General features: G+C 36.2%; 3 long non-coding RNA genes and 1 other non-coding gene across 4 annotated transcripts; 2 read left to right on the top strand and 2 right to left on the bottom strand.

The window, feature by feature from the left end:
• Positions 1-43,934: 43,934 nt before the first annotated feature.
• LOC140184449 (uncharacterized) lies at positions 43,935-56,973 on the bottom strand. The gene is made up of 3 exons (XR_011881229.1): positions 56,652-56,973; positions 56,204-56,343; positions 43,935-44,821 (listed from the first exon to the last, which is right to left on the bottom strand). It is a non-coding gene; the product is annotated as an uncharacterized lncRNA (long non-coding RNA).
• On the top strand, positions 44,015-45,116 carry LOC112796970 (uncharacterized). Its single transcript, XR_003199531.3, has 2 exons — positions 44,015-44,620; positions 44,704-45,116. It is a non-coding gene; the product is annotated as an uncharacterized lncRNA (long non-coding RNA).
• A 4,995-nt stretch (positions 56,974-61,968) lies between the features above and the next one.
• Positions 61,969-63,452, top strand: LOC140184448 (uncharacterized). Its single transcript, XR_011881228.1, has 2 exons — positions 61,969-62,585; positions 62,779-63,452. It is a non-coding gene; the product is annotated as an uncharacterized lncRNA (long non-coding RNA).
• Positions 63,453-66,466: 3,014 nt separating this feature from the next.
• Positions 66,467-66,570, bottom strand: LOC112798868 (small nucleolar RNA R71). Its single transcript, XR_003200465.1, has one exon. It is a non-coding gene; the product is annotated as a small nucleolar RNA R71 (small nucleolar RNA).
• Positions 66,571-72,089: the final 5,519 nt, after the last annotated feature.

Below are 72,089 nucleotides of genomic sequence, written 5' to 3'. Positions count from 1 at the left end.
TAAGTTTAAGCTACTTTTAGGGATGTTTTCATTAGTTTTTATGTTAAATTCACATTTCTGGACTTTACTATGAGTTTGTGTGTTTTTCTGTGATTTCAGGTAAATTCTGACTGAAATTGAGGGATTTGAGCAAAACTCTGAAGAAGGCTGACAAAAGGACTGCTGATGCTGTTGGATTCTGACCTCCCTGCACTCGAAATGGATTTTCTGGAGCTACAAAACTCCAATTGGCGCGCTCTCAACGGCGTTGGAAAGTAGACATCCAGGGCTTTCCAGCAATATATAATAGTCCATACTTTATTCGAAGATTGACGATGTAACTTGGCGTTAAACGCCAAGTACACGCTGCTGTCTGGAGTTAAACGCCAGAAAAACGTCATGATCCGGAGTTAAACGCCCAAAACACGTCATAACTCAAAGTTTAACGCCAAGAAATGCCTTAGCTCGTGGAATGATCAAGCTCAGCCCAAGCATACACCAAGTGGGCCCCGGAAGTGGATTTATGCATCAATTACTTACTCATGTAAACCCTAGTAGCTAGTCTAGTATATATAGGACATTTATCTATTGTATTAGACATCTTTGATCTCAGTTTTGTTTTATTCTTCATCTTAGGGGATCATTGATCACGTTAGGGGGGCTGGCCATTCGGCCATGCCTGAACCTCTTTCACTTATGTATTTTCAACGGTGGAGTTTCTGCACACCATAGATTAAGGGTGTGGAGCTCTGCTGTACCTCAAGTATTAATGAAATTCTATCTTCTTTTATTCAAATCTCTCTTATTCTTATTCCAAGATATTCATTCGTACCCAAGAACATGATGAATGTGATGAGTCAGATTACCCTCATTATTATTCTCACTTATGAATGTGAGTGATTGACAACCACTTCCGTTCTACATGCAACAGAGCTTGAATGCGTATCTCTTAGATTCCCCAACAGAATCTTCGTGGTATAAGCTAGATAGATGGCGGCATTTATGAGGATCCGGAAAGTCTCACCTTGTCTGTGGTATTCCGAGTAGGATCCTGGGAATCCGGAAAGTCCAACCTTGTCTGTGGTGTTCCGAGTAGGATTCCGGTAATGAATGACCGTGACGTGCTTCAAACTTTAACCTGCTGGGCGTTAGTGACAGACGCAAAAGAGGGATTCTATTCCAGTAGGAGCGGGAACCAACCGGTGATTAGCCGTACTGTGACAGAGTGCGTTAGCATAGTTTTCACTGCGAGGATGGGATGTAGCCATCAGCCATGGGTGATGCCTCCAGACTGGTTAGCTGTGCGAGTGACAGCCGCACAGGATATTTCCCCGTGAGGAATGAAAGTAGCCACAGTTGATGGTGAACCCCTATACAAAGCTTGCCATGGAAAGGAGTAAGAAGGATTGAATAGGAGCAATAGGAGAGCAGGCGTCCGAGAGCTCTACAGCATCTCCATCCGCTTATCTGAAATTCCCACCAATGAATCTGCATAAGTGTTCTATCCCTCTTTATTATATTCTATTTTATTATTTCTATTTTCGAAAACCCATAAACTATTTTAATCTGCCTGACTAAGATTTGCAAGGTGACCATAGCTTGCTTCATACCAACAATCTCTGTGGATTCGACCCTTACTCACGTAAGGTTTATTACTTGGACGACCCAGTACACTTGCTGGTTAGTTGAACGGAGTTGTGAAAATAAACAATGTCCTCAGAGTAAACATCCTACAAGTAGAAAGAACAAGTGATCACAATTTCGTCCACCAAGTTTTTGGCGCCGTTGCCGGGGATTGTTCGAGTATGGACAACTGACGGTTCATCTTGTTGCTCAGATTAGGTAACTTTCTTTTCAAAAACTTTTTCAAAAATTTTTCTTTTATTTTTCGTTTTTCCAAAAATGTTTTTCGAAAAAAAATCAATAAAAATACAAAAAAATTAGAAAATCATAAAAATCATAAAATATTTTGTGTTCTTGTTTGAGTCTTGTGTTAATTTTTAAGTTTGGTGTCAATTGCATGCTTTTTAAAATTTTTCTTGCATTTTTCGAAAATCCCATGCATTCATAAGTGTTCTTCATGATCTTCAAGTTGTTCTTGACAAGTCTTCTTGTTTGATCTTGATGATTTCTTGTTTTGTGTCTTTTCATGTTTTTCATGTGCATCTTTGCATTCATATTTTTCATGCATTAAAAATTTCTAAGTTTGGTGTCTTGCATGTTTTCTTTGCATTAAAAATTTTTCAAAAATATGTTCTTGATGTTCATCATGATCTTCAAAGTGTTCTTGGTGTTCATCTTGACATTCATAGCATTCTTGCATGCATTCATTGTTTTGATCTAAAAATTTCATGCATTGCATATTTTTGTTGTTTTTCTCTTTCATAATTAAAAATTCAAAAAAATCAAAAATATCTTTTCCTTATTTTCCTCCAAAATTTCGAAATTTTGGGTTGACTTGGTCAAAAATTTTCAAAATTAGTTGTTTCTTACAAGTCAAGTCAAAACTTCAATTTTAAAAATCTTATCTTTTCAAAATCTTTTTCAAAAATCATATCTTTTTCATTTTTTATATAATTTTCGAAAATTTCAAAAATTATTTTTCAAAATCTTTTCAAAATCTTTTTCTTATCTTTTTATTAAATTTTCGAAAATTAGCTAACAATTAATGTGATTGGTTCAAAAATTTGAAGTTTGTTACTTTCTTGTTAAGAAAGGTTCAATCTTTAAGTTCTAGAATCTTATCTTGTAGTTTCTTGTTAGTTAAGTAATTTTTAAAATTAAATCTTTTTCAAAATATCTTTTTCTTAAAACTTTTATTTTATCTTTTATCTTATCTTTTTCAAAAATCTTATCTTTTTCAAAATTTGATTTCAAAATCTTTTTCAATCAACTAACTAACTTTTTGTTTGTTTCTTATCTTTTTCAAAACCACCTAACTACTTTTCCCTCTCTAATTTTCGAAAATTCTCCCTCTCTTTTTCAAAAATTCTTTTTGTTTTAAATTTTAATTTTAATCTCATCTCATCTTTAATTTTCGAAAATCACTAACCATTTTTTTTTCAAAATTATTTTCGAAAATTTCTCTTCCCTTCTCTTATTCTATTTAATTAATTAATTACTAACACTTCTCTTCACCTCTCTTCATCTAAAAATCCGAACCTCCTTCTTCATTCTTCTACCTCTTTCTTCTTCTACTAACATAAGGGAATCTCTATACTGTGACATAGAGGATTCCTTTTTCTTTTCTTTTCTTGTTTTCTTCTCTTTCTTATGAGCAGAAACAAGGATAAAGGCACTCTTGTTGAAGCTGATCCAGAACCTGAAAGGACCCTAAAGAGAAGCTAAATTACAACAATCCAGAAACAACCTTTCAGAAATTTTCGAACAAGAGAAGGAGATGGCAGCCGAAAATAATAATAATAATAATGCAAGGAAAATGCTTGGTGACTTCACAAAGCCAACGTCCAAGTTTGATGGAAGAAGCATCTCCATTCCTGCCATTGGAGCCAATAACTTTGAGCTTAAGCCTCAACTAGTTGCATTAATGCAACAAAACTGCAAGTTTTATGGGCTTCCATCTGAAGATCCCTATCAGTTTTTAACTGAGTTCTTGCAAGTCTGTGATACTGTAAAGACGAATGGAGTTAATCCTGAAGTCTACAGACTCATGCTTTTCCCTTTTGCTGTAAGAGACAGAGCTAGAATATGGTTGGATTCACAACCTAAGGATAGCCTGGACTCCTGGGATAAGCTGGTCACTGCCTTCTTGGATAAATTCTTTCCTCCTCAAAAGCTGAGCAAGCTGAGAGTGGATGTTCAAACCTTCAAACAAAAAGATGGTGAATCCCTCTATGAAGCTTGGGAAAGATACAAGCAGCTGACCAAGAGATGTCCATCTGACATGTTTTCTGAATGGACCCTACTAGATATATTCTATTATGGTCTCTCTGAATTTTCGAAAATGTCACTGGACCATTCTGCAGGTGGATCTATTCACCTGAAGAAAATGCCTAAAGAGGCTCAAGAACTCATTGACATGGTTGCTAACAACCAGTTCATGTATACCTCTGAGAGGAATTCTGTGAATAATGGGGTCCCTCAGAAGAAAGGAGTTCTTGAAATTGATGCTCTGAATGCCATATTGGCTCAGAACAAAATGTTGACCCAACAGGTCAACATAATCTCTCAAAATCTGAATGGATTGCAACATGCAGCCAACAGTAATAGAGAGGCAGCTTCTGAAGAAGCTTATGATCCTGAGAACCCTGCCATAGCAGAGGTTAATTACATGGGTGAACCATATGGAAACACCTATAACCCATCATGGAGAAATCATCCAAATTTCTCCTGGAAGGATCAACAAAAACCTCAACAAGGTTTTGACAATGGTGGACGCAATAGGCTGAATAATAGTAAGCCATATCCATCATCTTCTCAGCAACAGACAGAGAACTCTGAACAAAATAATTCTAATTTAGCCAATATAGTCTCTGATCTGTCAAAGGCCACTTTTAGTTTCATGAATGAAACAAGATCCTCCATTAGAAATTTGGAGGCACAAGTGGGCCAGCTGAGTAAGAAAGTCATTGAAACTCCTCCCAGTACTCTCCCAAGCAATACAGAAGAAAATCCAAAAGGAGAGTGCAAGGCCATTGATTTAATCAAAGTGGCCGAATGCATAAAGGAGGAGGAGGACGAAAATCCTAGTGAGGAAGACCTCCTGGGACGTCCTTCAAACAAGAAGGAGCTTCCTATTAAGGATCCAAAGGAATCTGAGGCTCATTTAGAGACCATAGAGATTCCATTAAATCTCCTTCTGCCATTCATGAGCTCTGAAGACTATTCTTCCTCTGAAGAGGATGAAGATGTGACTGGTGAGCAAGTTGCTCAATATCTAGGAGCTATCATGAAGCTGAATGCCAAGCTATTTGGTAATGAGACTTGGGAAAGTGAACCTCCCTTGCTCATTAGTGACTTAGATACTTGGATTCAGGAAACTCTACCTCAAAAGAAACAAGATCCTGGCAAGTTCTTAATACCTTGCACCATTGGCACCATGAGCTTTGAAAAAGCTCTATGTGATCTTGGGTCAGGGATAAATCTTATGCCACTCTCTGTAATGGAGAAGCTGGGAATCATTGAGGTACAACCTGCCTTGTTCTCATTATAATTGGCAGACAAGTCAATGAGACAAGCTTATGGGATGGTAGAGGACGTACTAGTAAAGATTGAAGGCCTTTACATCCCTGCTGATTTCATAATCCTAGATACTAGGAAGGAAGATGATGAATGCATCATCCTAGGAAGACCTTTCCTAGCCACAGCAGAAGATGTGATAGATGTCAACAGAGGAGAGTTAGTCCTTCAATTGAATGGGGACTACCTTGTGTTTAAGGCACATGGCCATCCCTCTGTGACAAAAGAGAGTAAGCATGAAGAGCTTCTCTCAGTTCAGAGTCAAGAGGAGCCCACACAGTCAAACTCTAAGTTTGGTGTTGTGAGGCCACAACCAAACTCTAAGTTTGGTGTTAAGACCCCATATCCAAACTCTAAGTTTGGTGTTGGGACTACACACTAAAATTGACCTGATCACCTTGTGGCTCCATGAGAGTCACTGTCAAGCTATTGACACTAAAGAAGCACTTGTTGGGAGGCAACCCAATTTTATTTATCTAATTTTATTTTATTTTGTTTTATTGTTATTTTTGTGTTTAATTAGGTACATGATCATGAGGAGTCACGAAAAAATCAAAAAAATTAAAAACAGAGTCAAAAACAGAAGAAAAAAATTTTTCACCCTGGAGGACGCACGGGCTGGCGTTCAACGCCCAGAAGGTGCATCTGGCCGGCGTTCAACGCCAGAACAGAGCATCTTTCTGGCGCTGAACGCCCAAAACAAGCTACATCCTGGCGTTTAACGCCAGGATGCGCACACAGAGGGCAATCTGGCGCTGAACGCCAGAAACAAGCTTGAAACTGGCGTTCAACGCCAGAAACATGCATTACATGGGCGTTTAACGCCCAGAACGTGCACCAATGGGCGTTTAAACGCCAGAATGATGCACGAAGGCATTTTACATGCCTATATGGTGAAGGAATGGTATTTCTTTTCACCTCAGGATCTGTGGACCCCACAGGATCCCCACCTACCTCGCCCTCTCTCTTTCCATTCATGGTCATCCCTTCTATTTTCATTCACCACCTACATCTACCCACTCTTCCCCATACACCCCGCCTACCTTTACAATTCAACTTCTCTTTCCCACCCAATCCCACCCATATAGCCGAATCCATCTCCCCTCACTCACCTCCATTTTCTTCTTCTTCTTCTTCCTCTTCTCTTGCTCGAGGGCGAGCAATATTTTAAGTTTGGTGTGGTAAAAGCATAGCTTTTTTTTGCTTTTCCATTACCATTAATGGCACCTAAGGCCAGAGAAACCTCAAAGGAAAGACAAAAGCTTCCACCTCTGAGTCTTGGGAGATGGAAAGACTTATATATAAGCTGGAATAGCTCAGTTGGTTAGAACATGTGGCTGCAAATCAAGAGATCCCTGAGATACCTCAGGGGATAAGTTGTCCTCCACACAAATATTGGAAGCAATTAAGGGTGGAACATCATGAGCACTCCATCATTCTCCAAGAAATAAAAGAAGATCAAAGAGCAATGAGGGAGGAGCAACAAAGGCAAGGAAGGGACATAGAAGAGTTGAAGAACATCATTGGTCCTTCAAGAAGAAGACGCCACTAAAGGTGGATTCATTCCTTGTTCTTTATTTTCTTTCTGTTTTTTCGTTTTTAATATTGTGTTTATCTATGTTTTGTGTCTTTACTTCATGATCATTAGTATGTAACCATGCCTTAAAGATTATGAATAATTCCATGAATCCTTCACCTCTCTTAAATGAAAAATGTTTTAATTTAAAAGAACAAGAAGTACATGAATTTCGAATTTATCCTTGAATTTAATTTAATTATATTGATGTGGTGGCAATACTTTTTGTTTTCTGAATGAATGCTTGAACAGTGCATATTTTTGAACTTGTTGTTTATGAGTGTTAAAATTGTTGGCTCTCGAAAGAATGATGAACAAAGAGAAATGTTATTGATGAACTGAAAAATTCATGAATTGATTCTTGAAGCAAGAAAAAGCAGTGAAAAAGAAAGCTTGAAAAAAAAATTGGCGAAAAAAAAATATAAAGAAAAAGAAAAAGCAAGCAGAAAAAGCCAATAGCCCTTAAAACCAAAAGGCAAGGGTAGCAAGGATCCAAGGCTTTGAGCATCAATGGATAGGAGGGCCCAAGGAAGTAAAATCCAGGCCTAAGCGGCTAAATCAAGCTGTCCCTAACCATGTGCTTGTGTCATGAAGGTCGAAGTGAAAAGCTTGAGACTGAATGGTTAAAGTCGTGATCCAAAGCTAAAGAGTGTGCTTAAGAGCTCTGGACACCACTAACTGGGGACTTTAGCAAAGCTGAGTCACAATCTGAAAAGGTTCACCCAGTTATGTGTCTGTGGCATTTGTGTATCCGGTGGTAATACTGGAAGACAAAGTGCTTAGGGCCACAGCCAAGACTCATAAGTAGCTGTGTTCAAGAATCAACATGCCTAACTAGGAAAGTCAATAACACTATCTGAAATTCTAAGTTCCTAGAGACACCAATCACTCTGAACTACAAAGGAAAAAGTGAGATGCCAAAACTGTTCAGAAGCAAAAAGCTACAAGTCCCGCTCATGTAATTAAATTAATATTCATTGATATTTTGGACTTTATAGTATATTCTCTTCTTTTTATCCTATTTGATTTTCAGTTGCTTGGGGACAAGCAACAATTTAAGTTTGGTGTTGTGATGAGCGGATAATTTATACGCTTTTTGGCATTGTTTTCATATAGTTTTTAGTAAGTTTAAGCTACTTTTAGGGATGTTTTCATTAGTTTTTATGTTAAATTCACATTTCTGGACTTTACTATGAGTTTGTGTGTTTTTCTGTGATTTCAGGTAAATTCTGACTGAAATTGAGGGATTTGAGCAAAACTCTGAAGAAGGCTGACAAAAGGACTGCTGATGCTGTTAGATTCTGACCTCCTTGCACTCGAAATGGATTTTCTGGAGCTACAGAACTCCAATTGGCGCGCTCTCAACGGCGTTGGAAAGTAGACATCCAGGGCTTTCCAGCAATATATAATAGTCCATACTTTATTCGAATATTGACGACGTAACTTGGCGTTAAACGCCAAGTACACGCTGCTGTCTGGAGTTAAACGCCAGAAAAACGTCATGATCCGGAGTTAAACGCCCAAAACACGTCATAACTCAAAGTTTAACGCCAAGAAATGCCTTAGCTCGTGGAATGATCAAGCTCAGCCCAAGCATACACCAAGTGGGCCCCGGAAGTGGATTTATGCATCAATTACTTACTCATGTAAACCCTAGTAGCTAGTCTAGTATATATAGGACATTTATCTATTGTATTAGACATCTTTGATCTCAGTTTTGTTTTATTCTTCATCTTAGGGGATCATTGATCACGTTAGGGGGGCTGGCCATTCGGCCATGCCTGAACCTCTTTCACTTATGTATTTTCAACGGTGGAGTTTCTGCACACCATAGATTAAGGGTGTGGAGCTCTGCTGTACCTCAAGTATTAATGAAATTCTATCTTCTTTTATTCAAATCTCTCTTATTCTTATTCCAAGATATTCATTCGTACCCAAGAACATGATGAATGTGATGAGTCAGATTACCCTCATTATTATTCTCACTTATGAATGTGAGTGATTGACAACCACTTCCGTTCTACATGCAACAGAGCTTGAATGCGTATCTCTTAGATTCCCCAACAGAATCTTCGTGGTATAAGCTAGATAGATGGCGGCATTTATGAGGATCCGGAAAGTCTCACCTTGTCTGTGGTATTCCGAGTAGGATCCTGGGAATCCGGAAAGTCCAACCTTGTCTGTGGTGTTCCGAGTAGGATTCCGGTAATGAATGACCGTGACGTGCTTCAAACTTTAACCTGCTGGGCGTTAGTGACAGACGCAAAAGAGGGATTCTATTCCAGTAGGAGCGGGAACCAACCGGTGATTAGCCGTACTGTGACAGAGTGCGTTAGCATAGTTTTCACTGCGAGGATGGGATGTAGCCATCAGCCATGGGTGATGCCTCCAGACTGGTTAGCTGTGCGAGTGACAGCCGCACAGGATATTTCCCCGTGAGGAATGAAAGTAGCCACAGTTGATGGTGAACCCCTATACAAAGCTTGCCATGGAAAGGAGTAAGAAGGATTGAATAGGAGCAATAGGAGAGCAGGCGTCCGAGAGCTCTACAGCATCTCCATCCGCTTATCTGAAATTCCCACCAATGAATCTGCATAAGTGTTCTATCCCTCTTTATTATATTCTATTTTATTATTTCTATTTTCGAAAACCCATAAACTATTTTAATCTGCCTGACTAAGATTTGCAAGGTGACCATAGCTTGCTTCATACCAACAATCTCTGTGGATTCGACCCTTACTCACGTAAGGTTTATTACTTGGACGACCCAGTACACTTGCTGGTTAGTTGAACGGAGTTGTGAAAATAAACAATGTCCTCAGAGTAAACATCCTACAAGTAGAAAGAACAAGTGATCACAATTTCGTCCACCAAGTTTTTGGCGCCGTTGCCGGGGATTGTTCGAGTATGGACAACTGACGGTTCATCTTGTTGCTCAGATTAGGTAACTTTCTTTTCAAAAACTTTTTCAAAAATTTTTCTTTTATTTTTCGTTTTTCCAAAAATGTTTTTCGAAAAAAAATCAATAAAAATACAAAAAAATTAGAAAATCATAAAAATCAAAAAATATTTTGTGTTCTTGTTTGAGTCTTGTGTTAATTTTTAAGTTTGGTGTCAATTGCATGCTTTTTAAAATTTTTCTTGCATTTTTCGAAAATCCCATGCATTCATAAGTGTTCTTCATGATCTTCAAGTTGTTCTTGACAAGTCTTCTTGTTTGATCTTGATGATTTCTTGTTTTGTGTCTTTTCATGTTTTTCATGTGCATCTTTGCATTCATATTTTTCATGCATTAAAAATTTCTAAGTTTGGTGTCTTGCATGTTTTCTTTGCATTAAAAATTTTTCAAAAATATGTTCTTGATGTTCATCATGATCTTCAAAGTGTTCTTGGTGTTCATCTTGACATTCATAGCATTCTTGCATGCATTCATTGTTTTGATCTAAAAATTTCATGCATTGCATATTTTTGTTGTTTTTCTCTTTCATAATTAAAAATTCAAAAAAATCAAAAATATCTTTTCCTTATTTTCCTCCAAAATTTCGAAATTTTGGGTTGACTTGGTCAAAAATTTTCAAAATTAGTTGTTTCTTACAAGTCAAGTCAAAACTTCAATTTTAAAAATCTTATCTTTTCAAAATCTTTTTCAAAAATCATATCTTTTTCATTTTTTATATAATTTTCGAAAATTTCAAAAATTATTTTTCAAAATCTTTTCAAAATCTTTTTCTTATCTTTTTATTAAATTTTCGAAAATTAGCTAACAATTAATGTGATTGGTTCAAAAATTTGAAGTTTGTTACTTTCTTGTTAAGAAAGGTTCAATCTTTAAGTTCTAGAATCTTATCTTGTAGTTTCTTGTTAGTTAAGTAATTTTTAAAATTAAATCTTTTTCAAAATATCTTTTTCTTAAAACTTTTATTTTATCTTTTATCTTATCTTTTTCAAAAATCTTATCTTTTTCAAAATTTGATTTCAAAATCTTTTTCAATCAACTAACTAACTTTTTGTTTGTTTCTTATCTTTTTCAAAACCACCTAACTACTTTTCCCTCTCTAATTTTCGAAAATTCTCCCTCTCTTTTTCAAAAATTCTTTTTGTTTTAAATTTTAATTTTAATCTCATCTCATCTTTAATTTTCGAAAATCACTAACCATTTTTTTTTCAAAATTATTTTCGAAAATTTCTCTTCCCTTCTCTTATTCTATTTAATTAATTAATTACTAACACTTCTCTTCACCTCTCTTCATCTAAAAATCCGAACCTCCTTCTTCATTCTTCTACCTCTTTCTTCTTCTACTAACATAAGGGAATCTCTATACTGTGACATAGAGGATTCCTTTTTCTTTTCTTTTCTTGTTTTCTTCTCTTTCTTATGAGCAGAAACAAGGATAAAGGCACTCTTGTTGAAGCTGATCCAGAACCTGAAAGGACCCTAAAGAGAAGCTAAATTACAACAATCCAGAAACAACCTTTCAGAAATTTTCGAACAAGAGAAGGAGATGGCAGCCGAAAATAATAATAATAATAATGCAAGGAAAATGCTTGGTGACTTCACAAAGCCAACGTCCAAGTTTGATGGAAGAAGCATCTCCATTCCTGCCATTGGAGCCAATAACTTTGAGCTTAAGCCTCAACTAGTTGCATTAATGCAACAAAACTGCAAGTTTTATGGGCTTCCATCTGAAGATCCCTATCAGTTTTTAACTGAGTTCTTGCAAGTCTGTGATACTGTAAAGACGAATGGAGTTAATCCTGAAGTCTACAGACTCATGCTTTTCCCTTTTGCTGTAAGAGACAGAGCTAGAATATGGTTGGATTCACAACCTAAGGATAGCCTGGACTCCTGGGATAAGCTGGTCACTGCCTTCTTGGATAAATTCTTTCCTCCTCAAAAGCTGAGCAAGCTGAGAGTGGATGTTCAAACCTTCAAACAAAAAGATGGTGAATCCCTCTATGAAGCTTGGGAAAGATACAAGCAGCTGACCAAGAGATGTCCATCTGACATGTTTTCTGAATGGACCCTACTAGATATATTCTATTATGGTCTCTCTGAATTTTCGAAAATGTCACTGGACCATTCTGCAGGTGGATCTATTCACCTGAAGAAAATGCCTGAAGAGGCTCAAGAACTCATTGACATGGTTGCTAACAACCAGTTTATGTATACCTCTGAGAGGAATTCTGTGAATAATGGGGTCCCTCAGAAGAAAGGAGTTCTTGAAATTGATGCTCTGAATGCCATATTGGCTCAGAACAAAATGTTGACCCAACAGGTCAACATAATCTCTCAAAATCTGAATGGATTGCAACATGCAGCCAACAGTAATAGAGAGGCAGCTTCTGAAGAAGCTTATGATCCTGAGAACCCTGCCATAGCAGAGGTTAATTACATGGGTGAACCATATGGAAACACCTATAACCCATCATGGAGAAATCATCCAAATTTCTCCTGGAAGGATCAACAAAAACCTCAACAAGGTTTTGACAATGGTGGACGCAATAGGCTGAATAATAGTAAGCCATATCCATCATCTTCTCAGCAACAGACAGAGAACTCTGAACAAAATAATTCTAATTTAGCCAATATAGTCTCTGATCTGTCAAAGGCCACTTTTAGTTTCATGAATGAAACAAGATCCTCCATTAGAAATTTGGAGGCACAAGTGGGCCAGCTGAGTAAGAAAGTCATTGAAACTCCTCCCAGTACTCTCCCAAGCAATACAGAAGAAAATCCAAAAGGAGAGTGCAAGGCCATTGATTTAATCAAAGTGGCCGAATGCATAAAGGAGGAGGAGGACGAAAATCCTAGTGAGGAAGACCTCCTGGGACGTCCTTCAAACAAGAAGGAGCTTCCTATTAAGGATCCAAAGGAATCTGAGGCTCATTTAGAGACCATAGAGATTCCATTAAATCTTCTTCTGCCATTCATGAGCTCTGAAGACTATTCTTCCTCTGAAGAGGATGAAGATGTGACTGGTGAGCAAGTTGCTCAATATCTAGGAGCTATCATGAAGCTGAATGCCAAGCTATTTGGTAATGAGACTTGGGAAAGTGAACCTCCCTTGCTCATTAGTGACTTAGATACTTGGATTCAGGAAACTCTACCTCAAAAGAAACAAGATCCTGGCAAGTTCTTAATACCTTGCACCATTGGCACCATGAGCTTTGAAAAAGCTCTATGTGATCTTGGGTCAGGGATAAATCTTATGCCACTCTCTGTAATGGAGAAGCTGGGTATCATTGAGGTACAACCTGCCTTGTTCTCATTATAATTGGCAGACAAGTCAATGAGACAAGCTTATGGGATGGTAGAGGACGTACTAGTAAAGATTGAAGGCCTTTACATCCCTGCTGATTTCATAATCCTAGATACTAGGAAGGAAGATGATGAATGCATCATCCTAGGAAGACCTTTCCTAGCCACAGCAGAAGATGTGATAGATGTCAACAGAGGAGAGTTAGTCCTTCAATTGAATGGGGACTACCTTGTGTTTAAGGCACATGGCCATCCCTCTGTGACAAAAGAGAGTAAGCATGAAGAGCTTCTCTCAGTTCAGAGTCAAGAGGAGCCCACACAGTCAAACTCTAAGTTTGGTGTTGTGAGGCCACAACCAAACTCTAAGTTTGGTGTTAAGACCCCATATCCAAACTCTAAGTTTGGTGTTGGGACTACACACTAAAATTGACCTGATCACCTTGTGGCTCCATGAGAGTCACTGTCAAGCTATTGACACTAAAGAAGCGCTTGTTGGGAGGCAACCCAATTTTATTTATCTAATTTTATTTTATTTTGTTTTATTGTTATTTTTGTGTTTAATTAGGTACATGATCATGAGGAGTCACGAAAAAATCAAAAAAATTAAAAACAGAGTCAAAAACAGAAGAAAAAAATTTTTCACCCTGGAGGACGCACGGGCTGGCGTTCAACGCCCAGAAGGTGCATCTGGCCGGCGTTCAACGCCAGAACAGAGCATCTTTCTGGCGCTGAACGCCCAAAACAAGCTACATCCTGGCGTTTAACGCCAGGATGCGCACACAGAGGGCAATCTGGCGCTGAACGCCAGAAACAAGCTTGAAACTGGCGTTCAACGCCAGAAACATGCATTACATGGGCGTTTAACGCCCAGAACGTGCACCAATGGGCGTTTAAACGCCAGAATGATGCACGAAGGCATTTTACATGCCTATATGGTGAAGGAATGGTATTTCTTTTCACCTCAGGATCTGTGGACCCCACAGGATCCCCACCTACCTCGCCCTCTCTCTTTCCATTCATGGTCATCCCTTCTATTTTCATTCACCACCTACATCTACCCACTCTTCCCCATACACCCCGCCTACCTTTACAATTCAACTTCTCTTTCCCACCCAATCCCACCCATATAGCCGAATCCATCTCCCCTCACTCACCTCCATTTTCTTCTTCTTCTTCTTCCTCTTCTCTTGCTCGAGGGCGAGCAATATTTTAAGTTTGGTGTGGTAAAACCATAGCTTTTTTTTGCTTTTCCATTACCATTAATGGCACCTAAGGCCAGAGAAACCTCAAAGGAAAGACAAAAGCTTCCACCTCTGAGTCTTGGGAGATGGAAAGACTTATATATAAGCTGGAATAGCTCAGTTGGTTAGAACATGTGGCTGCAAATCAAGAGATCCCTGAGATACCTCAGGGGATAAGTTGTCCTCCACACAAATATTGGAAGCAATTAAGGGTGGAACATCATGAGCACTCCATCATTCTCCAAGAAATAAAAGAAGATCAAAGAGCAATGAGGGAGGAGCAACAAAGGCAAGGAAGGGACATAGAAGAGTTGAAGAACATCATTGGTCCTTCAAGAAGAAGACGCCACTAAAGGTGGATTCATTCCTTGTTCTTTATTTTCTTTCTGTTTTTTCGTTTTTAATATTGTGTTTATCTATGTTTTGTGTCTTTACTTCATGATCATTAGTATGTAACCATGCCTTAAAGATTATGAATAATTCCATGAATCCTTCACCTCTCTTAAATGAAAAATGTTTTAATTTAAAAGAACAAGAAGTACATGAATTTCGAATTTATCCTTGAATTTAATTTAATTATATTGATGTGGTGGCAATACTTTTTGTTTTCTGAATGAATGCTTGAACAGTGCATATTTTTGAACTTGTTGTTTATGAGTGTTAAAATTGTTGGCTCTCGAAAGAATGATGAACAAAGAGAAATGTTATTGATGAACTGAAAAATTCATGAATTGATTCTTGAAGCAAGAAAAAGCAGTGAAAAAGAAAGCTTGAAAAAAAATTGGCGAAAAAAAAATATAAAGAAAAAGAAAAAGCAAGCAGAAAAAGCCAATAGCCCTTAAAACCAAAAGGCAAGGGTAGCAAGGATCCAAGGCTTTGAGCATCAATGGATAGGAGGGCCCAAGGAAGTAAAATCCAGGCCTAAGCGGCTAAATCAAGCTGTCCCTAACCATGTGCTTGTGTCATGAAGGTCGAAGTGAAAAGCTTGAGACTGAATGGTTAAAGTCGTGATCCAAAGCTAAAGAGTGTGCTTAAGAGCTCTGGACACCACTAACTGGGGACTTTAGCAAAGCTGAGTCACAATCTGAAAAGGTTCACCCAGTTATGTGTCTGTGGCATTTGTGTATCCGGTGGTAATACTGGAAGACAAAGTGCTTAGGGCCACAGCCAAGACTCATAAGTAGCTGTGTTCAAGAATCAACATGCCTAACTAGGAAAGTCAATAACACTATCTGAAATTCTAAGTTCCTAGAGACACCAATCACTCTGAACTACAAAGGAAAAAGTGAGATGCCAAAACTGTTCAGAAGCAAAAAGCTACAAGTCCCGCTCATGTAATTAAATTAATATTCATTGATATTTTGGACTTTATAGTATATTCTCTTCTTTTTATCCTATTTGATTTTCAGTTGCTTGGGGACAAGCAACAATTTAAGTTTGGTGTTGTGATGAGCGGATAATTTATACGCTTTTTGGCATTGTTTTCATATAGTTTTTAGTAAGTTTAAGCTACTTTTAGGGATGTTTTCATTAGTTTTTATGTTAAATTCACATTTCTGGACTTTACTATGAGTTTGTGTGTTTTTCTGTGATTTCAGGTAAATTCTGACTGAAATTGAGGGATTTGAGCAAAACTCTGAAGAAGGCTGACAAAAGGACTGCTGATGCTGTTAGATTCTGACCTCCTTGCACTCGAAATGGATTTTCTGGAGCTACAGAACTCCAATTGGCGCGCTCTCAACGGCGTTGGAAAGTAGACATCCAGGGCTTTCCAGCAATATATAATAGTCCATACTTTATTCGAATATTGACGACGTAACTTGGCGTTAAACGCCAAGTACACGCTGCTGTCTGGAGTTAAACGCCAGAAAAACGTCATGATCCGGAGTTAAACGCCCAAAACACGTCATAACTCAAAGTTTAACGCCAAGAAATGCCTTAGCTCGTGGAATGATCAAGCTCAGCCCAAGCATACACCAAGTGGGCCCCGGAAGTGGATTTATGCATCAATTACTTACTCATGTAAACCCTAGTAGCTAGTCTAGTATATATAGGACATTTATCTATTGTATTAGACATCTTTGATCTCAGTTTTGTTTTATTCTTCATCTTAGGGGATCATTGATCACGTTAGGGGGGCTGGCCATTCGGCCATGCCTGAACCTCTTTCACTTATGTATTTTCAACGGTGGAGTTTCTGCACACCATAGATTAAGGGTGTGGAGCTCTGTTGTACCTCAAGTATTAATGAAATTCTATCTTCTTTTATTCAAATCTCTCTTATTCTTATTCCAAGATATTCATTCGTACCCAAGATCATGATGAATGTGATGAGTCAGATTACCCTCATTATTATTCTCACTTATGAATGTGAGTGATTGACAACCACTTCCGTTCTACATGCAACAGAGCTTGAATGCGTATCTCTTAGATTCCCCAACAGAATCTTCGTGGTATAAGCTAGATAGATGGCGGCATTTATGAGGATCCGGAAAGTCTCACCTTGTCTGTGGTATTCCGAGTAGGATCCTGGGAATCCGGAAAGTCCAACCTTGTCTGTGGTGTTCCGAGTAGGATTCCGGTAATGAATGACCGTGACGTGCTTCAAACTTTAACCTGCTGGGCGTTAGTGACAGACGCAAAAGAGGGATTCTATTCCAGTAGGAGCGGGAACCAACCGGTGATTAGCCGTACTGTGACAGAGTGCGTTAGCATAGTTTTCACTGCGAGGATGGGATGTAGCCATCAGCCATGGGTGATGCCTCCAGACTGGTTAGCTGTGCGAGTGACAGCCGCACAGGATATTTCCCCGTGAGGAATGAAAGTAGCCACAGTTGATGGTGAACCCCTATACAAAGCTTGCCATGGAAAGGAGTAAGAAGGATTGAATAGGAGCAATAGGAGAGCAGGCGTCCGAGAGCTCTACAGCATCTCCATCCGCTTATCTGAAATTTCCACCAATGAATATGCATAAGTGTTCTATCCCTCTTTATTATATTCTATTTTATTATTTCTATTTTCGAAAACCCATAAACTATTTTAATCTGCCTGACTGAGATTTGCAAGGTGACCATAGCTTGCTTCATACCAACAATCTCTGTGGATTCGACCCTTACTCACGTAAGGTTTATTACTTGGACGACCCAGCACACTTGCTGGTTAGTTGAACGGAGTTGTGAAAATAAACAATGTCCTCAGAGTAAACATCCTACAAGTAGAAAGAACAAGTGATCACAATTTCGTCCACCAGAGGGCTCAAGGAAATAAAATCCAGGCCTAAGCGGCCAAATCAAGTATTCTCAAGGAATTGCAGGGAGGTATGTTCTTATTATTGGTTATGAGTTTGTAAATTGGGGTTTTGGAGTTTGGGCAATGGGCATAGGTATATTTAAATGACAAGTAAAATAAATTAACAATAATAAAATCTCTTGGCAAGGTATGAAGAACTAGAAGTCCTATCCTAGTTATCCTTATCAATTATGATGAGAATTGAAATTTTCTCCCACTTTGTTAACCTCTAACTATGAAGGTAAGTTAAGTGGATGAATTAATTCGAATCCTCAAGTCCCAGTCTTTCCTTGGGAAAAGTTGGAGTTATTGGATCTCGAATTAATTCTTGAAGAATTTCAATTTTCAATCAACAATGAGTTTGATAACTCAAGAGTCACCAATTATTTAACCAAAGCCAAAAGGGAAAATATCTAAATTAAATTAAAAGCATTCATATAAATAAAACAATCATAAACTGAAATACCTCAAATAACATTAATTAAGAAAATCAATCCAAACATAAAGAGTTCGTCAACTAAATTGGGAAAATATATAAAAGGAATATTGAACCTGTGATTGAAGAAGATGAAATCCTAATCCTAATCCTAATCCTAATCCTAAGAGAGAGGAGAGAACATCTCTCTCTAAAAACTACATCTAAAACTAAAATTATGAATTATGAGAGCATGATTATGAATTGATGCATTCCCCCACTTTATAGCCTCTAATCTGTGTGTTCTGGGCTAAAAACTGGGTCAAAAGCAGCCAAGAAGAAATCGCCCCCTGCGATTTCTGTTACGTTCAGGTCGCGGGCAAGTGACACAGAGGCGTCGTCCACGCGGTCGCGCGGATTGAGGTTTGCAGATGCGACGTGGACGCGTCATTCACGCATTCGCATTGCCTAACTTCAGGGCAGCTATGGCAAATTATATATCAAATTGAAGCCCCGGACGTTAGCTTTCCAACGCAATTGGAACCGCGTCGTTTGGACCTCTGTAGCTAAAGTTATAGCCGTTTAGTGCGAAGAGGTCAGGCTGGACAGCTTAACAACTTCTTCAACTTCTTGTATTCCTTCCACTTTTGCATGCTTCCTTTCCATCCTCCAAGCCATTCCTTCCCTATAATATCTGAAAACACTTAACACACATATCAAGGCATCTAATGGTAATAAGAGAGGATTAATAATAAGCAAATATAAGATCAAAGAAGCATGTTTTCAATCATAGCACAAAATCAGGAAGGAAAATGTAAAACATGCGAATTGTATGAATAAGTGAGTAAAGAGTTGATAAAAACCACTCAATTGAGCATAAGATAAACCATAAAATAGTGGTTTATCAACCTCCCCACACTTAAATAATATCATGTCCTCATGCTAAGCTCAAGAGAAACTATAAAGAGATGAAGAGGAATGATAGAATGTTTGAGATGCAACCTATGAATGCAACTAAATGCAAAATATTTCTACCTACTTGGTTAAAAATAAATAATTTCTCCAAGACAAACATAAATTAGATTTCACTAATTCAAATCATACAGTGAAAACAAGTAAATTTGTAAGAAGATAGCTCATGAAAGCAGGGCACATAGAATCAAGCATTGAACCCTCACTGGTAGTGTATATGCGCTCAAATCTCTCAAGTGTCTAGGGTCAATCACTCTACTCTTCTCTAATCATGCTTTCTAAAACTTTGTTCTTCATCTAACCAATCAACAAATATTTAGTATACTAATGCAAACATCATGAGGTCTTTTCAGGGTTGTAATGGGGCTGAGGTAAAGGTAGGGATATATATATAAGGCTAAGTGAGCTAATTAAGTAAATCATTGATTAGTCTAAGGTCTCACCTAACATACATACTTTGTAAAGCAAAGCTTCTTTACCTATTCTCCCATATTTTTCCCACTTTTGATGTTACATGCTCATGCATTAGTTTTAATTTTGTCCCATGTGCATTGCTTTATTTTGCATTTGGGGAATTCTTTTGTATCCCCTTTTTTCAAATACTGAATTTTTTTTTTTAATGCACATGGTAATTCAATTATTTTGATTTCACATGAGCATGCTTTCCAAAAATTTTATTTTAAATTATTTCATTCTTTTCAACTTCCCACCCTTTGTTTTTATCATCCATGTTCCCAATAGGTTTCCCACACTTAAACAATTACACAATTTTTATCTTAAGCTAACCAATGATTCAACTTGGGATTTTAAATTTATTTTCCTGCTTAAGGCTAGTGTTGTGGTTTATAGAATAAGAGGGAATTAAAGGCTCAAGGGGCTAACAAGGGTTGTGTAAAAGGTAGGTTAATTTTGGGATAAGTGAGCTAGAATCAAACAATGGCCTCAATCATATGCAAGCATGTAAATATATTAAATATTGGACATATAGAATGGAACAAAGCAAAGATTACAATTATAGAGAAGAAAATACACAAGAATAAAAATTTATGGTTAAATAATGTAACCATATAAATAAGCTCAAAATCTCACAGGTTGTGTGTTCTTTGGCTCAAAAACCATGTTCCAAATACAACTTCAAATAAATTTAACAAAAAAATTTTCAATTTAAATTAGTGAAATTTTTCAAAAATAGGATCTTAAAAAGAAACTTATTATTTTAACCAAGCAGTAGCTAAATGCATAAAATCAAACAAACATGCAATTAAACATGCAAATGAAATAATGAACAAACAAAGAAAATAAAACAATGGTGTTGAAAAGAAGAAAATAGCTAACCCATGGAGATCGGTATCGACCTCCCCACACTTAAAGATTGCACCGTCCTCGGTGCATGCTAAGATATACAAGTGGACGGGTTGCTTCAACTGGGACTCTTTTTGTTCCTTTCCTTGCCGGTGATTTGGGAGTAGCTTTCTCTTTACCCTTCATGGTGGCCATCCTGAAAAGGGAAAAAGAAAGTAACTTTTAGAGCTAATGGTTAGAGCAAGGAAGAGAGCGGGAAAGATGGTAATCAATGCACAATAAAGAAGAATGACGTTAACACACGCTCATGAGTACATGTGAAAAGTCATCAATGGAAAATAGCTAGTTGATGAGCGGATAATTTGTACGCTTTTTGGCATTATTTTTAGTATGTTTTTAGTATGTTTTAGTTAGTTTTTAGTATATTTCTATTAGTTTTTAGTTAAAATTCACTTTTCTGGATTTTACTATGAGTTTGTGTGTTTTTCTGTGATTTTAGGTATTTTCTGGCTGAAACTGAGGGACCAGAGCAAAAATCTGATTCAGAGGCTGAAAAGGACAGCAGATGCTGTTGGATTCTGACCTCCCTGCACTCAAAGTGGATTTTCTGGAGCTACAGAAGCCCAATTGGCGCGCTCTCAACGGCGTTGGAAAGTAGACATCCTGGGCTTTCCAGAAATATATAATAGTTCATACTTTATCCGAGATTTGATGGCCCAAACTGGCACTCCAAATCAGCTCAAAACTGCCCGGCGTTAAACGCTGGAACTGGCACAAGAATGGGAGTTAAACGCCCAAACTGGCACAAAAGCTGGCGTTTAACTCCAAGAGAAGTCTCTACCCGAAAATGCTTCAATGCTCAGCCCAAGCACACACCAAGTGGGCCCGGAAGTGGATTTTTATGTCATTTACTCATCTTTGTAAACCTTAGGCTACTAGTTCTTTATAAATAAGACCGTTTGCTATTGTATTCTCATCTGGGTAGCTATCTTTATTCTTATGCTATCTTAGATCATTGGGAGGCTGGCCTCACGGCCATGCCTAGACCTTGTTCTTATGTATTTTCAACGGTGGAGTTTCTACACACCATAGATTAAGGTGTGGAGCTCTGCTGTACCTCGAGTATTAATGCAATTACTATTGTTCTTCTATTCAATTCAGCCTATTCTTGTTCTAAGATATTCATTTGCATCCAAGAACATGATGAATGTGATGATTATGTGACACTCATCATCATTCTCACTTATGAACAAGTGCCTGACAACCACTTCTGTTCTACAAGCAAACAAGGCTTGAATGTCTATCTCTTGGATCCCTTAATTGGAATCTTCATGGTATAAGCTAGAATTGATGGCGGCATTCAAGAGAATCCGGAAGGTCTAAACCTTGTCTGTGGTATTCTGAGTAGGATTCAATGATTGAATGACTGTGACGAGCTTCAAACTCGCGATTGTGGGGCGTTAGTGACAGACGCAAAAGAATCACTGGATTCTATTCCGACATGATCGAGAACCGACAGCTGAATAGCCGTGCCGTGACAGGGTGCGTTGAACATTTTCACTGAGAGGATGGGAGGTAGCCACTGACAACGGTGAAACCCTACATACAACTTGCCATGGAAAGGAGTAAGAAGGATTGGATGAAGACAGTAGGAAAGCAGAGAGACGGAAGGGACAAAGCATCTCCATTCGCTTATCTGAAATTCTCACCAATGAATTACATAAGTATCTCTATCTTTATCTTCATGTTTTATTCATACATCATCCATAACCATTTGAGTTTGCCTGACTAAGATTTACTAGGTGACCATAGCTTGCTTCATACCAACAATCTCTGTGGGATCGACCCTTACTCGCGTAAGGTTTATTACTTGGACGACCCAGTACACTTGCTGGTTAGTTGTGCGAAGTTGTGATAAAGAGTTGAGATTACAATTGTGCGTACCATGTTGATGGCGCCATTGATGATCACAATTTCGTGCACCAAGTTTTTGGCGCCGTTGTCGGGAATTGTTGAGTTTGGACAACTGACGGTTCATCTTGTTGCTTAGATTAGGCATTTTTCTTCAGAGTTCTTAAGAATGAATTCTAGTGTTTCAAGGTGATGTTCTTATCATCACCAAAGCTGATTGATCTTCATCAATTTAGCTCTTGAATGTAATGTCCTGCTGAAGCTTGACTAGCCATGTCTAATTCCTTTAGACTGAAGCTTTAGACTAACATTGCATGATTCTTGGAATTCTCATTAAGAATTTTGATATCTTTATTTTCTTTTTCCACTTAAATTTCGAAAAATCCAAAAAAAAATTTACAAAATCATAAAAAACCAAAAATATTTTATGTTCTTGTTGAGTCTAGAGTCTCATTTTAAGTTTGGTGTCAATTGCATGTTTCTGTTTTTCTTGCATTCATCCATGTGTCTTAAGTGATCTTCAAGATGTTCTTGATGATTTCATTGCTCTGATCTTTGAATTCTCTTGACTTGAGTGTTTTGTTATGTGCATTCTCATTTTGTTAGTGTCAGTAGTATACAAACTGCTAAGTTTGGTGTCTTGCATGCATTGTTATTTGATTTTAGTTGCATTTTGATTATTCCTCATTATTAAAAATCCAAAAACAATTTTAATTTGTGTCTTTTCGAGTCAATAATACAGAGAATTGAAGATTTAGAACATACAGCAGAGGAATTATACAGAAAAAGCTGGGCGTTCAAAATGCCCAGTGAGGAAGGCAAACTGGCATTTAAACGCCAGCCAGGGTGCCTGGCTGGGCGTTTAACGCCCAAAAGGGTAGTGCTTTGGGCGTTAAACGCCAGAATGTGCACCATTCTGGGCGTTTAACGCCAGGATGGCACAAGAGGGAAGATTTTGTTTTTAATTCAAATTTTTCTCAGGTTTTCAAAATTTTTCAAAATCAAATCTTTTTCAAATCATATCTTTTCAATCAAATCTTTTTCAAAATCAATTTCTTTCCATTTTCAAAAATACTTGCTATCAATTAATGATTTGATTCAACATTTCAAGTATGTTGCCTTTTCTGTTGAGAAAGGTTTAATGTTTGAATCATATCTTTTCTTGTTAGCCAAGTCATTATTTTCAAAATCAAATCTTTTTTAAATTGCTTTTCAAATCATATCTTCTCAATCACATCTTTTTAAAACCACAACTTTTCAATCATATCTTCTTAATCATATCTTTTTCAAAATAGTTTTCAATCAAATCTTTTTTATTTCTAATTTCAAAATCTTTTTCAAAAATCACTTGATTTCTTTTCCACTCTTGGTTTTCGAAAATCAATTAGTGTTTTTCAAAATGTTTTCAAAATCTTTTACTTAATTTTTGAAAATTACTTCCCCTTTTCTCACATCCTTCTATTTATGGACTAACACTATTCCTCAATGAACAATTCGAACTCCATCTCTCTTGATAAGTTTGAATTCTTCTACTTCTGCCTTCTATTTTTCTTTTCCTCTGACACCTCAAGGAATCTCTATACTGTGACGCAGAGGATTCCATATTTTCTTGTTTTCTTCTCTTTCATATGAGCAGGAGCAAAGACAAAAGCATTCTTGTTGAGGCTGACCCTGAACCTGAAAGGACCTTGAAGCGAAAGTTAAGAGAAGCTAAGACACAACTCTTTATAGAGGACCTAACAGAAATCTTCAAAGAAGAAGACATGGCAGCCGAAAACAATAACAATGCCAACAATGCAAGGAAGGTGCTGGGTGACTTTACTGCACCTACTCCCGACTTCTATAGGAGAAGCATCTCTATCCCTGCCATTGGAGCAAACAACTTTGAGCTTAAGCCTCAATTAGTTTCTCTAATGCAACAGAATTGCAAGTTCCATGGACTTCCATTGGAAGATCTTCATCAGTTTTTAGCTGAATTCTTGCAAATCTGTGACACTGTCAAGACTAATGGGGTTGACTCTGAGGTCTACAGACTTATACAATTCCCTTTTGCTGTAAGAGATAGAGCTAGGATATGGTTGGACTCACAACCTAAAGAAAGCCTGAACTCTTGGAAAAAGCTAGTCAATGCCTTCTTGGCAAAATTCTTTCCACCTCAAAAATTGAGTAAGCTTAGAGTGGAAGTCCAAACCTTCAGACAGAAGGAAGGAGAATCCCTCTATTAAGCTTGGGAAAGATACAAACAATTAATCAGAAAGTGTCCTTCTGACATGCTTTCTGAATAGAGCATCATAGGTATCTTCTATGATGGTCTGTCTGAACTATCCAAGATGTCCTTGGATAGCTCTGCTGGAGGATCTCTTCATCTGAAGAAGACGCCTGCAGAAGCTCAAGAGCTGATTGAAATGGTTGCAAATAACCAATTCATGTACACTTCTGAAAGGAATCCTGTGAACAATGGACGAATCAGAAGAAAGAAGTTCTTGAGATTGATACTCTGAATGCCATATTGGCTTAGAACAAAATATTGACCCAGCAGGTCAATATGATTTCTCAAAGTCTGTCTGGAATGCAAAATGCACCAGGCAGTACTAAGGAAGCTTCATCTGAAGAAGAAGCTTATGATCCTGAGAACCCTTCAATGGAAGAGGTGAATTACATGGGAGAACCCTATGGAAACACCTATAATCCTTCATGGAGAAATCATCCAAATCTTTCATGGAAGGATCAACAGAGACCTTAACAAGGTTTCAACAACAATAATGGTGGAAGAAACAGGTTTAGCAATGGCAAGCCTTTTCCATCATCTTCTCAGCAACAGACCGAGAATTCTAAGCAGAACCACTCTGACTTAGTAACCATGGTCTCTGATCTAATCAAAACCACTCAAAGTTTCATGACTGAAACAAGATCCTCCATTAGAAATTTGGAGGCACAAGTGGGTCAGCTGAGTAAGAAAATTACTGAACTCCCTCCTATTACTCTTCCAAGCAATACAGAAGAAAATCCAAAAAGAGAGTGCAAGGCCATCAACATGGCCGAATTTGGAGAGGAGGGAGAGGCAGTGAACGCCACTGAAGAAGACCTCAATGGACGTCCACTGGCCTCCAATGAGTTCCCCAATGAGGAACCATGGGAATCTGAGGCTCCCACTGAGACCATAGAGATTCCATTGGATTTACTTCTGCCATTCATGAGCTCTGATGAGTATTCTTCCTCTGAAGAGGATGAGTATGTCACTGAAGAGCAAGTTGCTAAATACCTTGGAGCAATCATGAAGCTAAATGACAAGTTATTTGGTAATGAGACTTGGGAGGATGAACCCCCTTTGCTCACCAAAGAATTGGATGACTTGTCTAGGCAGAAACTACCTCAAAAGAGACAAGATCCTGGGAAGTTCTCAATACCTTGTGCCATAGGCACCATGACCTTCAAGAAGGCCTTGTGTGACCTAGGGTCAAGCATAAACCTCATGCCTCTCTCTGTAATGGAGAAGCTAGGGATCTTTGAGGTGCAAGCTGCAAAAATCTCACTAGAGATGGCAGACAATTCAAGAAAACAAGCTTATGGACTTGTAGAGGATGTTCTGGTAAAAGTTGAAGACCATTACATCCCTGCTGATTTCATAGTCCTAGAGACTGGGAAGTGCATGGATGAATCCATCATCCTTGGCAGACCCTTCCTAGCCACAGCAAAGGCTGTGATTGATGTGGACAGAGGAGAATTGATCATTCAAGTGAATGAAGAATCCCTTGTGTTTAAGGATCAAAGATATCCCTCTGTAACCATGGAGTGGAAGCATGAAGAGCTTCTCTCAAAATAGAGCCAAACAGAGCCCCCACAGTCAAACTCTAAGTTTGGTGTTGGGAGGCCACAACCAACTTCTAAGTTTGGTGTTGAACCCCCACATTCAAACTCTAAGTTTGGTATTGGGAGGTGCCAACATTGTTCTGAGCATCTGTGAGGCTCCATGAGAGCCCTCTGTCAAGCTACTGACATTAAAGAAGTGCTTGTTGGGAGGCAACCCAATGTTATTTTTATCTATTTTCCTTTGTTATTTTATGTTTTCTGTAGGTTGATGATCATGAGAAGTCACAAAATCAATTGAAAAAGCAAAAACAGAAAGAAAAACAGGAAGAAAAACAGCACACCCTGGAGGAGAACTTGCTGGCGTTTAAACGCCAGTGAAGCTAGCAAATGGGCGTTTAACGCCCAGTCTGGCACCATTCTGGGCGTTTAACGCCAGAAAGGGGCACCAGACTGGCGTTAAACGCCAGTAAAGGGTAAGAAGTTGGCGTTAAACGCCAGAAATGGGCACCAGCCCGACGTTTAACGCCAAAATTGGCATAGAGAGCATTTTTGCTTGCCACCTGGTGCAGGGATGACTTTTCCTTGATACCTCAGGATCTGTGGACCCCACAGGATTTCCACCACCCTCTCTCTTCTTCTTCACCCATTCACCAATCACCTCAACACCTCTTCCCCAAAAACCCCTCACCTATCAAATCCCATCTTTCTCTTCACCACTCACATCCATCCTTCATAAAACCCCACCTACCTCACCATTCAAATTCAAACCACTTTCCCTCCCAAACCCACCCTCACATGACCGAACCCTACCCCTCTCTCCACTTCTATACAAATCCATCTTCACCCCTTCATTTTCACACAACCTAAACACTACTTCTCCCCCTTTGGCCGAACCACAAAGCCATCTCCATCCCCTCTATTTCTTCTTCTTCTACTCTCTTCTTTCTTCTTTTGCTCGAGGATGAGCAAATCTTTTAAGTTTGGTGTGGTAAAAGCATTGCTTTTTGTTTTTCCATAACCATTTTTGGCATCCAAGGCCGGAGAAACCTCTAGAAAGAGGAAAGGGAAGGCAAAAGCTTCCACCTCCGAGTCATAGGAGATGGAGAGATTCGTCTCAAGGGTGCATCAAGACCACTTCTATGAAGTTGTGGCCTTAAAGAAGGTGATCCGCGAGGTCCCTTTTTCACTCAAAAAGAGTGAATATCCGGAGATCCGACATGAGACTCGAAGAAGAGGTTGGGAAGTTCTTACCAACCCCATTCAACAAGTCGGAATCTTAATGGTTCAAGAGTTCTATGCCAATGCATGGATCACCAAGAACCATGATCAAAGTGTGAACCTGGACCCAAAGAATTGGCTTACAATGGTTCGGGGGAAATACTTGGATTTTAGTCCGGAAAATATAAGGTTGGCACTCAACTTGCCCATGATGCAAGGAGATGAACACCCTTACACTAGAAGGGTCAACTTTGATCAAAGGTTGGACCAAGTCCTCACAGTCATTTGTGAAGAGGGCGCCCAATGGAAGAGAGATTCAAGAGGAAAGCCAGTTCAATTAAGAAGGCATGACCTCAAGCCTGTGGCTAGGGGATGGTTGGAGTTTATCCAACGCTCAATCATTCCCACTAGCAACCGGTCTGAAGTTACTATAGACCGGGCTATCATGATTCATAGCATCATGATTGGAGAAGAAATAGAAGTTCATGAGGTTATAGCCCAAGAACTTTATAAGGTGGCGGACAAGTCCTCTACCTTGGCAAGGTTAGCCTTTCCTCATCTCATTTGTCACCTCTGTTATTCAGTTGAAGTTGACATAGAGGGAGACACCCCCATTGATGAGAACAAGCCCATCACTAAGAAAAGGATGGAGCAAACAAGAGATCCCACTCATCATGAAATCCCTGAGATGCCTCAAGGGATGCACTGTCCTCCACAAAACTATTGGGAGCAAATCAATACCTCCCTAGGAGAATTGAGTTCCAACATGGGACAACTAAGGGTGGAGCACCAAGAACATTTCATCCTCCTCCATGAAATTAGAAAAGATCAAAGAATCATGAGAGAAGAGCAACAAAGGCAAGGAAGAGACATTGAGGAGTTCAAGCACTCCATAAGATCTTCAAGAGGAAGAACAAGCCGCCATCACTAAGGTGGACCCGTTCTTTAATCTCCTTGTTCTTTATTTTTCTGTTTTTCGAAAAAATCATGCTTATGATTATCGATGTTTGTGTCTTGTGATCATTAGTGTCTTAGTGTATATGCCTTAAAGTTATGAATGTCCTATGAATCCATCACCTTTCTTAAATGAAAAATGTTCTTAATTGAAAAAGAAAAGAATTGCATGAATTTTGAATTTTATAACAGATTAATTATTTTGATGTGGTGGCAATACTTTTATTTTCTAAATGTATGCTTGAACAGTGCATATGTCTTTTGAATTTGTTGTTCATGAATGTTGGCTCTTGAAAGAATGATGAAAAAGGAGACATGTTACTGAGGATCTGAAAAATCATAAAAATGATTCTTGAAGCAAGAAAAAGCATTGAATTCAAAAAAAAATTTGAAAGAAAAAAAAAGAAAGAGAGGAAAAAAAAAGAAAAAGAAATAATAAAGTGTGATCCAAGGCAAAAAGAGTGTGCTTAAGAACCCTGGACACCTCTAATTGGGGACTCTAGCAAAGCTGAGTCACAATTTGAAAAGGTTCACCCAATTATGTGTCTGTGGCATGTATGTATCCGGTGGTAATACTGGAAGACAAAGTGCTTTGGGCCACGGCCAAGACTCATAAAGTAGTTGTGTTCAAGAATCATCATACTTAACTAGGTGAATCAATAACACTATCTGGATTCTGAGTTCCTATAGAATCCAATCATTCTGAATTTCAAAGGATAGAGTGAGATGCCAAAACTGTTCAGAAGTAAAAAGCTAAAAGCCCCGCTCATCTAATTAATACTGATCTTCATAGATATTTTTGGAATTCATTGCATATTCTCTTCTTTTTATCTTATTTGATTTTCAGTTGCTTGGGGACAAGCAACAATTTAAGTTTGGTGTTGCGATGAGCGGATAATTTGTACGCTTTTTGGCATTGTTTTTAGTATGTTTTTAGTATGTTTTAGTTAGTTTTTAGTATATTTCTATTAGTTTTTAGTTAAAATTCACTTTTCTGGACTTTACTATGAGTTTGTGTGTTTTTCTGTGATTTCAGGAATTTTCTGGCTGAAACTGAGGGACCAGAGCAAAAATCTGATTCAGAGGCTGAAAAGGACTGCAGATGCTGTTGGATTCTGACCTCCCTGCAGTCGAAGTGGATTTTCTGGAGTTACAGAAACCCAATTGGCGCGCTCTTAACGGCGTTGGAAAGTAGACATCCTGGGCTTTCCAGCAATATATAATAGTCCATACTTTACCCGATATTTGATGGCCCAAACCGGCACTCCAAATCAGCTCAAAACTACCCGGTGTTAAACGCTGGAACTGGCACAAGAATGGGAGTTAAACGCCCAAACTGGCACAAAAGCTGGCGTTTAACTCCAAGAGAAGTCTCTACACGAAAATGCTTCAATGCTCAGCCCAAGCACACACCAAGTGGGCCCGGAAGTGGATTTTTATGTCATTTACTCATCTTTGTAAACCTTAGGCTACTAGTTCTTTATAAATAAGACCTTTTGCTATTGTATTCTCATCTGGGTAGCTATCTTTATTCTTATGCTATCTTAGATCATTGGGAGGCTGGCCTCACGGCCATGCCTAGACCTTGTTCTTATGTATTTTCAACGGAGGAGTTTCCACACACCATAGATTAAGGTGTGGAGCTCTGCTGTACCTCGAGTATTAATGCAATTACTATTGTTCTTCTATTCAATTCAGCCTATTCTTGTTCTAAGATATTCATTTGCACCCAAGAACATGATGAATGTGATGATTATGTGACACTCATCATCATTCTCACTTATGAACAAGTGCCTGACAACCACTTCTGTTCTACAAGCAAACAAGGCTTGAATGTCTATCTCTTGGATCCCTTAATTGGAATCTTCATGGTATAAGCTAGAATTGATGGCGACATTCAAGAGAATCCGGAAGTTCTAAACCTTGTCTGTGGTATTCTGAGTATGATTCAATGATTGAATGACTGTGACAAGCTTCAAACTCGCGATTGTGGGGCGTTAGTGACAGACGCAAAAGAATCACTGGATTCTATTCCGACATGATCGAGAACCGACAGCTGAATAGCCGTGCCGTGACAGGGTGCGTTGAACATTTACACTGAGAGGATGGGAGGTAGCCACTGACAACGGTGAAACCCTACATACAGCTTGCCATGGAAAGGAGTAAGAAGGATTGGATGAAGACAGTAGGAAAGCAGAGAGACGGAAGGGACAAAGCATCTCCATTCGCTTATCTGAAATTCTCACCAATGAATTACATAAGTATCTCTATCTTTATCTTCATGTTTTATTCATACATCATCCATAACCATTTGAGTTTGCCTGACTAAGATTTACAAGGTGACCATAGCTTGCTTCATACCAACAATCTCTGTGGGATCGACCCTTACTCACGTAAGGTTTATTACTTGGACGACCCAGTACACTTGCTGGTTAGTTGTGCGAAGTTGTGATAAAGAGTTGAAATTACAATTGTGCGTACCATGTTGATGGCGCCATTGATGATCACAATTTCGTGCACCACTAGTGCATATGATAACAAGTGAATGCAAGGTGTTTATTGGCATGCTGGCAAAGGCATGAGTAGCATAGATCAAGCATTCAATGTCCAAGTTAGAATACCAAGTCTTTCAAACTAACAACATGTTTGTAATAACAATTATATTTAATTAATAAAATATAAAAAGGGTTTTGTGAAAAGCAAGCATTTATAGTAGTAGATTAAAAGAAATCTTAAAAATAGTGCACAATGCCATACGGGCGTTTTCACAAACACATAGCATGCATGGTAAATAAGCTATTTGAAAGTATTAAATTGAACATGCAAGCAACCTTTTAAAAAGTAATATATAATTGTCAAATAATTCACAAAAGTATAGAAAAAAAACAATGACCCAAATAAAATTCCAACACCAATGAAAATAATGCAATGAATAAAAGTATGCAATTAAGTAAAAGAAAATGACAGATAAGAAGAATGAGAAGGGAAAGAAGGGAAGAAGAAGTAAGTGAGAAAGGAGGGAGGAAAAATTAGGATTGGGGAAGAAAAGATAAAATATTTTGGCATATTAGGTTAAGGTGTGCGACGCTGGCGACGCGGTCGCGTGGGTGACGCGGCCGCGTGGTGTGCAATAAGGTCAGGCAACGCGGACGCGTGGGTCACGCGATCGCGTCACTTGATTTGTGCTAGTGGCGCGAGTGCAGCCTCGCATTCGCACAACTCTCTGTTTGAATTGCATTTTGCCAAAAATCTGGGTGACGCGGTCGCGTGGGTGACGCGATCGCGTGGATGGCCATTTTTGAAAGACGATGTGGCCGCGTGGAACACGCATTCGCGTGGGAGGGCTTGGGCTTCTAGCACGAGTCCAGCCCAATTCTAGCACAACTTTCGGCCATGCACCTTTTTTACGTCGATTTTCATGGCACGCGGCCGCGTGGGTGACGCGGTCACGTAAGTGGCCAAAGTTCCACATGACGCGGTCGCATGGGGTCAAATTATGCTAGAGGCGCGCCTCCAGCCACGCTCTCGCATGACTCTCTGTTCAATTCTTTTCTTCCCAACGCACTAGTGACGCGGACGCGTCAGCGACGCTACCGCATCGCGTGTGTGTTTTCCCTTTCTTTTTTTTATTATGCAATTATGCAGTATGCAATATGCAGTGTTAATGTAGATGCTATGAAAACTTCCAGGTTCAATGAAAATAAAATAAAATAAAAAAATAAACAACACAAAATAAAATTGAAAAAGAACAATCATACCATAGTGGGTTGTCTCCCACCTAGCACTTTTAGTTAAAGTCCTTAAGTTGGACCTTTGGTGAGCTCCCTGTTATGGTGGTTTATGCTTGTATTGATCCAGGAATCCTCACTAATGTTTGTACTTCCAGTAGCCTCCGGGGTCCCATACTAAACATGTAAAGCCCTTAAGAAGCTTCAAACAGATTCTTAGGCTCCCGGGGTGACAAATGTCAGAACAGATTCCAGGATCCCAAACCTTACTTTTACACCCGTTTTTGTCTCGATCTGCATTTTTCCAGCCGGGTGAAAGGTGATCTGAATTCTCATTACAGCGACCAAACAGCTTCCTAGACCCATTCAGTTGAGCTTTACACCAACCTTTGCGTTTAAACTTAAAGCTTCCAACCATAATGAACCTTGCAGGACAATTCTTACCACTGGCCATCTTCCACTTACTCTTAATGTCACAAAGAGCTCTAAGTTGACCATCTGTCTCCAGTAGCCCATATTCAAGTGGAATTAGAAAGTTAAGGGATATGAATTTTACCCACTTGAATGTTGTGAAGGATGATGGCAACTTAGGGGGAGGTATTTTTAATGAAATTGCAAGCTCCACTCCCTTGTGCTCTTCTCTGATAATTACCACCTCTTTGCAAGCTTCTTCAATTTCAACCTCTTCCTCTTGGTAACTTTCTTTCAATTCAATCTCCTCTTCATTGCTTTCCAAGGGCATGGGAGGTTGTGCTTCTTCTTCTTGAATCTCCATCTCTTGATCAACCTCTTCCAAGTCTTCAACTGTGATATGCCTTGGAGGTTGTACACCCTCCTCAGCATCAATTTCAAACGTCTTGGAAGGGGGTTCTATGACTGGACTTTCCCATGGAGGTTCTGCATCTCCTAAATCTTCAACCACTTCTTCTTCTTCAATAATTCCGGCTTCATCCACTTGTTCCAGTACAAAGTCATGCTCCGTACTGTTCACTGGAGTTTCTAGTATCTCCTTCATGCTACGTTCTTCATTAGATTGTCCACATGAAGCCATGGGGGTTCCTTGAGTGTCCGAACGTCGGGAAGCTAATTGAATTATCGCTTGCTCCAATTGACGAATGGTTGCCTGAAATCGATCCACTGTTTCCTTGAAACGATCCTTTGTCTCTTGATGCACTCGGCTTTCATAAATAGGATCATTGTGCTCTTGGATTGATGGATATGGAGATGGTAAATATTGAAGTGGTGGTTCTTGGGAGTAATTGGGTTGGAATTGGGGTGGTTCTATATATGGTTCATATGGCTCATAAGGTGGTTGGTATGGTGGTTGAGGGTTAGGGTCATATGGAGGTGAATGGTGAAAAGGGGCTTGTAAGTGTGGTGGTTCAAAGCTATGTTGAGAAGGGGTTCATAGGCATATGGTGGTGGTTGTTGATAATCGAAAGATTGCTCACCATAGCCATTGCCTTGATATGCATCATAGAATGGTTGTTGATAGTCCATTGGAGGTGGTTGTTGCCATGAGGGTTGATCAAATCCTTGTGGCTCCTCCCATCTTTGATTGTTCCAACCATGGTGCATGTTGTCATTATAATCTCCTCTTCCTGCAACATAATTATACCCAGACTCATAGCCAAAGGGGTGAGAGTTCATAGTTGTGAGAGAAAATAAAAACAAAAACTAACAAAAAGAAAATATTTTGAAAAAAGAGATGATTTTAAAAAAATTAAATTTTAAAAAATAAGATAAGATAAGATAAAAATTTTAAAATAAAAATCTGAAATATTTTTTTTAAATATTTACAATAACCAATAATAAGGCACACGTTTGTAATTCCCCGGCAACGGCGCCATTTTGATGAGAGAACTTTTGCGTGGTCTAGAATTCAGAATAAATTTCCGTTGCAAGTATAGCTTCTAAACCAACAAAGTCCTTTCATACAAACATTTTGGTTGTCACAAGTAACAAACCCCTTTTTAAAATTGATAACCGAGTATTTAAACCTCGGGTCGTCTTCTCAAGGAATTGCAGGGAGGTATGTTCTTATTATTGGTTATGAGTTTGTAAATTGGGGTTTTGGAGTTTGGGCAATGGGCATAGGTATATTTAAATGACAAGTAAAATAAATTAACAATAATAAAATCTCTTGGCAAGGTATGAAGAACTGGAAGTCCTATCCTAGTTATCCTTATCAATTATGATGAGAATTGGAATTTTCTCCCACTTTGTTAACCTCTAACTATGAAGGTAAGTTAAGTGGATGAATTAATTCGAATCCTCAAGTCCCAGTCTTTCCTTGGGAAAAGTTGGAGTTATTGGATCTCGAATTAATTCTTGAAGAATTCCAATTTTCAATTAACAATGAGTTTGATAACTCAAGAGTCACCAATTATTTAACCAAAGCCAAAAGGGAAAATATCTAAATTAAATTAAAAGCATTCATATAAATAAAACAATCATAAACTGAAATACCTCAAATAACATGAATTAAGAAAATCAATCCAAACATAAAGAGTTCATAAACTAAATTGAGAAAATATATAAAAGGAATATTGAACCTGTGATTGAAGAAGATGAAATCCTAATCCTAATCCTAATCCTAAGAGAGAGGAGAGAACCTCTCTCTCTAAAAACTACATCTAAAACTAAAATTATGAATTATGAGAGCATGATTATGAATGGATGCATTCCCCCACTTTATAGCCTCTAATATGTGTGTTCTGGGCTAAAAACTAGGTCAAAAGCAGCCCAGAAATCGCCCCCTACAATTTCTGTTACGTTCAGATCGCGGGCAAGTGACGCGGAGGCGTCGTCCACGCGGCCGCGCGGATTGAGGTTCGCAGATGCGACGTAGACGCGTCATTCACGCATTTGCATCACCTAAATTCAGGGCAGCTATGGCAAGTTATATATCAAATCGAAGCTCCGGACGTTAGCTTTCCAACGTAATTGGAACCGCGTCGTTTGGACCTATGTAGCTAAAGTTATAGCCGTTTGAGTGCGAAGATGTCAGGCTGGATAGCTTAACAACTTCTTCAACTTCTTGTATTCCTTCCACTTTTGCATGCTTCCTTTCCATCCTCCAAGCCATTCCTACCCTATAATATCTGAAAACACTTAACACACATATCAAGGCATCTAATGGTAATAAGAGAGGATTAATAATAAGCAAATATAAGATCAAAGAAGCATGTTTTCAATCATAGCACAAAATCACAGGCGAATTGTATGAATAAGTGAGTAAAGAGTTGATAAAAACCACTCAATTGAGCATAAGATAAACCATAAAATAGTGGTTTATCATTGGGTCATAATCTGAAAAGGTTCACCCAGTCATGTGTCTGTGGCATTTATGTATCCGGTGGTAATATTGGAAAACAAAATGCTTAGGGCCACGGCCAAGACTCATAAAAGTACCTGTGTTCAAGAATCAACATACTTAACTAGGAGAATTAATAACGCTATCTGAAATTCTAAGTTCCCATAGATGCCAATCATTCTAAACTTCAAAGGATAAAGTGAGATGCCCAAACTGTTCAGAAGCAAAAAGCTACAAGTCCCGCTCATCTAATTAGAACTAATATTCATTGATATTTTTGAATTTATAGTATATTCTTTTCTTTTTTATCCTATTTGATTTTCAGTTGCTTGGGGACAAGCAACAATTTAAGTTTGGTGTTGTGATGAGCGGATAATTTATATGCTTTTTGGCATTATTTTTAGGTAGTTTTTAGTAAGATCTAGCTACTTTTAGGGATGTTTTCATTGATTTTTTATGCTAAATTCACATTTTTGGACTTTACTATGAGTTTGTGTATTTTTCTATGATTTCAGGTATTTTCTGGCTGAAATTGAGGGACCTGAGAAAATCTCTGATAAAAGGCTGAAAAAGGACTGCTGATGCTGTTGGATTCTGACCTCCCTACACTCGAAATGGATTTTCTGGAGCTACAGAACTCCAAATGGCGTCCTCTCAATGGCGTTGGAAAGTAGACATTCAGAGCTTTCCAGCAATATATAATAGTTTATACTTTATTCAAGTGAAGATGACGCAAACTGGCGCTCAACGCCAGTTTCATGCTGCATTCTGGAGTCAAACGCCAGAAACACATCACGAACCAGAGTTGAACGCCAAAAACACGTTACAACTTGGCGTTCAACTCCAAAAGAAGCCTCTGCACGTGTAAAGCGCAAGCTAAGCCAAAGCACACACCAAGTGGGCCCCGGAAGTAGATTTTTAAATCAATTACTTACTTCTGTAAACCCTAGTAGCTAGTCTAGTATAAATAGGACATTTTACTATTGTATTAGATATATTTGGTCTCAGTTTCAATCTATTATTCATCTTAGGAGACTATTGATCACGTTCATGGGGGCTGGCCATTCGGCCATGCTTGAACCATCACTTATGTATTTTCAACGGTGGAGTTTCTACACACCATAGATTAAGGGTGTGGAGCTCTGCTGTACCTCGAGTTTTAATGCAATTACTACTATTTTCTATTCAATTCAGTTTATTCCTGTTCTAAGATATTCGTTGCACTTCACCATGACGAATGTGATGATCCGTGACACTCATCATCATTCTCACCTATGAACGCGTGACTGACAACCACTTCCGTTCTACCTTAAACCGAACGCATATCTCTTAGATTCCTTAATCAGAATCTTCGTGGTATAAGCTAGAATTGATGGCGGCATTCATGAGAATCCAGAAATTCTAAACCTTGTCTGTGGTATTCCGAGTAGGATTCAGGGATTGAATGACTGTGACGAGCTTCAAACTCGCGATTGTTGGGCGTGATGACAAACGCAAAAGAATCAATGGATTCTATTCCGGCATGATCGAGAACCGACAGATGATTAGCCGTGTTGTGATAGAGCATTTGGACCTTTTTCACTGAGAGGATGGGATGTAGCCATTGACAACAGTGATGCCCTACATACAGCTTGCCATGGAAAGGAGTAAGAAGGATTGAAGGAAGGCAGTAGGAAAGCAGAGATTCAACGGGGATAGAGCATCTCCATATACTTATCTAAAATTCTCACCAATGATTTACATAAGTATTTCTATCTTTTAATTTCTGTTTATTTATTATTATTATTCGAAAACTCCATAACCATTTGAATCAGCCTAACTGAGATTTACAAGATGACCATAGCTTGCTTCATACCAACAATCTCTGTGGGATTGACCCTTACTCACATAAAGTTTATTACTTGGACGACCTAGTGCACTTGCTGGTTAGTTGTGCGGAGTTGTGAAGAAAGTGCTGAGTTAGTAGATGCGCATACCAAGTTGAATGCCATTGTTAGAGATCACAATTTCGTGCATCAGGAGTTCTTTGTAGGGCCGGGGTTATTAGTTAAGTTCATTAATTCTGTGTCGTTTAGCAGATAAATAGCAGAATATAGAGAAGCAGTAAATAGAAGATACACATAAATAGAGAAAATAGAAAACAGAACACAAACAGAAGAATACAAAAAAATAAAACACAGACACAGAGAATAGAATACAAACAAAGAAAGCGTACATTCATACACCAATAATAACAGAGAAAATGCACAACCAAGTATGATGCATGTTTAGCCCTAGTGCAGGTAATGAGCTCATCTGTCGGTTAGTAGCTCACTCCCGACGTTACCTAGCAACTTTTGTCTGGATAAGGCTTTCCTGTTGGCAATACCCATAGCAAGTACCTTTTGTCTTGCAGGGTATCCACTGCAAGCAACCTTTGTCTTGCAGGGCGGCACTTATTAGCCGATATATGCCCAACACACTCACTGTAAGCAACCTTTGTCTTACAGGAGCACTACACACTCACTGTAAGGAACCTCTGTCTTACATGAGTACAACACACTCACTGTAAGCAACTTTTGTCTTACAGGAGTACTCTTTAACTGTGTGTATCTTGATACCTCTATAAGCAACCTTTGTCTTATTATAGCTAAGTATCCCAGGAAAGCATTCTCACTGGCCGCACCACCATCTATTTGACTGTCTCAATGCAGCAGATGAACATACGAATATCTCTGGAGTTGCTTTAATGCAACAAATGACCTTTTAATAAGCCCTCTACTTGTTCTCTAATCTCTTTATCATATTACTCTTTTCACTTTGTTTCTTTACTCTGCTCTGATTACTCTTTTTTCTTTATCTCTTTACTCTGCTCTGTTTACTCTTTTCTCTGTATCTATATTACTCTTTTCTCTTTATCTCTTTACTCTGCTCTGGTTTCTCTGTTTAACGTATGTATTTAAAGCTTATGTAAATTTTCGATATGAATAATTAGCCTGTTCCAAGTATAGGTTCATTAAGTCTATACTGAAACAGTATAACCATGCTAACTTTTGAAAATTAAAAAATAACTCCCCAAACACCAAAATATTTACTTCCTTGCACTTTTATGGATCAAAAAAGTGTTCTTCATTGTTCTTCACCTCGCTCAAAGTGTTCTTCATGTTCTTCATAAATTTTTCAGATACTTTTTTTGTTTTCACCAGTTTTTTAATCTTTTCAGTAACCGATTTTTACCATAATTCATAATAAATTTCCAGCCACTAAAACTCCATTTTTTTGCACTTGATTTTAACATAATTTGAACCCTAATTTGAGGGTTAGGGTTTTGGTTTCCAGCAGCTCCAAGAACACAAATTCATAGCTTGAATTTCATCAAATTTCATGAAAATTTCATCAAAATTTCAACAAGAATCACTCATATAAACCATCAATTTCAAGCACAGCCAAACCATATCATAATCACACAACTCAAACACAATTAATCAAGATTAACTTCACCAAATCCTACCTTGATTTGCTGCCTCAAATCCGGTTATGCTTTTAGGTGTTCTTTTTGCACTTTTTTCTCCTAAAACACATCAAGAACAACTTTGAATCCATAAAATCTCAACTGACCAAACCTTAATCAACATGTTAGGAAGGGATTCCTCACCTTAAACATGCAGGGAATGGAAGATTCTTAGATCACAAGTCAATCTAAGCAAGAGATCTAAGGAAGAACATCAAGAAAACACATGTTTAGCATGGTTTTTCTTGAAAACTGAATTGAAGAGGGAGGGAGACAGCCATCTCACCTTATTTTCAGCCATGATTTGTTACATGGTTATATAGAAAAAGAAGAGATGATCATTTTGGTTAGATTTGAGTTTTGATTTGAGTTTTAGTTTAGAAGAAATCAAGCTTTGAAGATTTAAGTGTCATGAAAGTTTCTCTCGTCATTTTCGGCCAAAGGGAGCAAATGACTAGCCTTGGAGTGTCTTGGGGGCTGAAGAAAGTCGTGATTGATGATGATTGGATAGTTAGAGAGGTGGTTGAAAGATATCTCAGGTGTATAATTACAAAAACTAGATGTATTAGAACATACACTTAACAACACTGTCTGAGCTACTAGTATAAATGACATTAGTAACATAATTAACATGAGAATAGAAGGTATATGATGAGGCATTAGCATTGCTAAAGTCATCAGAGAGTGCTGGTGTTAACCTGCACTAGTAGACTGTGAACCCGGTTAACGGTTAAACCGATCTCCTATTTTTAACTAAAACAGATCAAGTAATATTATAATATTATTCAAGCATCTCTAATAATAATAATAATAATAATAACATCATATTACTATTTCTCTTCTCTCATGAATCGAGTCTGGTTCGTCAAACTAAGACTAATTACGGAAACTAGAATCAAAAGCTCCTAACCAATACGGTTCAAAAACTAGGTTCTCCGCAATTGTGTCGTCAAACTTATCTCAAAAAAGGTTATTGCTTTTTGATGACATAACGATGATATAGATTGAGGTCCTTGATGATATGTTAGAGATATTCCCTTCACTGATCTTTTGGAAAACTCCGAATCTTCAGAAAAGATCTTGTGTATCCAAAAATTGTGTTGTTACATTCTACCCTCCTAAATGAAAATTTTTGCCCTCGAAATTTTAGTTACTTGAGAACAGATGCGGGTAATAAGCTTTCATCTTTTCTTCCAGTTCCCAAGTGTGTTCTTCTTCTCTTCTCTGTCTCCAAGCTACTTTGACTAAGTGAACAATTTTGCGCCTCAGCTGCTTATCACTTTTTTCTAAGATCTGGACTGCGATGCTTGATATGTCAAATCGTTTCATAACACTCCACATTTATGAAAATCTAAATATGAATAAATTGTGATTTTATTTTATTAAGTTAAAACTTTATAATTTTAGAAATTAATTTATCAGAAATAATTAAATAGATTCGGAGATAACTTCACTTTAAAACAAAAAAGATTCTTACGTAATTTTATCATAATGAAATATTTTGCATAATTTTAGTAATTGAAAAACAAAAAAGAATTGTACAATCTACTTTAAGTAACTTTTATTATGAAAAATTATGAGTTATTATTAATTTGAACTCCTTATTTTATAAATTAATCTATTAAGAGTAATTGAATTAGTTTTATTAATATATGGAGTTAAGTTAATTAATAATCTTGTATAATTTTTATAATTGGTTATTTCATATAATTTCAAATTAGAATTCAGTAATGGAAGTATTATATAATTAAATTTAAAAAGTTTCTATTATGAATAAATTATGGTTTATTTTATTAATTTAAGCTCTTAAAGATTAATTTATTAAGAATGATTAAATTAATTTTTAAAAATACTTTGAGTTTAAGTTAATTAATGTTTAAGTACAATTTTTATTGCAATTAGTTATTTATATAAATTAGAATTAAAGTTTAGGAATTGGAAAATAATGAAAAGTTATATCATATAATCAAAATAATAGATATTTTTGGATAGTTAACTGATACTTTTAAAGAAGGTATTTGATTTTGGATATTTAACCGTTGGTTTTTCAAAAGGATTCATAAAGCGAGCGATAATTACTGTAAATGAAAATAGTTTTCTTTTAAATATCTCTAAACGAAATTAACTATTTGCGCTTTATTCTTTACTTTCACGACATTCTCGACCTCTATTGAGAACTTGTGGTTTGGTTCTCACCCCCAAATTTTTCACCCTTTCAGTGACACAGGTTTGAAGACGCACTACGAAGCTGTGAGCGATTAGTAGACTGACTTTATGATTTCTATTGCTTTCTTAGAGTACCCTCGCTATTGTCCCTTGAGATTTTATTTTACATAGATGGGTAGGTTTGGTATATTGTATTTGAGTTTCATTTGGTTTCTTTTGTATAAGATTATTATCAATAGTATTTATGCGATTATTATTTGTTGGAAATCTTTGAAACATGACTTTAAAGAATAAAAACAAAATTTTTCGATATTTTCTTAAAACTAAAAAGCGGTATCGATATAAAGGCTCAGTAATTAAGTAGTTAATACTAGAAAAGATTACGTAATATTCTTTCTAACAGAAATACCCTGACTTAAGTAAGGTATTTTGCTGGACAGGATGTTACAATATGGTATCAGAGCAGTCCTTCTTGTAGAGCCTTAGGAGTGGACTGACTATGCTTCACTGCATACTCTGAGTGTCTATCATGCTTTCTAACTTGTTCTGATAACAAGAGTTTATGTTTTATATGTATGACTGTCTGATGATTAACGCTGTTAGTCTACCATTGCATATTTCATGATATTAAGTTTGGCCAACTTAACATCAATGATCTATGTATATAGGAACACTAATGAGTTATTATAGACGAAATAGAAGTGATAAGTAACGTGAATCACGAGGTTTGGGGAAACATTAGAAATTAAGTTTTAGAGATTAGTTCTGTTTCGACGTATTATCTTTATTCGTGCTTAACGTTATCTCTTTCTTTATCAATTGTATTGGAATATCTAGTTCTTGATCTTTTTCTTGGAATATGTTCTGAATATTTTTCCATCATATCTTGTCATTCATACATATATTTGCTTGATTATGTTCCTATTTGTTGCTTGAATCTTTAAGGAACATTCAACATTGACACTGTTTATAAATTCTGTATTTCTTAATTTGATCTTGAATTCGTCTTGGTGCAACGCATAATCCTTAATTCCTAAATCGTTTGAAATCTTAAGAGTTGCGATTCGTAGCAAGTTAATTATTCGATTTGATTCTCCTGTTTTGTGTTCTACAACTTATGCATATCCTCTTCAGATTATGACTTTTGGTTTTGTGTCTCTTTGTAAGAATGATAAAAACCTACCTTGTTTTGATGTGATGTATCAATCCTAGTAGTTTTCTTCTACAACTTTTATTTTGGAATTCCTTTTGAAAATAGTTCTATTATTGATTCTTTTTCTATTTGATTATGAATGTAACTATTCTTTAAATTTTGAATACGACAACCTTTGATTTTATAAGTACTTTCCTATAAAAAATGAATAATTTCTTTATATAGTTGAAGCATGTTTCTTTCTAAAAGTACTACCTATTCTTTATTTAATTTTATAAGAATATTTTACTTTAGATTTTTTCATTTGAGCATAATTCAATCCTTTTCCAACATTATTCAAATTTTTATGCATATCTATTTACTTGATTATGTACCTATGTATTTTTCAAACATTCTGATGCGAGATTTTTGCTTTCATTTCAATTAATTTTCATTTGATAAACTTCACATAATTTATTTTAATTAGAATTTAATTGAGCATAACATAATATTTATATTTTGTCTAGTTCTTTTGAAAAATATTAAATTTATATATTTTCTTTTGAAAAAGATAAACCAATTCCTTTAAGTTCAATTTAAAGTTATTCTAAATTGCTGTACTATTTTTTCTATTATTGTTCATATCGAGACTCTTTGATTCAAAAATTCTTTGTTAAGCTTTCAATTTAATTCTCCTTCCAGTATGTCCCATTGCTTATATCCATCTTTGTTTGTTGATGATTTCAAGCATTCCTTCAAATTCTTGTGAAATACCATCTTTTACAATTGCGAACTTGAGTATTCTTCCGATTTTTCGCATAAATCTTTTGTGCTGCTTGTGTTTCTCTTCTCATATTTCGTATTCCTTATATGATAGTTCTTAAGGATGCAATTTGTGCGCACGGAAAGTGAACCTGGTAAGTGTACGAGGTTATAAGGAGTCGTGGAGTTTTGAGGCAGTGAGAGGAGGTGACCATGCTTTGTTAAAAGTTTTGAACGAATATTGTACCTATTTGATTTTGGATTTTGACATTTAGTTTGTGTTAAGTTATTTTATCAACTCTTACATAACCTTATATATTTTTTAGTATATTTATGTGATATAATTTTCTTGGTATCTTTAAAATATTCAAAAAAGGGATGTGAATATAAATTTTTTCTCCGTCTTATATCAATTTTTGAAGACGAAAATTTTTGTAAGTTGGATAGAATATAACATCCCGCATTTATAAAAATCTAAATATGAATAAATTGTGATTTCATTTTATTAAGTTAAGCCTTTATAATTTTAGAAATTATTTTATTAGAAATAATTAAATAGATTCGGAGATAGCTTCACTTTAAACCAAATAAGATTCTTACCCAATTTTATCATAATGGAATATTTTGCATAATTTTAGTAATTAAAAAATAAGAAAAAATTGTACAATCTAATTTAAGTAATTTTTATTATGAAAAGTTATGAGTTATTATTAATTTGAACTCCTTATTTTATAAACTAATTTATTAAGAGTAATTGAATTAGTTTTATTAATATATGGAGTTAAGTTAATTAATAATCTTGTATAATTTTTATAATTAGTTATTTCATATAATTTTAAATTAGAATTCAGTAATGGAAGTATATGAATAAATTATGGTTTATTTTATTAATTTGAGCTCTTAAAGATTAATTTATTAAAAATAATTAAATTGATTTATATAAATACTTTGAGTTTAAGTTAATTAATATTTAAGTACAATTTTTATTATAATTAATTATTTTATATAAATTAAAATTAAAATTCTAGTAATAAAAAATAATAAAAAATTATATCATATAATTTGAATAATAAATTTTTTAAAATTTAAAATTATATTTTATAAAATATAATTAATATGTACTTTATAATTTAAATTAAAAATAATTATTTAAATTTATTGATAAGTTAATAAATAAAATTATATGTATTCTGAAATTAATTGTTAAAAGATTATATTTAAATCCTAAATTATCATACTATCTTAAATATTTTATAAAATTGTTATATTATTTATATATATATATATATTTTACCCTAATATTACAATCCCTAAATCCCTAAATCTACAATCAGAAAGGCAAAGAAAGAAAACAGGGAGCTCGAGGGGAAACAGGAGGGAAGAAAGAAGGGAAGGGAAGACAGGGGAAGAGAGGAGAGGAACGAGGGAGAAGAGGAGGAGAGTGAGGGATCCAGCTTGTCGCCGCTGTCTGTCCTCATCGCTGCCAGGGTGAGGAGCCGTGCAAGGGGATCAACTGAAGAGAGGGAAGTCTTCCCCATTCACGTCGCCGTCGCACACCACGTCGGGTCAAAGTCGTGAGGTCTTCGCCGACACTTTCTGCTCCGTCGTTGTCTTCGCGGAGAACCATCATCGCTGCCGCTGCCGTTGATGGAACCGTTGTCGTCGGAGGAGCCACTGCTGGGAGAAGCCCTAGCCATCACCGTCGCTGTTTAACAGGGGAGAAAGAAAAGGAGTGGCGCGACGGGAGAGGAGAAGGGGGACCTACGCCTCTGCAACAGCCGCCGGCGAGTTGCACGCCACCGTGGAGTCACCATTCTGCCGCCGTTCAGCTGCTGCCACTATTTCTCGATTTGACGAACATCGTCCTTGTTCTAGTTCCAGTTTTTCCAATTTCTGAAACCTGTAACTTTCTTCCATGCTCTGTTATCAATTTATACTTCTGCTATATCCCTGCCCTAATTACAGTAGCATGTGTTTTTCTCTAGTCATTGCTAATTCATCTCTTGGACAATCATAATTGGCGTGGTTATTGCTGTTGTTGCTGCTCCGAAGGAGTTGAGGCTACTGCCGCTGCTCTGGCTGTATTGAGGGTTGCTGCCGCTGCTGAAAATTAAGGATAAAGAAAGGGGATTATCGCGGTTAATTCCTACGGGTTCGACAAATCAAGGTAGGGAGTTTAATTTAAATGATTTTAATTAAAGAATGCTTGTAAAATTGATTGGATATCTGCAAATAGGTTTAATTATTGTGAGTAATTGATTGATTAGATGGATGTTGAATTGTGACGGTGAAATGTGATTGGGATTGTTGATTTAGTGATATTGATTGATTATATAGATTGTCAATTGTTAGACAAATAATTGATGTGAATGCTGAATCTTGGTGGATTAAATTGAAATTGCTGCTGCCGAACTAGTTATTTGGTTATTGTAATGGACTTAGTTAGTAAATTGATTGAAGTTGGGTTTAGAGAATAGTTGGAGGGCTGTTGAAAATCTGAATTTTGAATTGAACGGCAAATTTTGAAAGTGAGCCAGTAACTCAATAGTGATTGAAATGATAAGAGATTAAAAGCTAAGTAAAGTATAACAAGCATAATTGTTAAGATTCAAGTTTGAAGGTTTCGTATTAACTGGAGAATTAGTTATGATTTTTCAAAGTTGAATTATAAAATCTGATTTTCTGCTTTACTTTTAAACGAAGTAGAAACTTTGAAAATCCATAACTAATTCTGTGATGATCAGAATTGTATGGAACTAAGTCTGGATTAAGCTTGGGATATAAGGAGTTGGACTGGTGAATTTGAGATTTTTCTGTTAAGCTTATGATTTATGGTGAATTTTTTAATTTTGGATGTCAAATTTAATTTTTCTGTAGAATGTTTAACATAACAGCAACATGTTTCCTCTACTGAAAATTCTCCGGTTTGAATTTTGAAATGAAACCAATTTTAAATGAAATTCTAATCCTTTTACTTTAATTTCATAAAAACTCAAAATTGTTGGAGTTGTGGTTTTAAAGATATGGATTTTTGAAATAAGATGTTTTATGCAGTAAAAATCAGGTTCTGTTTTCTAAGTCAGTAAAATCAATTGGAGGTGAAAGTTGAGTATGTTTAGCATATATGATTTAAATTTCAGGGTTTTCTATATTTTAATAAGTGAGTTATGGGATTTGGAAGAGGTTATGTTCAATAATTTCTAAAATAAAATTCTGCAGAAAATTACTCAACTTTTAAATTACATAACTCCTTCATTAAAAATGATATTGACCTGGAATCAACGGGAAAGGAAACCTGGATGAGTGAAGTTGAACCATATTAATTTTTAAGGTCATTGGATTTGACTTGGAATTTATATTAAATTTTGAATATCATATACTGCTGCTGTTTTCTGGGTTTTTAAGCACTGTAGAGCAGTTAGGATTTTTTTTCTATTCCCGAAGCTAGAGTAAGCGAAAAATTATGATTTTTAGTTTAATAGAAAGCTTAATCTGAGACGGTCGTATGGATATAAAGTTTGTGCAATACCGAGTTCTTTTGATATTTTAAAAACAAGATTGTAATTTGGCTGCCAACGATTGTTTTGGTGACTACCTTGGGTATGAGATTCAAGAATTGATTTTTATACTATTATCAAATGTTTTTGAGAATATATTGTTGTGGCAATAGCTGATAAAAGGTTGGTGAAATGTTGAGAAAGAAGAAATCCGTAGGGATGGCTAAGTCTTATTTTTAGAAGAGATTATGTCCAAATTTTTATAGAAGTATAAGAATTTAATTAAAATAAATTTAAAGCTTGATAATAACTTCAACAATTCTTGAGAAAAGAGTGATCAGAGCAAAGAGTAAGAGAAAAGAGTAACTAGAGAAAAGAGATATAAAGAAGAGATAAAGAGAAAAGAGTAATATAACAAAGAGATATTTGCTTATTATCTGTTGCTTGAGGCATCCCAAGAGATGTTTGTTTATTTATTTGTTGCTTAAGGCAACCCAAGAGATGTTTGTTTATTTATCTGTTGCCCTGAGGCAACCCAAGAGCAATTTTCCATTCCTAAGAGTATATATTTCTTGCGAGTAAAAAGCAGAGGCTATCTCAATAGAGCTGCTAATAATTATACGCGCATTTATTTGAACGGAAAATCCGTATCCGGGAAATCGTGGACTCGTGACCGGATAAATGTCGGATAAACGTCGGGAATGCGGGTGCCAACCGACACATGAACTCATGGCCTGTACTAGGACTAGACATTCATCATATGTATCTATGTAACATTGTTTGGGTGTGTATATTGTAATTGGTTTGCCTATGTGAATAATTCTGTTTAATTGTTAATTGTTATACCTGATGTAATTGCTCTTGATTGTGTTTGAACCTCATTAATTGTGTTTGTAACCGATTGTTTGGATTGTAGATTTGTAGTGATTGAATGTTGATTGAGTTGTTTGGGCCAGAGGTCGTGACTGGTATGTTTGAGGTCTAGTTTTGTATGAAAAATCAAATTGGTTCAACATAGACTTAATGAACCTATACTTGGAACAGGTTGGTCATTCATACAGCTTAGGAAACTTTTAAGATTTTCTTATAAAGTAAAATATGGGTTTAGGATTTTGTATGGTTAACTAATACTTTTAAAGAAGGTATTTGATTTTGAATGTTTAACCGTTGGTTTTTCAAAAGGATTCATAAAGCGAGCGATGATTATTGCAAATGAAAATAGTTTTCTTTTAAATATCTCTGAATGAAATTAATTATTTGCGCTTTATTCTTTACTTTTACGACATTCTCGACCTCTACTAAGAACTTATGGTTTTAAAAGTATCTGTTAATTATCCAAAATCCTAGACCCATATTTTTTTTAATGTATGAATGATTAACCTTTTCTAAGTATAGGTTCATTAAGTCTATGTGGAACCAGTCAGATACTTTATACAGAACTAGACTTCAAACATACTAGTCACGGTCTCAGAAACAATTCAATCAACATCCAATCTCTACAATTCAAATAATCAGTTACAAACACAAGTAATGAGGTTCAAACACAATCAAAAGCAATTACATCAAGTATAGTAGCAGTTAAAACAATTATTCACGTAGGCAAACCAATTACAATATGCACACCCAAACAATGTCACATAGATGCATATGATGAATGTTTAGTCCTAGTATAGGCCATGAGCTCGTGTGTCGATTAGCTGCTCGCAATCCCGACATTTATCTAGTCACGAGTCTACGATTTTTCGTTCCTAATAAATGTGCATATAATAACCTCATAAACCAAATATCTCTTCTCAAAAGAATCATTGAAGTTATTATCATTAATTAAACAAGCCTTAAATATTCATTTTGATTAAGTCATTAAATTTTCATAAAAAATTTGGACATGATCTCTTCTGAAAATAGGACTTAACCATCCTTACGGGTTCTCTTTTCCTCAACATTTCATCAGCCTTTTATCAGTAATTGTTATAACATCTCAAAAACATTTGATAATGATATAAAAAATCTATCTCTTAAATTCCATATCCAAGGTAGCCACCAAAACAACATCGGCAGCCAAATCTCAATTTTGTTTTTAAAATACCAAATGAATTCGGAATTGCACAAACTCTATGTCCACGCGACCGTATCGAATTAAGCTTTCTATTAAACTAAAAATCATAATTTTTTGCTTACTCTTGCTTTGGGAATAGAAGCAAAATTGTGGCTGCTCTGGGCAGTGTCTTAAAAACCAAAAAACAGCAGCAGCATGTAATGTTCAAAATTCAATATAAAATCCAGGTTAAATGGACTTATGTAACTTGGAAGTTGAGTAGTTTCCTGCAGAATTTTGTTTAAAAAGCAAATGAACATATCCTCTTCTAAGTCCTATAACTCACTCATTAAAACATGAAAAACCCTTAAAATTTAAATCATATATGCTAAACATACTCAACTTTCACCTTCAATGAATTGTATCTCAATATCACTTCAGAATAAAAAATTATAAAGTCTCAAAGTTACTGACTTAGAAAACAAAATCTGATTTTAACTGCATAATACTTCTTATTTCAAAAATCTATATCTTTAAAACCACAACTCCAAAAATTCTGAATTTTTATGAAATTAAACTGATAAGACTAAAGTTTTATTTAAAATTGGTTTCATTTCAAAATTCAAACTGAAAAATTTCCAGCAGAGGAAACAAGCTGCTGTTGTGTTAAGCATTCTGCAGAAAAATCAGATTTGACATCCATAATTCAAAAATTCACCATAAATCATAAACTTAATGAAAAAGTCTCAAATTAACCAGTCCAGCTCCTTGTATTCCAAAGTTTAATTCAGACTTGGTTCCATGCAATTTCGATCATTACCAGTGTTTTAAAATGGCGGTTATGGCGGCGCCATAACGGTATGGCGTGGCGGGTTTTGACCCTGCCGCCATTTACTCGGCGCCGCGATGGGGTTATAACGGGGGGCGCCATGGCGGCCGCAATTGCGGTGGCGCCATAGCGGGACGCAATCTGCATGGCGGAAATAGCGAGGGTTTCTCAGGTTTTTCAAAAACATTTGAGGGTGGTTTGGGTAATTTAATAAACCTAAGTCAGATCCCACTAACCACTAACCCTAATTTTTAGCCCCTCATTCAAAAACTACCTCCTTTGCCTCTTCTTCAAAAAAATCCCTCTCTTCATCTCTGTTCTCTCATCCCTGCGACCCAGATTTCTTCACCACGCTGCCATCTATCGCCGCCGCCCATATAGCCGCCCGTTGCTCCGCCCGTCGCTCTACCCGTCGTGCCGCCCGTCGCGCCGCCCGTCGCGCCGCCCGTCGCGCCACCCGTCGCGCCGCTCGTCTCTGTTCTCTCATCACTGCTGCTCATCACCTGTTCATCACTGCTGGTTCGTACGTGTTTCATCTTCTCTGCTCCTGTTTTTTTCTTTTCTCTCTTCCCTGCTGCCCCTTCTTTATCAATAATCAGTGTTAAACTTCTCTTCTTCCATTTTTTTCCATTCAGTATACTATGTCCACTTCTAGACAAGCCCTTAATTCTAATGCCCCTACCCCTGCCTCTGCTGGTCCTATTGTTGGTGCTGCTCCTGTTGATGTTTATTTGCTAAATTTGCTGCTCTATTTGATATATTAATTGGATGTTTTATGACTAGAAAGTTGCTTATATAGATAGATTTTATAGTTTATTATATTTGCAATTTTTTTGTATGTTTTTTTGTACATATATGTGTATTTTTTAGGTAATCCGCCATTTCCGCCATTTTCCGCAACGCCATCCGCTATAACTTTATGGCGGATTTTTGGCTCACCGCCATGAGCTGCCATCCGCAACCAAAAACTATGATCATTACAGAATTAGTTATAGATTTTCAAAGTTTCTAACTTCATTAAAAATAATGCAGAAAATCAGATCCAACGATTTAACTTTGAAATATTGTAACTAATGTTCCAGTTAATACGAAATCTTTAAAATTGAATCTTAATAATTACACTTAATGTAGTTTACTTAACTCTTACTCTCTTATAATTTCAATCACTATTAAATTACTTATTCACCTTTAAAGTTGTCGTCTAATTTCAAAACTCAGATTTTCAGCAATCAGTTCAACATTTTAAGATTCAGCCCTCCAAATATTCTCTAAAACCCAACTCCAATCAATCACCAACTAAGTCCGTTACAATAATCAAATAACTAGTTCAACAGCAACAATTTCAATTTAATCCATCAAAATACAGAATTTACAACAATCTCTCTTCAAACCACTCATAGTCCACGCATAATCAATCTCATAAAATCAAAATTTCAATCACAATTTCAGTCACAATTCAACATTCATATAATCAATCAATTATTCATTATAATTAAACCTACTTGCAATTATCCAGTAAACTTTGCGGGCATTTTTAAATTAAAATCGTTTAAGTTAAACCCCCTACTTCGATATCGCAATTAAATGAAACCGGAGGCGAAGTTATTGCAAGACCGCTGGCTAGGCCACTACTAACCACTCAACAAATTCAACCGAGATAGCGGCAGCCTTGTGTTTTAACACAATCAGGACATCAGCAGCGTTAGCTCTCACAACCATAGTTGCAGCAAAATAGAGGATCCAAATTGGATAGGAATTAAAAGTAGGATCCAAATTGGATAGGAATTAAAAGTAATTATTGTCCTCGGGATTTCAAAACAAGGTATATACCATAATCGACTCAGAACAAGCATAGCAGTGACAATAAAATGTGTAAATAGACCGTAATCAAGGAAAAGATCAATCCAGAATTAAAGAAGTAGCATTGGACTCACAGCAACTAACAAATTTGTAATAGCATCAATGCTAGTATTCCAGATGATTGCAGTAGAGAAACAGGTGAAGTAAAGGGGTTGAACTAAATTAAAGATATATGCTACCATGAGTAAAATAGGAACGTAGCAGAGAAACAAAATTTAAAACAGAACAAGGGTGAAAGGGGTTACGGTTTTGAAAATGAAAGAATTGGAACCGGAACGGCGATGGCGATGGGTTTGGCGGCAGCAGCAGCCACGAAGAGGCACGAAGGCGACGGTAGTGGCTCCGGCGGCTTGCCCTACAGTAACAGTGTTACCCTCGTTCCAATCACTCTCTTCTTTAGTGTTCTTCCTCTTCTCTGGCTCGCTCTCTTTTTGCTCGTGACAGGGCGATCTCGACGACAGCAGGCTCAAGGCGACGGCTCCACGGTAGTGAGCTGGGCGGCACTCTCTTCTCCCTCTCCTTCCTTTCTTCTTCCCCAATTCCCCCTTCTTCTCTCTTCTGTAATATGTATTGTGTGTGTATGTGGTAGGAGTTTAACCGTGAATGAGTGGTGAGGAAACAATAAGAGTGGCCCAATAACTAATAAACGAGGGTGGAGTAAGTGTGTGAGTGCGTAATTGGTTAGGGAGTATAGGTATTAGATAATAACAGTACGTATGGAATAAGAAATATAGGACTGGGTTAGACTAAAATATGTACAAATAACATGAATTCTATAAAATATTCAAGATAGTATAACATTTTAAGATTCAAACATAGTATTATGAAAATTACTTTTGAAACACAGAATTTTATTTATTAATTTATCAATGAGCTCAAATAATTATTTTTAATTTAAATTATAAAATGAACATATTAATCACATTTTATAAAATTCAACCCAAAATAACAATTACCTAAACTAAATTATGTGATACTTTCATTACTAAATTTTATTTTCAAATCATATGAAATTACCAATTATAAAAATTACATAAGAATATTAATTAACTTAACTCTTAATATTAATAAAACTAATTTAATTACTTTTAATAGATTAGTTTATAAGATAAGAGTTCAAATTAATAAAATAAGTCATAACTTTTTCATAATAAAAATTACTTAAATTAAATTGTATAATTCTTTTTTATTTTTTAATTACTAAAATTATACAAAATATTTAATTATAATAAAATTACTTAAGAATATTAATTGATTCAAAATAAATCTATCTCCAAATCTATTTCATTATTTCTAATAGAATAATTTTTAAAATTATAAAGTTTAAACTCAATAAGATAAAATCACAATTTATTCATATTTAAATTTTTAAAAATGCGAGATGTTACATTATATCCACCTTATAAAAATTTTTGTTCTCGAAAATTCATATAAGATGGAGAAAAGATTTATATGCACATCCCCTCTTGAATATTTTAAAGATGCTAAGAAAATCATATTACATAAACATAGAAGAAAATATATTAGGTGATGCAAAAGTTGATAAAAATAACTTGATGTAAACCAAATTTCAAAATCCAAAATCAGATAGGCATAATATTCGTTTAGAACTTTTAACAAAGTATGATCACTTCCTCTCGTCGCCTTAAAATGCCATAACTCCTTATAACTTCGCACACTTACCAAGTTCACTTTCTGCGCGCACAAATCATGTCCCTAAAAACTAAGACATAGGAAATACTAAATTTGAGAGGAGAAGAAAAAACGGCACGAAAGGTTTTTGCGAGAAATCGGAAGAATACTCAAGTTCGCAGTTGGACAAGGATGGTATTTCGCAAGGATTTGAAAGAATATGTGAGATCATCAACAAACAAGGATGTATATAAATAATGAAATGTATCGTAACGAGAGTTAATTCAAAAACTTAAGAAAGAATTTTGAATCGAGGAGTTTCGATATGAACATTATTACGAAAAATAGTACAAAAATTTAGAACAACTTCAACTCAAAATAGAGGAAATTAGTTTATCTTTTTCAAAAGAAAATATATAAATCCAACATTTTTCAAAATAACTAAACAAAGTACAAATGTTATGGTATGATCAATCAAATTCAAATTAAAATAAATTGGGTGAAGTTTATTAAATGAAAATTAACTGGAATGAAAACAAAAATCCTACTTCAGAAAGTTTGAGGAATACATAAGTACATAATCAGGTAAATATATATATACGTAAAAATTCAAATTGAAAAAGGATCAAATTATGTTCAAATGAAAAAATCTAAGGTAAAGTATTCTTGTAAAATTAAATAAAGAGTAAGTAGTACTTTTAGAAAGAAGCATGCTTTAACTATATGAAGAAATTATTCATTTCTTGTAGGAAAGTACTTATAAAATTAAAAGTTGTCGAATTCAGAATTCAAATAATGGTTACAATCAGAATTAAACAGAAAAAGAATCAAAATAGAACTATTTTCAAAAGAGATTTCAAAATAAGAATTTCAGGAGAAACTACTAGCATTGATATATTACATCAAAACAATATCAAAGTTTTCATCATTCTTGTAGAGTATAAAGCCAAGGGTTATAACCTAAGCAGGATATGCATAAGTTGTAGAACATGAAATAGGAGAATCAAATCGAATAACTAGTTTGCTACGAATCGCAACTCTTAAGATTTCAAATGGTTCAAGAATCAAGGATTATGTGTTGCGCCAAAATGAATTCAAGATCAAATCAAGAAATACAGGATTTATGAACAGTGTCAAAGTTAAATGTTCCCTGAAGATTCAAACAACAATAAGGAACATAATCAAATAAGGATATATAACAACATATGGTAGAAAAATATCCAAAACACATTCCAAGAAAGAGATCAAGAACTAGAGATTTCAGTGCATTTGATAAGGAAAGAGATAACGTCAAGCACGAATAAAGATCATACGTCGAAACGAAACTAATCTCTACAACTTAATTTCTAACGTTCCCCAAAACCTCATGATTCACATTACCTATCATTTCTACTTTGTTTATGATAATTCATTAGTGTTCCCATATACATAAATCATTAGTATTAAGTTGGCCAAACTTGATACCATTAGATATGCAATGGTAAACTAATAGCGTTAATCATCAGATAGTCATGCATATAAAACATAAACTCTTGTCATTAGAACATGCCATAAAGTATGACAGACACTCAGAGTATGCAGTGAAGTATAGTCAGTCTACTTCCAAGGCTCTACAGGAAGGACTGCTCTGATACCATATTGTAACATCCCGTCTAGTAAAATACCTTGCTTAAGTAAGGGTATTTCTACTAGTAAGAACATTACGTAACCTTTTTTAGTATTAACTATTTAATTACTGAGTCTTTATAATGATATCACATTTCACTTTTAAGAAAATACTGGAAAATTTTGTTTTTATTCATTAAAGTCTTGTTTCAAAGATTTCCAACAAATAATAATCACATAAATACTATTAATAATAAGTGTTATATAAAAGAAATCAAAAGAAACTTGAATACAACATATCATACCTACCCCTCTGTGTAACAAAATCTCAAGGGACAATAGCGAGGGGACTTTATGAAAGCAATTAAAATCACAAAGAAAGCCTACCAATCGCTTGCATATTCATATTGCGTCTTCAAACTTGTCATTGAAAGGGTAAAAAATTTTAGGGGTGAGAACCAAACCAAAAGTTCTCAGTAGAGGTCGAGAATGCCGTAAAAGTAAAGAATAAAACGCAAATAGTTAAGTTCGTTCAGAGATATTTAAAAGAAAACTATTTTCATTTGCAGTAATCATCGTTCATCTTATGAATCTTTTTAAAAACCAAGACATCCAAAAATCAAATACCTTCTTTAAAAGTATCAGTTAATTATCCAAAATCCTAGACCCATATTTTTCTTTATAAAAATCTTAAAAGTTTTCCTAGATTGTATGAATGATCAACCTGTTCCAAGCATAGGTTCATTAAGTCTATGCTGAACCAATTAGATACTTTATACAGAACTAGACCTCAAATGTACCAGCCACAGCCTCAGGCCCAAACAACTCAATCAATATCCAATTTCTACAATCCAAACAATCAGTTACAAACACAAGTAATGAGGTTCAAACACAATCAAGAGCAATTACATCAAGTATAGCAATTAGTAGTTAAACAGATTCATTCACATAGGCAAACCAATTACAATATGCGCATCCAAACAATGTCACATAGATGCATATGATGAATGTCTAGTCCTAGTACAGGCCATGAGCTCATGTGTCGGTTAGCTGCCCGTAATCCCGACATTTATCCGGTCACGAGTCCACGATTTCCCGGATACGATCTTTTGTTCCTAATAAATGCGCATATAATAATAGCTGCTCTCTTGAGACAGCCTTTGCTTTTTACTCGCAGGAAAATATATATACTCTGCTCTGCTCTGGAGAACGGAAAATAGCTGTAGGTATATTAGATTCCCTACAAAACTCTGGGTCGCTACAAGCAACAATCATACAAACAAGTATCTCTTTGCTATATTATTCTCTTCTCTTTATCTCTTTACTTTGCTCTGGTTACTCTTTTTTCTATATCTCTTTACTCTGCTCTGATTACTCTTTTCTCTTTTATAATCGTAAATATACAAGCGGAACAAAACCCTCGTCCTTGCCAACAACTTCATAAACCAAATATCTCTTCTCAAAAGAATCATTGAAGTTATTATCATTGAACAAGTCTTAAATATTCATTTTGATTAAGTCCTTATAGTTTCATAAAAAATTTGGATATGATCTCTTCTAAAAATAGGACTTAACCACCATTACAGGTTCCCTTTTTCTCAATATTTCACCAGCCTTTTATTAGCAATTGTTATAACAATATATTCTCAAAACCCAACTCCAATCAACCACCAACTAAGTCCGTTACAATAAACAAATAACCAGTTCAACAGCAACAATTTCAATTTAATCCATCAAAATACAGAATTCTCAATAATCTCTCTTCAACCCACTCATAGTCCACGCATAATCAATCTCATAAAATAAACGCATTCAATCAAAATTCCAATCACAATTTCAGTCACAATTCAACATTCATATAATCAATCAAATATTCACCATTATTAAACCGATTTGCAATTATCCAGTAAACTATGCGGGCATTCTTAAATTAAAATCGTTTAAGTTAAACTCCCTACTTTGATGTCACAATTAAAAGAAATCGGAAGCGAAGTTACGGCGAGACAACTGGCTAGGCCACTACTAACCACTTAACAAATTCAACCGAGATAGCAGCAGTCATGTGTTTTAACACAATCAGGACAGCAGCAGTGTTAGCTCTCACATAACCATAGTTGCAGCAACATAGAGGTTCCAAATTGGATAGGAATTAAAAGTAATCACTGTCCTGGGAATTTTAAAACAAGGTATATACCATAATCGACTCAGAACAAGTATAGCAGTGACAATAAAATGTGTAAATAGACCGTAATCAAGAAAAAGATCAATCCAAAATTAAAGAAGTAGCATCGGACTCATCGACAGCAACTTTAACAGATTCGTAATAGCATCAATGCCAGTATTCCAGATGATTGCAGTAGAGAAATAGGTGAAGCAAAGGGGCTGAACTAAATTAAAGATATATGCTACCATAAGTAAAACAGGAACATAGCAGAGAAACAAAATTTAAAACAGAACAAGGGTGAAAGAGGTTACGATCTTGAAAATCAAAGAATTGGAACCGGAATGGCGATGGCGATGGGTTTGGCGGCAGCAGCAGCCACGGAGAGGCACGAAGGCGATGGTAGTGGCTCCGGTGGCTTGCCCTACAACAACGGTGTTACCCTCCTTCCCATCAGTCTCTATTCTTCAGCGTTCTTCCTCTTCTCTGGCTCGCTCTCTTCTTGCTCGTGACAGGGCGATCTCGACGACGGTAGGCTCAAGGCGACGGCTCCACGGCAGTGAGCTGGGCGGTGCGCTCTTCTCCCTCTCCTTCCTTTCTTCTTTCCCGATTCCTCCTTTTTCTCTCTTCTATAATATGTATTGTGTGTGTATGTGGTAGGAGTTTAACCGTGAATGAGTGGTGAGGAAACAATAAGAGTGGCCCAGTAACTAATAAACGAGGGTGGAGTACGTGTGTGAGTGCGTAATTGGTCAGGGAGTATACGTATTAGATAATAATAGTACGTATAGAATAAGAAATATAGGACTGGGTTAGAGTAAAATATGTACAAATAACATGAATTTTATAAAATATTCAAGATAGTATAACATTTTAATATTCAAACATAGTATTATGAAAATTACTTCTGAAATACATAGAATTTTATTTATTAATTTATCAATGAGCTCTAATAATTATTTTTAATTTAAATTATAAATGAACATACTAGTCACATTTTATAAAATTTAACCCAAAATACAATTACCTAAACTAAATTATATGATACTTCTATTACTAAATTTTATTTTCAAATCATATGAAATTACCAATTATAAAAATTACATAAGAATATTAATTAACTTAACTCCAAATATTAATAAAACTAATTTAATTTCTCTTAATAGATTAGTATATAAAATAAGAGTTTAAATTAATAAAATAAATCACAATTTTTTCATAATAAAAGTTACTTAAGTTAAATTGTACAATTCTTTTTTATTTTTTAATTACTAAAATTATACAAATATTTAATTATAATAAATTACTTAAAAATATTAATTAATTCAAAATGAATTTATCTGCAAATCTATTTTATTATTTCTAATAGAAAATTTCTAAAATTTTAAAGTTTAAACTTAATAAGATAAATTCGTAACATCCCGTATTTTTTAAAATCTGAATACAAATAAATTGTAATTTTATCCTATTAAATTTTAACTTTATAATTCTAGAAATTATTCTATTAGAAATAATGAAATAGATTCGGAGATAATTTTATTTTGAAAATCAATTAATATTCTTAAGTAATTTTATTATAATGAAATATTTTGTATAATTTTAATAATTAAAAAATAAGAAAGAATTGTACAATTTAATTTAAATAATTTTTATTCTGAAAAAGTTATGACTTATTTTATTAATTTGATATCTTATTTTATAAATTAATCAATTAAGAGTAATTAAATTAGTTTTATTAATATTTGGAGTTAAGTTAATTAATATTCTTGTGTAATTTTTATAATTGGTTATTTCATATGTTTTGAAAGTAAAAATTTTGTGATGGAAGCACTATATAATTTAATTTAAGTAATTTTTATTATGAATAAATTATGGTTTATTTTATTAAATTGAGTTCTTAGAGATTAATTTATTAGGAATGATTAAATAGATTTTTGTAAATACTTTAGGTTTAAGTCAACTAATATTTATATACAACTTTTATTGTAATTAGTTATTTTATATAAATTGAAATTAAAATTATGATGAAAAATTAATGAAAGGTCATATAATTTAATTTAGGTAATTGATATTTCGGGTTTAACCGTATTTTATATAATGTGATTAGTATGTTTACTTTATAATTTAAATTAGAAATAATTATTTGAACTCGTTATTAGATTGATAGATAAAATTTTATGCATTTTAAAAGTAATCTTTATAGTATTATATTTGAGTTCTTAATTGTTATTCTATCATGAATATTTTGTAAAATTGTTATATTACTCGTATATATTTTTTCCTAATTTATCAAATTAAAACCTAATTTAACTTAAAATCACAAATTTCCTAATTGATACCCTAATTTCACAAACTACACACACATACGAAGAAAGGAAAGAAAGGGAACAGGGGGAGCTTGAAGGGGAAACAGAGAACAGAAGGAGAGAGTGACGGAACATAGTAAGAAGCGGGGAAGGAGGATCGCCGCGCTGTGCCGCTCCCTGTGCCGGTTGCCGTCGCTATCGCCAGAGCCAGAGAAGGAGAGAAGCAAAACCACAAAGAGAGAGAGAGAGAGAGAGAGAGAGAGAGATATCGACGGAGATGATAATGTTAAACAAACAATATATTCTTTGTTAACAAATGTTAACAAATGAATTTGAGGCGTAGTTATAAAAATTGAGCGCTACCAACTTATCTTCCTAATTATTATCTATTATTTATTATATGAGCCTGATTCATTGTTAAAAGTGTAGTTATTTTGTGAGGTATTCTTTATTTGAAAATGTTTAATCTAACGTTCGGAATTGATAAACAGAATCATTCATTACCAGTTCAAAAATAATAACAAATAAAGCAGTTATAATCAACCACACTTATAAACATCTCAAGCATTTAACAGCGTTCAGTTATCCAGCCTTTATTAGAGTATAGACCTTTAGTTAGAACACCTCTAGATATAGCTAGATAATAATTATATGCATATATATACATACAACATCCCAGACACTGACCTGTTCAAGAAGTTCCTAAGCTGGCACCCAGACTAACCTAGACTCTATGCTCACCTAGTCCCTCTAAACTACAAAAGCATGAAAAAGTATGTTCTAGATCTTCAAAACTCGAGTCAGGTCGAATGTCATCAAAAGGTGGAAGATAGTCTACTACTCCTCTGCACGATCATACATTGCCATAGGACGTCTCACTGGTACTCCGTCCAGTAGCCACATAACAGGAGTCTCGTACACAAGATTTAGGTTAAAGTGCAAATACAAACGGTATACAGGTATTGACTGGTCTCACAGTATACACGTAAACAGAGAACAGGATTCACCCTAGACTCAGAAGACTACCTAGAGTGGAATCCTCTTTGCGAACGGTCGTCAGCAAACTATGGAAGGGTACTCATACTTCCATCTGAAGGGAGGAGGGAGAGAGAAGGGGTAAGAACTAGGGAGTTATTAGCAGGGCTGGGGTTATTAGTTAAGTTCATTAATTCTGTGTCGTTTAGCAGACAAATAGCAGAATATAGAGAAGCAGTAAACAGAAGATACACATAAATAGAGAAAATAGAGAAAATAAAAAACAGAACACAAACAGAAAAATACAAGAAAATAAAACACAAACACAGAGAATAGAATACAAACAAAGAAAGCATACATTCATAGACCAATCATAACAGAAAAAATGCACAACCAAGTATGATGCATGTTTAGACCTAGTGCAGGTAATGAGCTCATCTGTCGATTACTAACCCGCTCCTGATGTTACCCAGCAACTTTTGTCTGGATAAGGCTTTCCTGTTGGCAATACCCACAGCAAGCACCCTTTGTCTTGTAGGGTATCAACTACAAACAACCTTTGTCTTGCAGGGCAGCACTTATTAGCCGATTGATGCGTGAGCATCTTTCCTATCTTTTCCTAGTGAATTTGCGTCTAATTTGTTGAGTTTAATAAAGAATTAATTATCTTTTAGCCAATATGGATGCTACTTTGAGTCTTTTGCAATTTTGTTTATTTTAGGTAGCATTCGACTGGATTTGATGGAGTTTCTGTAGCTCAAGAATTAAAGGAGATAGCAGTGAGGAGCAACGCGTACGCGTGACTGACGCGTACTCGTGATTTGGAGCTTTCCATGGCGACGCGTGCGCGTGACTGACGCGTATGCATAATTTGAAGAATTGCACAGCGACGCGTACACGTGACCGACGCATCAGCGTGACTTGCAAAAAAGACCATCGACGCGTACACGTGACTGACGCGTACACGTGTCATGCGCCACGTGCAGAAAATGCAGAAACCGCTGGGGTGATTTCTGGGCCCCATTTTAGCACCCAAGTTAGGCGCAGATCCAGTGAATCCAAGTGGTCCCCACGTTACAAGACGCGGAGTAGTTAGCTAATTCTGATTTGAATTCAAATTTGATTTTAAAGTAGGAAAAAGATATTATCTTAATTTGAAATATTAGATTTTAAATTAATTAGGATTGGTTATAAAAAGGGGAGACTTCTCTTCTATTAGGTAGATTCCATTAGGGAGATTCCATTAGGGGATTCTATACTAATTTACATTCCGCATTCTATGAGCAACTAATCCTCCATTGTTAAGGTTAGGAGCTCTGTCTATTTGTATGGATTGATTCATTTGCTCTTTCTATTTTAATTTATATTTTGGATTTATATTTAAGATTTGTTTCCGTTCTTTATCTTATGAATTTGGGTGAAACGGAAGTATGACCCTCTTTCTATTTGAGTTCTTGTATAACTTGGAAAAGCTCTATACTTGAATAACAGCTTGAAAACATATTCTCCTAAATTCTAAATTATCTGGATTTAACGGGATACGTGACATATAATCCTTTTATTTTTTGGGTAATTAGAGTTTTGTGGCATATAAACTAGAATTTGATCATGTAGCTTCTAATTGGAATTAATTGACCAAGGAATTGGTAGTTAATAAATTTTAGAGGAGACTAGAAAGGTCTAAGGAATTAAGGTCTAGTCACATATAGTTTGCCATAAATTAAATCTTGCATAATTAAAATAGTTAGTAAGATAATTTAATATGAAAAAATAGATAACTCTGAAGCCTTAACTGCTTTCTCAATATTTTATTCCCAACTTATTTATTTTTCCTTTTAATATTCTGAGTTTGAATTTAAACCTTTTGAATATCTCAAAACCATTTTCTGCTTGCCTAACTAAGCCAATCAATCAATCATTGTTGCTTGATCCATCAATCCTCGTGGGATCGACCCTTACTCACGTAAGGTATTACTTGGTACGACCCGGTGCACTTGCCGGTTAGTTTGTGGGTTATAAAATACTGCACCAAGTTTTTGGCGCCGTTGCCGGGGATTGATAGTGATTAACAACTATTAGTTGTTTGATTGCTTAGATTAGGCGTTTTGTTTTTATTTTTTTAAATTTTTAAAGAAAATAAAAATAAAAATAAAAAAATATTTTCGAAAAAAATTGAAATAAAAAAAATTAGCACAAATATTTTTCTTATTTTCTGAAAATAAGTTTGGTGTTACCTATTTAATATTTTTTTATATTTTTATTTCTTTACACAGGTTACCTCACTGGGAATTATCTGCACTCTAACGTAGAGATTCTCATTCTTTCTTGTTTTCTGTTTGTTTATGCGCAGGAACAGAGAAAAAGAACATCTTTTAGACTTTGATCATGAACCTAAAAGGACTTTCAGGCGGCGTTTACAACAAGCAAGACTTTACAAGGCTGCAGAATCCACTATGGATCCGACTAATAATGATAATCCCAATGTGGCAAATCCGAATGGGAATGAGCAACAAAGGAGAGTGCTTGGCTCTTACTCTTCTCCTACTACAGATCTTTATGGAAAAAGCATCGTGGTGCCTTCTATTGCTACAAACAACTTTGAGTTGAAGCCTCAACTAGTTATCCTGGTGCAACAAAATTGCCAGTATCATGGTCTTCTCCACGAAGACCCAAATCAATTTATTTCCAGTTTTCTGCAAATTTGTGATACTGTAAAGACAAATGGAGTAAACCTAGATGTGTACAAACTCATACTCTTCCTATTTGCTCTGAGGGATGGAGCAAAACTATGGCTAGATTCTCACCCAAGGAGAGTTTGGATACTTGGAACAAGGTGGTTACTGAGTTTCTCACAAAATTTTTTCCACCAAAGAAGCTGACTAAGCTTAGGATGGAGGTTCAGACCTTCAAGCAGAAGGATGGTGAGACTCTGTATAAAGCTTAGGAGAGATACAAGCTACTGACTAGGTAATGCCCTCCAGACATGTTCTCCAAATAGACACAATGATGAGCGGATAATTTATACGCTTTTTGGCATTGTTTTTAGGTAAATTTTATTATGGTCTAGTTACTTTTAGGGATGTTTTCATTAGTTTTTATGCTAAATTCACATTTCTGGACTTTACTATGAGTTTGTGTATTTTTTTTTTTGTGATTTCAGGTAATTTCTGGCTGAAATGAAGGGACCTGAGCAAAACTCTGATAAGGAGGCTCACAAAGGACTGCTGATGCTGTTGGAATTTGACCTCTCTGCACTCGAAATAGATTTTCTGGAGCTACAAAACTCCAAATGGTGCGCTCTCAATGGAGTTGGAAAGTAGACATCCAGAGCTTTCCAGAAATATATAATAATCCATACTTTATTCGTGATTAGACGACGTAAACTGGCGCCCAACGCCAGATCCATGTTGCTGTCTAGAGTCAAACGCCAGAAACACGTCACGAACCGGAGTTAAACACCCAAAACACGTTACAACTTGGCGTCAACTCCAAGAGAAGCCTCAGCTCGTGGATAGATCAAGCTCAGCCCAAACATACACCAAGTGGGCCCCAGAAGTGGATTTATGCATCAATTACTTACTCTTGTAAACCCTAGGAGCTAGTCTAGTATAAATAAGATAATTTACTATTGTATTAGATATCTTTAGCCTCAGTTTTACTTTATTATTCATCTTAGGAGACTATTGATCACGTCTTGGGGGCTGGTCATTCGGCCATGCCTGGACCTTTCACTTATGTATTTTCAACGGTGGAGTTTCTACACACCATAGATTAAGGGTGTGGAGCTCTGCTGTACCTCAAGTTTCAATGCAATTACTATTATTTTCTATCCAATTCTCCTTATTCCTGTTCTAAGATATTCGTTGCACTTCAACATGATGAATGTGATGATCCATGACACTCATCATCATTCTCACCTATGAACGCGCGTGACTGACAACCACTTCCGTTCTACCTTAGACCGGGCGCATATCTCTTAGATTCCTTAATCAGAATCTTCGTGGTATAAGCTAGAATTGATGGCGGCATTCATGGGAATCTGGAAAGTCTAACCTTGTCTGTGGTATTCTGAGTAGGATTCCGGGATTGAATGACTGTGACGAGCTTTAAACTCCTGAAGGCTGGGCGTTAGTGACAGACGCAAAAGAATCACTGGATTCTACTCCAACCTGATTGAGAACCGACAGATGATTAGCCGTGCTGTGACAGAGCATTTGGACCATTTTCACTGAGAGGATGGGATGTAGCCATTGACAATGGTGATGCCCTACATACAGCTTGCCATAGAAGGGAGTGATAAAATTGGATAAAAGCAGTAGGAAAGTAGAGATTCAACAGGGACAAGCATCTCCATACGCTTATCTGAAATTCCCACCATTAATTTACATAAGTATTTCTATCCTTTATTATTTAAGCAAGTATCTCTTTATATTTCCAATAATCAATTATTATCCGCCTGATTGAGATTTACAAGATGACCATAGCTTGCTTCATACCAACAATCTCTGTGGGATCGACCCTTACTCACGTAAGGTATTACTTGGACGACCCAGTACACTTGCTGGTTAGTTGTGCGGAGTTGTGATAAAGTGTGATTCACGTTAGAGAGCACCAAGTCTTTGGAGCCATTATTGATGATCACAATTTCGTCCACCAAGTTCTTGACGCCGTTGCCGGGGATTGTTTGAATTACAATTACGTGCAACTACAGCGCCAAGTTTTTCTGATCCGGCAACAACACAAGTTTTTGGCGCCGTTGCCGGGGATTATTCGAGTGTGGACAACTAACAGTTCATCTTGTTGCTCAGATTAGGTAATTTTCTTTTCAAAAAAAAAGTTTTCAAAAAGTTTTCAAAAATTTTCTTTGTTTTCGTTTTTCCCAAAAATTATCTTCGAAAAAAAATCATAAAATCATAAAAATCAAAAATATTTTGTGTTCTTGTTTGAGTCTTGAGTCAATTTTTAAGTTTGATGTCAATTGCATGCTTTAAAAATTTTTTCTTGCATTTTTCGAAAATTCCATGCATTCATAGTGTTCTTCATGATCTTCAAGTTGTTCTTGGTAAGTCTTCTTGTTTGATCTTGATGTCTTCTTGTTTTGTGTTGTTTGTTGTTTTTCATATGCATTTTTCGTTTGTTAGAGTCCATGCATTAAAGATTTCTAAGTTTGGTGTCTTGCATGTTTTCTTTGCATCAAAAATTTTTTCAAAAATATGTTCTTGATGTTCATCATGATCTTCAAAGTGTTCTTGGTGTTCATCTTGACATTCATAGTGTTCTTGCATGCATCATGTGTTTTGATCCAAAATTTTCATGTTTTGGGTCATGTTTGTGTTTTTCTCTCTCTTCATTAAAAATTCAAAAATAAAAAAATATCTTTTCCTTTTCTCTCTCCTAATTTTCGAAAATTTGAGTTGACTTAGTCAAAATTTTTTTAAAATTAGTTGTTTCTTACAAGTCAAGTCAAATTTTCAATTTTAAAATCTTATCTTTTCAAAATCTTTTTCAAAAATCATATCTTTTTCATTTTTTTCTTTTTTTCGAAAATTTTGAAAATTATTTTTCAAAATCTCTTTTTCTTAACTTTATTTCATAATTTTCGAAATTATGCTAACAATTAATATGATTGATTCAAAAATTTGAAGTTTGTTACCTTCTTGTTAAGAAAGGTTCAATCTTTAAATTCTAGAATCTTATCTTTTAGTTTCTTGTTAGTTAAGTAATCAATTTTAATTTCAAAAATTAAATCTTTTTTTTAAATATCTTTTTCTTAAAATTTTTTATCTTTTTATCATATCTTTTTATCATATCTCTTATCTTATCTTTTTCAAAACTTTATCTTTTTCAAAATTTGATTTCAAAATATCTTATCTAACTTCTTATCTTCTTATCTTTTCATATTTAATTTTAATATCTTTTTTTAACTAACTATTTGACTTTTTGTTTGTCTCTTATCTTTTTCAAAACCACCTAACTACTTTTCCCTCTCTAATTTTCGAAAATATCTCATCCCTTTTTCAAAAATTCTTTTTAATTAATTAATTGTTTTAATTTTAATCCTATCTTATCTTTTATTTTCGAAAATCATTTAACTTCTTTTCAAATTATTTTCGAAATTTCTTCCTTCTCCCCTTCTTCTATTTAATTATTTCTCTACTAACACTTCTCTTCACCTCTCTTCATCTCAAATCACTGCCCTACCTATTCATTCTTCTTCACTCCTATTCTCTTTCTTCTTCTACTAACATAAAGGAATCTCTATACTGTGACATAGAGGATTCCTCTTTCTTTCTTGTTCTCTTCTTTCCTATATGAGCAGGAACAAGGAAAAAGGCATTCTTGTTGAAGCTGATCCTGAATCTGAAAGGACTCTGAAGAGAAAATTAAGAGAAGCTAAATTACAACAATCCAAAGACAACATTTCTGAAATTTTCGAACAAGAAAAGGAGATGGTAGCCGAACCCAACAACAATAATGCAAGGAGGATGCTTGGTAATTTCACTAAACCAACTTCCAAATTTGATGGAAGAAGCATCTCCATTCCTGCCATTGGAGCAAACAATTTTAAGCTGAAACCTCAATTAGTTGCTCTAATGCAACAGAACTGCAAGTTTCATGGACTTTCATCTGAAGATTCTTACCAGTTTTTAACTGAATTCTTGCAGATTTGTGAGACTGTAAAGACAAATGGAGTAGATCCTGAAGTCTACAGGCTCATGCTTTTCCCCTTTGCTGTAAGAGACAGAGCTAGAACATGGTTGGACTCACAACCTAAAGATAGCATGGACTCCTTGGATAAGCTGGTCACTGCCTTCTTGGATAAATTCTTTCCTCCTCAAAAGCTGAGCAAGCTTAGAGTGGATGTTCAGACCTTCAAGCAAAAAGATGGTGAATCCCTCTATGAAGCTTGGGAAAGATACAAGCAGATGACCAAAAAGTGTCCTTCTGACATGTTTTCAGAATGGACCATATTAGATATATTCTATTATGGTCTATCTGAGTTTTCCAAGATGTCATTGGACCATTCTGCAAGTGGATCCATTCACCTAAAGAAAATGCCTGCAGAAGCTCAAGAACCTATTGACATGGTTGCAAATAACCAATTCATGTACACTTCTGAGAAGAATTCCGTGAATAGTGGGATGCCTCAGAGGAAGGGAGTTCTTGAAATTGATGCTCTGAATGCCATATTGGCTCAGAACAAAGTGTTGACCTAGCAAGTCAACATGATTTCTCAAAGTCTGAATGGATGGCAAAATGCATCAAACAGTACTAAAGAGGCAGCTTCTGAAGAAGCTTATGATCCTGAGAACCCTGCAATGGCAGAGGTTAATTACATGGGTAAACCTAATGGAAACACCTATAATTCATCATGAAGAAATCATCCAAATTTCTCATGGAAGGATCAACAAAAGCCTCAACAAAGCTTTAATAATGGTGGAAGAAACAGGCTAAGCAATAACAAGCCTTTTCCATCATCTTCTCAGCAACAGACAGAGAATTTTGAACAGAGCCCCTCTAATTTAGCAAATTTAGTCTCTGATCTGTCTAAGGTCACTTTAAGTTTCATGAGTGAAACAAAGTCCTCCATCAGAAATTTGGAGGCACAAGTGGGCCAGCTGAGTAAGAAAGTCACTGAAACTCCTCCCAGTACTCTCCCAAGCAACACAGAAGAGAATCCAAGAGGAGAATGCAAGGCCATTGATGTAATCAATATGGCCGAATGCACAAGGGAGGAGAAGGACAAAAATCCTAGTGAGGAAGACCTCCTGGGACGTCTCTCAAACAAGAAGGAGTTCCCTATTGAGGACCTAAAGGAATCTGAGGCTCATATAGAGACCATAGAGATTCCACTAAATCTCCTTCTGCCATTCATGAGCTCTGAAGACTATTCTTCCTCAGAAGAGGATGAAGATATGACTGGAGAGCAAATTGCTCAATATCTAGGAGCCATCATGAAGCTGAATGCCAAGTTGTTTGGTAATGAGACTTGGGAAGGTGAACCTCCCTTGCTCATTAGTGAACTAGATACATGGGTTCAGAAAATCTTACCTCAAAAGAGACAAGATCCTAGCAAATTCTCAATACCCTGTACCATAGGTACCATGACCTTTAACAAGGCTCTGTGTGACCTGGGGTCAGGGATAAATCTTATGCCACTCTCTGTAATAGAGAAACTAGGGATCATCGAGGTACAGCCTGCCTTATTCTCATTACAATTGGCAGACAAGTCAGTAAGACAAGCTTATGGATTAGTAGAGGACATGTTAGTAAAGGTTAAAGACCTTTACATCCCTGCTGATTTCATAATCTTAGACACTAGGAAGGAAGGAGATGAATGCATCATCCTTGGAAGACCTTTCCTAGCCACAGCAGGTGCTGTGATTGATGTTAACAGAGGAGAATTAGTCCTTCAATTAAATGGGGACTACCTTGTGTTTAAGGCACACGGCCATCCCTCTGTAACAAAAGAGAGCAAGCATGCAGAGCTTCTCTCAGTACAGAGTCAAAAAAAGCCCCCACAATCAAACTCTAACTTTGGTGTTGGGAAACCTTCACCATGCTCTGAACTTCTCTAAGGCTCCATGAGAGCCCACTGTCAAGCTAGTGACATTAAAAGAGCACTTGTTGGGAGGCAACCCAATTTTTATTTATCTAATTATATTTTATTTTATTGTTATTTTGTGTTTTAGTAGGTTCATGATCATGAGGAGTCACGAAAAAAAAATATTAAAAATTAAAAACAGAATCAAAAATAGTAGAGGAAAAATGACACCTTGGAGGAAGGACTTACTGGCGTTTAAACGCCAGTAAGGTGCATCTGGCTGGCGTTCAACGCCAGAACAGAGCATGGATCTAGCGCTGAATGCCAGAAACAAGCAACATTCCGGCGTTCAAACGCCAGGAATGTGCCCTGAGGAAAGCTGGTGCTGAACGCTAGTAACAAGCATGGAACAGGCGTTCAACGCCAGAAATATGCTACACATGGGCGTTGAACGCCCAGAACGTGCACCACTTCGGCGTTTAAACGCCAAAATGGTATGCTAAGGCATTTTACATGCCTAATTGGTGCAGGGATGTAAATCCTTGACACCTCAGGATCTATGGACCCCTCAGGATCATCTCAGGATCTGTGGACCCCACAGGATTCCCACCTAACATATTCTCCCCTCTTCTCAACATTCATTCTATCTTTCCAATGAACACTCTTCCCCAAAACCCTTCACCAATCACCTCAATCTCTCTTCCCAATTACCCCCTTCACCACTCACATCCTCCCACTCTTCCTTATAAACCCCACCTACCTTCAAAATTAAAAAATCTTTCCCACCCAAACCCACCCTAAATGGCCGAACCTACCCTCTCCCCCTCCCTATATATACCCCTCCATTCTACTTCATTTTCACACAACACAACCCCCTCTTCTATACCTTGGCCGAAACCTACAACTCCCCTTCTCCTCTATCTTTTCTTCTTCTTCTTCTTCTCTTCTTTCTTCTTTTGCTCGAGGGCGAGCAATATTTTAAGTTTGGTGTGGTAAAAGCATAAGCTTTTTGTTTTTCCATTACCATTAAATGCACCTAAGGCCGGAGAATCCTCTAGAAAAGGGAAAGGGAAGACAAAAGCTTCCACCTCCGAGTCATGGGAGATGGAAAGATTCATCTCCAAAGCCCATCAAGACCACTTCTATGATGTTGTGGCCAAGAAGAAGGTGATCCCTGAGGTCCCTTTCAAGCTCAAGAAAAATGAGTATCCGGAGATCCGACATGAGATCCAAAGAAGAGGTTGGGAAGCTCTAACCAACCCCATTCAACAAGTCGGGATTTTAATGGTTCAAGAGTTCTATGCCAATGCATGGATCACTAGGAACCATGATCAAAGTATGAACCTGAATCCAAAGAATTATCTTACAATGGTTCGGGGGAAATACTTAGATTTTAGTCCGGAAAATGTGAGGTTAGCGTTCAACTTACCCATGATGCAAGGAGATGTACGCCCCTACACTAGAAGGATCAACTTTAATCAAAGGTTGGACCAAGTCCTTGTGGACATCTGTGTGGAAGGAGCTCAATGGAAAAGAGACTCCAAAGGCAAGCCGGTTCAACTAAGAAGACTGGACCTCAAGCCTATGGCTAGAGGATGGTTGGAGTCCATTCAACGCTCCATCATCCCCACTAGCAACCGATCTGAAGTCACTGTGGATCGGGCCATCATGATTCATAGCAACATGATTGGAGAGGAAGTAGAAGTTCATGAAGTCATCTCTCATGAATTCTACAAAATATCCGATAAGTCCTCTACTTTGGCAAGGCTAGCTTTTCCTCATCTTATTTTCCATCTATGTTACTCAGCTGGAGTTATCATAGAAGGAGACATCCTCATTGAAGAGGATAAGCCCATCACCAAGAAAAGGATGGAGCAAACAAGAGATCCCACTCATGGAGCCCAAGGGACGCATGAGGAAGCTCATCACCAAGAAATTCTGGAGATGCCTCAAGGGATGCACTTTCCTCCCAATAACTATTGGGAACAACTCAACACTTCCTTAGAAGATTTGAGTTACAATGTGGAACAATTAAGGGTGGAACATCAAGAGCACTCCATCATTCTCCATGAAATAAGAGAAGATCAAAGAGCAATGAGGGAGGAGCAACAAAGGCAAGGAAGGGACATAGAAGAGCTTAAGGACATCATTGCTCCTTCAAGAAGAAGACGCCACTAAGGTGGACTCATTCCTTGTTCTTATTTTCTCTGCTTTTCGGTTTTTATGTTATATGTTTATCTATGTTTTGTGTCTCTACTTCATGATCATTAGTATGTAGTAACTATGTCTTAAAGCTATGAATAAAATTTCATAAATCATTTACCTCTCTTAAAAAAAATGTTTCTAATTCAAAAGAACAAGAAGTACATGAATTTCGAAATTATCCTTGAATTTAGTTTAATTATATTGATGTGGTGACAATACTTTTTGTTTTCTGAATGAATGCTTGAACAGTGCATAATTTTGATTTTGTTGTTTATGAATGTTATAATTATTGGCTCTTGAAAGAATGATGAACCAAGAAAAATGTTATTGATGATCTGAAAAATCATGAAATTGATTCTTGAAGCAAGAAAAAGCTGTGAAAAAGCAAAAGCTTGCGAAAAAAATGGCGAAAAAAATAGAAAGAAAAAGAAAAAGTAAGCAGAAAAAGCCAATAGCCCTTAAAACCAAAAGGCAAGGGTAAAAAGGATCCAAGGCTTTGAGCATCAATGGATAGGAGGGCCCAAGGAAATAAAATCCAGGCCTAAGCGGCTAAATCAAGCTGTCCCTAACCATGTGCTTGTGGCATGCAGGTCCAAGTGAAAAGCTTGAGACTGAGTGGTTAAAGTCGTGATCCAAAGCAAAAAGAGTGTGCTTAAGAGCTCTAGACACCTCTAACTGGGGACTCTAGCAAAGCTGAGTCACAATCTGAAAAGGTTCACCCAGTCATGTGTCTGTGGCATTTATGTATCCGGTGGTAATACTGGAAAACAAAATGCTTAGGGCCACGGCCAAGACTCATAAAAGTAGCTGTGTTCAAGAATCAACATACTTAACTAGGAGAATCAATAACACTATCCGAAATTCTAAGTTCCTAGAGAAGCCAATCATTCTAAACTTCAAAGGAAAAAGTGAGATGCCAAAACTGTTCAGAAGCAAAAAGCTACAAGTCCCGCTCATCTAATTAGAATTAATATTCAATGATATTTTGGAATTTATAGTATATTCTCTTCTTTTTATCCTAATTGATTTTCAGGTGCTTGGGGACAAGCAACAATTTAAGTTTGGTGTTGTGATGAGCAGATAATTTATACGCTTTTTGGCATTGTTTTTAGGTAGTTTTTAGTAAGTTCAAGCTACTTTTAGGGATGTTTTCATTAGTTTTTATGTTAAATTCACATTTCTGGACTTTACTATGAGTTTGTGTGTTTTTCTGTGATTTCAGGTAATTTCTGGCTGAAATTGAGGGACCTGAGCAAAACTCTAATAAGGAGACTGACAAAGGACTGCTGATGCTGTTGGAATCTGACCTCCCTGCACTCGAAATGAATTTTCTGGAGCTATAGAACTCCAAATGGCGCGATCTCAACGGAGTTGGAAAGTAGACATCCAGATCTTTCCAGAAATATATAATAGTCCATACTTTATTCGTGATTAGATGACGTAAACTGGCGCTCAACGCCAGTTCCATGTTGCTGTTCGGAGTCAAACACCAGAAACACGTCACGAACCGGAGTTGAACGCCCAAAACATGTTACAACTTGGCGTTCAACTCCAAGAGAAGCCTCATCTCATGGATAGATCAAGCTCAGCCCAAACATACACCAAGTGGGCCCCGGAAGTGGATTTATGCATCAATTACTTACTCCTGTAAACCCTAGAAGCTAGTCTAGTATAAATAGGATAATTTACTATTGTATTAGATATCTTTAGTCTCAGTTTTA

The sequence above is a fragment of the Arachis hypogaea genome, chromosome 4, assembly GCF_003086295.3.
Source record: "Arachis hypogaea cultivar Tifrunner chromosome 4, arahy.Tifrunner.gnm2.J5K5, whole genome shotgun sequence".
NCBI lineage: Eukaryota > Viridiplantae > Streptophyta > Magnoliopsida > Fabales > Fabaceae > Arachis > Arachis hypogaea.
The sequence above is the reverse complement of the archived record's forward strand: the minus strand, read 5'-3'. Positions and strand labels throughout refer to the sequence as shown.